The sequence below is a fragment of the Vombatus ursinus genome, unplaced genomic scaffold, assembly GCF_900497805.2.
Source record: "Vombatus ursinus unplaced genomic scaffold, bare-nosed wombat genome assembly UNPS02014798.1, whole genome shotgun sequence".
Classification (NCBI taxonomy): domain Eukaryota; kingdom Metazoa; phylum Chordata; class Mammalia; order Diprotodontia; family Vombatidae; genus Vombatus; species Vombatus ursinus.
Genome location: NW_020954576.1, coordinates 20822264 through 20894352, shown reverse-complemented (window position 1 = coordinate 20894352; position 72089 = coordinate 20822264). Strand labels below are relative to the sequence as shown.

General features: G+C 37.7%; 2 protein-coding genes across 3 annotated transcripts; one reads left to right on the top strand and one right to left on the bottom strand.

Annotated features, from left to right (window-relative positions):
- Nucleotides 1-16848: 16848 nt before the first annotated feature.
- On the top strand, nt 16849-28333 carry LOC114049565 (heterogeneous nuclear ribonucleoprotein U). The gene is made up of 14 exons (XM_027870810.1): nt 16849-17663; nt 18764-18875; nt 18957-19030; nt 21144-21283; nt 21739-21838; nt 22359-22471; nt 22829-23092; nt 23802-23921; nt 24231-24359; nt 24614-24782; nt 25071-25325; nt 25800-25984; nt 26686-26757; nt 27226-28333. Exons 1-14 carry the CDS (start codon nt 16934-16936, stop codon nt 27277-27279), a joined length of 2517 nt encoding a protein of 838 aa, XP_027726611.1. The 5' UTR covers nt 16849-16933; the 3' UTR covers nt 27280-28333.
- A 9978-nt stretch (nt 28334-38311) lies between these two features.
- LOC114049566 (cytochrome c oxidase assembly protein COX20, mitochondrial-like) lies at nt 38312-53728 on the bottom strand. 2 transcript variants are annotated; one of them, XM_027870811.1, is made up of 4 exons: nt 53621-53728; nt 39929-40043; nt 39758-39821; nt 38312-38708 (listed from the first exon to the last, which is right to left on the bottom strand). In XM_027870811.1, exons 1-4 carry the CDS (start codon nt 53660-53662, stop codon nt 38567-38569), a joined length of 363 nt encoding a protein of 120 aa, XP_027726612.1. In that variant the 5' UTR covers nt 53663-53728; the 3' UTR covers nt 38312-38566. The 2 variants fall into 2 exon arrangements, with proteins under 2 accessions (XP_027726612.1, XP_027726613.1); XM_027870812.1 differs by lacking the exon at nt 53621-53728 and adding an exon at nt 50215-51162.
- Between the last annotated feature and the right edge of the window lie 18361 nt (nt 53729-72089).

The following is a 72089-nucleotide window of genomic DNA, read 5'->3' as shown; positions in this document are numbered from 1 at the left end:
CAATCAATATTTATTAAGCACCTTCTAGGGGTCAGGCATATGGCATGGGGGCAGCTAGGTGGCAAAGTGGATAGAGTGCTAGTTCTAGAGAGAAAGACCTGAGTTCAAATCCAGCTTCAGACACCTATTAGCTGGGTGACCCTGGATAAGTTACTCAACCCATTTGCCTAAAAATTCTGAATCACTGCCTTATTGTGGCAGAGGGGCTTGTGTAGCTCAATGAAACTATGAGCTATGCCATGCAGGGTTATCTAAGATTGACAGGTCAGAGTGGAGAACTCTGACCAAAAAAAAAAAAAAACAACAGTGAACCACTGGAGAAGGAAATGACAAACCACTCCAGTATCTTTGCCAAGAAAACCCCAAAGAATAAAAAGTACATAGACTCAGGAAGAGTCGGACACAACTGGAAGACTGAACGACAACATGTGCCAGGCACCAGTTGGATTAGGACAGTTGAAAGCGATCAATTAGACACGGAAAAAGAAAGCTGAAAAAATTGTGGTGACCCTGGAGCAGAGTAGAGGCTGTTAAAAAGAGAGGAAGACAACTAAGCATTGAAAGAACAAAGAGGAAAAATGAAAATACAGAGCAATGGAACCTTAGATAAAAGGGGGAGAAATGGACTAAGGAGATTGCTTCTGTATAATCAGTGGCCGCTTTGCTTGGGTTACATGCCATGTAAAGGATAATGGGAATTTAACTATGTATGATTCCCAGAAAGTAAAGGTAAATCGGCTCAAGAGCAGTGTGTAGAGCTCTGGTCCTGGGGTCAGGAAGACCCAAGTTCAAATTTGGCCTTAGATGCTTACTAGCTGTGTAACACTGAGCAAGTCACTTCATTTCCCTTTGCCTCAGTTTCCTCAACAATAAAATATAGATCATAATAGGGCACCTACCTACTAGTGTTGTTATGAGGATCAACTCATATGATGTTTGTAACACATATATACACATGTATAACAGAGAGAGTCAGGAGAAAGAATTATTATGTATGGTATATAATGTAATATAATGTATAACTTTGTATTTATATATTATGTGTGTGTAGCCAACATTTATATAGAACTTATAACGTACCAGACACTGTGCTAAACATTTTACAATTATTATCTCATTTGATCCTCACAACAACTCTGGGAGGTAGATGCTAACATATATAGATACAGATATAGAAATAGGTATGTATTGTATATTATAATATATATAACATTTATCTTATATAATACAATATACATTATATGTATATACTCATACATACACATCCCTGTTAGGGACTCTGGTTCATTTTCAATATGGCAGCTAATACATTTGTTTATTTATACACTGAATAAATGTATAAATTTATTTATACACATAATAAAATATGTATAAAATGATTTATACATGCTTAATAAATGTTATTAATAAAATTATTATCATTTTTAGAAAGCTTTTATGCCAATAGAAGGATAAAATGATATAGGTAACTCAAAAATCAGTTGGATTTCACTTTAGAAATCTTTTTTTTTTTTGTACTTCAGATCATAATATTTGGAGCCAGAAGAGAACTTACTGATCATTCGGTCTGCTCTCCTCATCTTTCAAATAAAGAAACTGAGTCTCAGAGACAATAAGAGATATATGCAAGGTCACAAAGGCAGTAAGTATAGGATTGGGATTCAGACCTAGCACTGTTGTCTCCAGTGCTCTTTCCCCTGTGCGGGTTGCCTTCCTTCTATTTGAAAATGGGTGTTTTTCTGGAAATTTACAGATACTTCAAGCAAAATTATAAAACCAGCCCAACAAAGATAAAGCTCTAAACTGTTCCTACTTCCCTGCCCATCTTCATGCTCAATTCCTCCCAGGTTGGAAATAGAGTATGACATCTTCCAGTATGATAAAAAACATAAGCCTGAGGCATACCTGGCCTCTTTCTTTGAACTTGCTGGTTCTTGCCTTCCCCAGAATCAAGGGCATGAGGAACCTCTTTCAGGTTTAGCTTAACTAGAGTAAATAAAGATCTTATTTATGCAAACAAAAAGCTTATGTTTATATTTCATGCTTTAAGATTTGCAAAACACTTTTTTTTTAACAGAAGCTCAGGTGAAGTAGGTACTTTGCATATTACTGTTTCGATTTTACAGTTGAGGAAACTGAGTTTCAAAGAGGTAAAACATAATTCGCACATTGTCACACAGCTAGCAAATGTAAGAATCAACAGTCAAATCCAGGTCTCTCCTGACTCCAAACCCAGTGCTTTTCCCATTATACCAAGTAACCAGAGTAAGTGACAAATAGCATGAATGACAAAATGAGAGAAACATTTTACTTGGCTAATGTAACCCGTTAGATACATTTTCGTTGTAGTATTAAATCATCTGGGCTGGTTAGTTCATTTGGTTAGCAGATGGCGGTGATAAAATTAAAAACTACGGATTCAGTGATTAATGTTGATGAAGTTGCATTTGACACCCTGATGGACTGTGCCCTGATTTTGGTCCACAGAACATGGAATGTAGTGGTTAAGGGGACCCAGGTGAGATTATGGATGACAGCAGAAATTCACTTTTACTACTTGGAAAACAACTCAAAGTAAATGTTCTACTGGTGATAAGTCAATACCATTATCTTCATATATGAATACTTTTTTTTTTTTAGTGTTGTGGTAGTCAGCTAAATGGCAAAGTAGATAGTGTGCTAGATTGGAGTCAGGAAGTCCTGAGTTCAAATCTAGCCTCAGACCCTAGTTATACGACCCTGGGCAAGTCCTTTAACCTCAGGCTGCCTCAGTTTCCTCATTTATAAAATCAGGATAATAGGAGAACCTACCTCCAGAGGGTTGTAGTGAGGAGAAAATGAGATATTTGTAAAGCACTTTGCAAACCTTAAAGTACTATATAAATGCCAGCTATAATTATTATTTTTATTGTCACTGCTGGGACTAACAATAATATTACTAGTTGAAACATCAACAACAAAAATGAGAGACCAGATTACATTTTTCTTTTAGCAAGTATGGAAGAGATACACAGACCTATCTGTGAATCAAGAATTTCTCATTTAATTATATATAGGTTAACAGTAGATAATGATGATAACCCACATTTATCTAGCACTTAAAAGATTTATGAATTGCTTTCCTGAGAACAGCCTGTAATGGACCCTCAAAAGAATCATAAGAAGAGGTTTTATTAAGCAAGCAATTATTGTTAGCTTATACTATTACTATCAAACTTCATTTTTTTTTTGAAGGAGAAAGATGTCACTATTTGCTTTCAAACCAGTTCCTGTTCCTGACTCTCCTATTTCTTTCTCTTGGCTCTCTCTAATTTTTAACAATAGAATGATACACAGGAAAGGTTTTAATAAGTACCATGTTGCTACTCAATATCTAGGCAAGGCAGGCATGTTTTTCCCTCCATTCCAATAAAAACTTTTATGATTTCCATATAGCGATACTTAGGGGAGTGGTTAATATACCTATCATAGTGTTGTCTTTCTGGCCAAGGATGACGTTCCTACAAAGGATTCTGGAGATCCGGAAAACGGTTGTCTTACAAAACTTAATTTAGCACCATTAGAGTTATACATTGAATTGGAACAATGGTCCTGATCCCATGCTTTGGGGACACTTGCAGAGCCGGTTGGGAAGCTCTACTTCCTAATGCTAAAAAAAAAAAAAAAAAAAGAGGCCTGAGGTTCATAGTCACACTTCTATCACAAGATGAAAAGGTATGTCAATTTTCTCTTCTCCCTATACACACTCTTGGAAATGTTCTTTCCTTCTGTAACTAAATTTTTTATGTTCATTTTATTTTTTGTTTTTAAAAAATTATGTTTATTTTTAAACATTCTTTTTTTATTTTGAATTCCAAATTCTCTCCCTCCCTTCTGCCCCTCCTCCACCTATTGAGAAAGCAAACAATATGATTCCCATTATCCATATGAAGTCATGCTAAACATAGGTGTTCATTTTAGCCTGATTTTCCAGGTATGCAAGATGTTTGCCTGAGAATTAAGGCCACAAGGGTGGTGCCCTGCAAGCCTTTAGGATGGTCTTGGCTTTCGTGGTTCAGTTTGTGTACTATTTAATCTATAGGTAGCCAAGATTTTTGTTTTTGTTTTTGTTTTTGTTTTGTAAAGGGAGGATGTCACAGGATCATAGCTTGGAGCCAAAAGAGACCCTAGAAATTATCTAGTCCAACCTCTTCATTTTATATTTGAGGGAACTAAGGTTTGGACAGCTTAAGTGACTTGGGTTTGGAGAGCTTAAGTGATTTGATCAGCGTCATACAGGTAGTAAGTAGCAAAGCAACTTTTCAAATCAGAGATATAACTAGTAAGTTTGGCATCCAGGGCAAGCCTCATAAAGCATGGTTGATTTAAATAGCTCTTAAATCAACTTTTTTTTTTGGTGGAGCAGTTGGGGTTAAGTGACTTACCAACAGTCACACAGCTAGTGAGTGTTATGTGCCTGAGGTCGGATTTGAACTCAGGTCCTCCTGACTCCTGGGCCAGCGCTCTATCCACTACACCAGCCAGCTGCCCCCTCTTAAGTCAACTTTTAAAGAAAACTCACTTTGGCCTAGAGTTGGGGAGTGGGGAAGATTCTACAACAACATCCTATTTACTAGCCTATTGTAGGAGAGACGAAAAGCTTAGGACAGCAGTGTCAATGAAGGAAAATGGAGAGGGATGGGGGAATGACTTGAGCTATGAACTCTGAGGGCTGATTTATGTGCATTTATATAGACATATATGAGGTACTAAAATGTTTTGAATGACTAGTTTAAAAAAAGTATGCTATCTGGTAGCTTCTTATTTTGACTGATTATTCTTGCTAACTAGATACTAAGTTCGATTGCTTTTATGATGTTAAAAGAATCAGAACGCTGTCAGCACCCTCTAAATTTTGGCATCCTTGGACCAAAGTGTTGTTGTCTTGACCTAGTTATGGCTTGGATTCAAACCCAGGTCCTCTGATTCCAAATCTAACACTTTATACATACATCAATGTGCCATAGACATTACACAACCTTTTTATTTCTGCTATTAAAAATGTTCCTGCTTCCATAAAATAATACATCTCTTTACTAATAGCAATACAGTTCATAAAGCTAACCAAGATGGTTTGCCAAGACTGGCTAGTGGTAATGGAAGACGCATAAATACCAGTGAAACTCAAGAAGACTTCAGGAATCTTAGGCAATCCAACTACATATTCCCTTGGCTCTTCAGAAGAAGAAAAAGATCTAGGAGTCAGATCTGGACACATACGTTTAGGCTTTTTGTTGGCCAATCCAGCAACTTTGAATTAATTTTCAAGGCTCCCCCTTCCCCTCTGACCCCTCACCTTAGATTCACTTATGGTTAGAGAGTTAATTGGATGGATTCATTTTTATTAGCCTTCCCAAACTGTACCAGAGCTCTGCGTTGTTAAACAAACTTGTATTTCTGTAAGATACAAACTACTTTTTATACATTCTTTTTCTTCTAGAATGACCAGTGTTGGCAGATTCAAGCTTTAAACGTTTACTTTTGTGTGTAAGGGAAAAGGATTCCCTAAAATCACAGATTTAGAGGAGAACAACCCATTACAAAGCCATGAGATTAATCTGTAGGGCTGTCTGCAGGGTGCAGATGAAAGTAGACTGTCCCCCTCCCTACCCCCAACCTTGATCTTACATAGATCTCATACAGCCTATTTTGTGTATTTTGTGGTGTTTCTCCTTAGTAAGGGTAGAGATGGTCAATTAGGAAAAGTACAGCTTTGCTGTTTTTCTGTAATATTCCCTACTTCCATTTTCTTTCATTACACAGATATCTATGGATTGGTTTTCCTCAGGTCTCTTGAAAGGCCTGGTCCATAGCAAAGCAGAGAATATTCCCAGGGAAGGGGCAAAAATAAGAATCTATCCTTCCTACACCTAGAAAGGTGTGTTAATTGCATCATTCCAAGTTAAAAAAAAAAGAATTAAGACTTCTTTTTCTGGGAAACAGGACTCAATTTAGAGTGTCCAGTAGGATTTGTGTATATGTTTTTTGTCTCCACTGGTAATAAGCTCAATTAATTTTGCCAAGCATATTTTCACTAAGGCCTTTAGGGGAGTTGGGTTTTTGTTTTGTTTTGTTTTGTTTTGTTTTGTTTTGTTTCTGGGGAATGAGACAACTTTGTGTTTTTCTATTAATTCTTCTAACTCTAGATTTAACCGGGAAGTTCAAATAAACTATTTAAAAAAAAAAGTGTCAGTTGCTTGAGAGTTAGAATCTGATTTCATGTAGTAGGGTAGGCCCTAGACTATGATGTATTTTGGGGGTAATTGGAAAACCCGTCTCAGCCCCACCTCATCAAATTCCCCTCCCTCAGGTGCCATAGTATAAGAATTCCAACATGAGAGATTAATTCCTTTTGGTCTCTTTTTTTTTTTAAATGCAAACATTTCTGGGAGGCCTACCACAATCAGGTAATTCACATTAAGGCATTAATTACTCCTCAGATTCCAGCTTTCTCTTTCCCTAGAGGCCTGGGTGTCTTGAGGGGAGTTTGTTAAAAGGAAAAGGTGGAACCCAAAGAAGAAGGTAGGCAAGGTATATTAAGTTAAGGGAAAAATGAGTTTAGAAGTGGGATAGTGATAAGGAACAGGGAAAGGAGGAGATGGAATTATTTATGCAGAAAGGGAAATTCTATTCATAGAGGAGAAAAAGTATGTTAACTAGTAACCAGTTTTGGGGTGGGTGAGTTTTAAGAAGGAAGGGCTCCACCTTCCTTTCCTTCTAAATGGTCACCATAATTTTTACCTCTCAGTGTGTTCAGCAGTTCCTTAACATTAGACAGAATGAATGTGGTGAGATAGCATAACGTGCATAAGAGGAAACAGAGTGGAAAAACACATGAAGTAAGCGTGGGGAAGCAGAAACACATAGATAACTGATTGACCATGTGTCTGGAGAGAGCAAAGTAAATGCAGGAGACAATTTTTTTTAAGTGCCTTAGGCCTGAGGAGAATGTTGGAATGCTTTGGCCTTCCTTGGGCACAAGGCAGGAGGGACTTTAAATGGGACTTCTTCTGAGCCTTGCCTGTTTTTAGCATGAAGAAGGCTGTAAGAGATATCTCTATACTACAGAAATTCCATACTATATACTATTCTATACTATATTCTATAGACATTTCTATACTAAACCTATGACATATATAGCATAAAACAAAGCTAACGAATTAACTTTCCCTTTACAGGCTTCATATGTTTCATTTTTTTTTTGTATTTCCATGGCTGTGTGTGTGTGTGTGTGTGTGTGTGTGTGTGTGTGTGTGTGTGTGTGTATGTGTGTGTGTGTATATATAGGCCTGCAACCAGGGGATCCATGCACAATAACCAAGCAACTGGGTGGTAGTGATTCCAGCTCCTGGCCTAGAGGAGCTGAAGTCCCATGGTACCCCTTGAGGCAAAGGGGAAATGTTTCTGGATCATATCCAAAAAACTGGGATTAGGTTGTAAATTTGTATATATCCATTGACTGCCCAGCTGCCAAACCACTGTGTTTAGGATTTCCATGGTGTAGGTTCAGGTAGGCCTTCAGCAATCTTTTAGCATATTATCAATTTACAATTCTCAACTTGGTATTTAGACTGGCTCATGGTCTTTTGCACATCTTTTGACCATGTGTCCTTCATTCAGTGTTTCTTGAGAACCCATTATATGCAAAGAACTGTGTTGGGAGTCAGGAGAGATGCAAATATCAGTAAGAGAAGATCTCTGATTTCAGGGAGCTTACAATCTAATGAGGAAGTAAGACATATAAAATAACTATAATATAAAATGGAACCTAAGTGTACAAGAAAGATATAAAGTACTCTAAGCCGTCAGTGAAGGAAAAAGGGTTTTTTGTTTTGGGGTTTTTTTTGAGGGGATTAGGGATAGTTTTAAGAAGGAGGTGGAATTTAACAATAATAGTAATATTAAAAAGCATTTATATAGTGCTTTTGGGTCTACAGATCCTTTACATATATTATCTCATTTGATCCTCACAACAATTCTGTGCGGTAGGTGCTATTATAACCCCCATTTTACAGATGAAGAAATTGGCTAGAGAAGGCAAATAACTTGCCCAAGGGCTTCCTAATTCCAAGTCCAGAACTCTGTTCACTCTGCTAACTAGCTGCCTCTGCATTGTCAAAAGATGGGGAGAGGAAGAAGAAGAAGGAAGGGAGAAGCTGTGAGGGTAGGAAGGAATGTTCCAGAAGTAGGGAAACGCGTCTGCCAAGTTATAGAATCGATAAAATGTAGGACACATTCATGGAACAGGGTACTAAGTCAGTTTGTCTGGAACATAAAGGAGAATGATATGAGCCAGGTTTACAAAGGTAGGTTGGTTCTGGGTTGAAGAAGGCTAAGGAGTCTGATCTTTATTCTGTAAGCGTATCAAAATCATCTGACAACTCTTCCTTATTCCAGTCATTTTTTTTTTTGGGAGACTGAATCTCCCCATCTGAAGCTCAAAGTGCAAAAGCCACTTGCATGAACCTGATTCCACTCATAGGTCTGATCCACTACTTTGTTTTGGACCTGGGCCAGTTCACTCCTTCTCAGGCATTATGGTGTCCTCCTCAGGACCCCAAAGCTCAAACAATCTATGATCCTCAGCTTCCCCAGTAGCAGAGATGACAATCATGACTTTCCACGATGCCAAGTCTTGTTAAGTTGGAAGAATTCCCTAGAGGAATGAAAATGTAATCTTATACTAAATTCTAAGTTGGGTAAACAAGTATTTTAAAATGTCTGCTTACTCTGTGTTCCATACTACTAAAAGTTGTCTTCTAGTGGAAGACATCTTCTGCCTTTGAGATGAGTACAGTCTCATTGGGAAGATAACTAACACCTATGAAACAATGAGCTAACAGTTTATCTTGTATAGATCCTGTTTTACATAGCTGTTTGCATATTGTCTCCTCCATTAGACTATAAACTACTTGAGAACAAAAACAATTATTTGCTCTTATTTGTGACCCCAGAGCTTAGCTCAGTGCTTGGCACATAGTAAGCACAAGGGTGAAAAAGGAAGGGCTTCATGTAGAAGGTCATATTGAGCTGAGCCTTGAAGGAAAATCTATAGAGTCAGAAGCAAACTGAGGTAGTAAATTCCAGGAATGAGGAACAATTGGTGAAAAGCAGATATGGGAGATGGAGTGCCATGTGTGAAGAGCATTGAAAATGCCAGTTTGGCTAGACCATAGAGTGTAGGAAGGGGAATAATGTATGAGGCTAGAAAGGGAGGGCAAGGCCAGATTGTAAAAAGCTTTAGAAGCCAAACATTAATTTATATTTTATCCTGGAGGTAACAGGGAGGTACTGGAATTTATTAAGTAGAGGAGTGATATTGTCAAACTTACTCTTATGGAAAATCAAATTAGTAGCTGTGTAGAGGAAAAATTGGAATGGGGGGAGACTTGGGACAAGGAAACCAATTAGGAGGTTATTGTAATAGCCTAGGCAAGAGGTGATGAGGACCAGAACTACAGTGTGTGTGTGAGTAGTGAGAAGAGAACAGATCCAACAGATGTTGAGTAAGAAATGGCAAAATTTGGCAAGTAATTGGATGCAAAGGGTAAGGGAAAATGAGTGGGTCAGGATAATACTGACTTTGTAAACCTAGGACACTGGAAAGAGTGGTGGTGCTAAAGATTAAAATAGGAAAGTTTGGAAAAGGGGTTGGTTTTTTTGGGGAAAAATATACTAAGTTCTGTTTTAGACAAGTTGTGTTTGAGACTTTTATGGTTCACCCAGTTTGCAATGTGCAACAGGCAATTAGTGTTATAGGCCTAAAATTCAGAAGAGAAACTTAGACTAGAAACTAAAGGCATTTGCATAGAGATGATTATCAAACCCTTGGGAGCTAATGAGTTTTTCAAGGGAGAGAGTATAGAGAGTGCCTAGGACTGAGACCTGAGGGATATCTACAGTTAAGGGACATGACATGCATGAGGAGAGGCCAGACAGGGAGGAGGAGAACCAGGAGAGAAGAGGATCACAAAAACCCAGAAGGGAGAGAGTATTTAGGAGGAGAGAATGGTGCATAGTGCAGATGCAGCAGAAAGGTTAGGAAGGATTAAAGAACAAGGAAAAGCCATTGGATAAGGTAGAAAAGTGAGTGAGAGGAAGTGGAGACAATGATGATATAAAGTTTTGGGTTTTTTTCCCCCTAGAAATTTGCCTGATAGAAAAAAATATGAGACAATAGCTTGAGAGAATGATAGGATCTAGTCAGGGCTTCTGATGGAAGGTTAGGCTTAGTATATGTATGTAGGCCACAAAGAAAGAACCAATAGATATAGAGATACTGAATCTTAGGGAGTCAGATGGGGTGGTGAAAGTGGAGGCAATTTGCTGGAGAAATGGAGGAAATGGGACATAGAATCCATGGCCTTACAAAAAAAGGCCATCTTGTCATTAGAGGCTAGAGTAAGGGAGAAGAAAGTGGGGAATAATGTCAGGGAGTTTTGAAATGAAAAGAGAAAAAGGGAGTTGACTATAAATGACCTCTGTTTTCTCAGTAAAATACAAGGTGAGATCCTTCTGATGAGAAGGTGGGGTGAGGGAGAGCTATGAGAGATTTGAGGAAAAATTCGAAATAATCTCTTTGGGGAGTGGGATAGAGAAGCAGTTAGGGAGAAATTTCCTAGCCGCAATGGAGACCTAGTTAAGTTTATATGAAGTAAATTTAGAAACTGTAGGATATGCCATCAGTTTCAATAGAATATTCCATCAATCTCAATAAAGCCAAAGCTACAATTGTATCCAAGGGTCTTTATGAATTTGAGCTGTATAACTTGTTTGGTAACTGCAAGATTCTAGGCCTGAATTTTGTAAATTAACCGTGACAGAGTTTACTAATGGGCACCAATGATATTAATTACTGCAATGGTAGACAGTGTTTTAGAAGGCTGTCAACTCAGTGTTCACAGGGTTCTTTGAAACTGGGGATCCAGAGCTCAAAGGAAAACCTTTGAGTTTTCCTCAACAGGAAAAACTGTTGAGTTGTCATGCAACTCTTGGTCTGAATTTTCCAGAAAGTTGATGTTTTGCTGGACAGTGCTTTGAACTCTGCTAAATATGTGAATTGTTAATTTAATGTGTACTTAGATTATATCTAGGATCAGTCTGGTACAGGGTGTCCCAAAAGTCTTAGTGCAGTTTTAAGCTTTTAAAGCAACAACAAGACTTTTGGGATACTCTGTATTTCACATCAAGTATGACTGTAAAACTCTAACCATTATTCTAAGAGTGAGACCTTCTTCTGTAACCTGGCCATCACTATTTTAATTCAACTCTTGCTGTCTATTCATTTTTGGATAATTATCAAGTCCTCCTTACTGAATTCTCACTATCAATATGCCTATACACACGTATATAAAAACATACACACATATGTGTGCACATACACACATATCTACATAGACTATAGACTATATATGTCTATATAGACATATAATCTTACATATACATAATAGCATTAAAAACAGTTCTTACTGTTTTTAAACTGTTTGCTTTACCTCAAAAAGCTTTTTTTAAAAAATACGTTTTTTCTTCAAATGTTAAAGTTCTTAGATTTTTGGATTTGCAAGTAAATTGTCCCTTTAGATGTATTTTGATAATATTTCTGAACTTGCAAGTCTCAGTAGGCAGCTACATGGTTCAGTGGATAGACAGGGTGCTGAACCTAAAATCAGGAAGACCTGAGTCCTAATCCAGCTTCAGACACTTAATTGCTGTGTGACTCTGGGCAAGTCAACCTCAGTTTCCTCATTTGTAAAACTGGGATAATAATAGCACTTACCTCCTCAGGTTGTTATGATGATCTGATGAGATAATAATCGTAAAGTGCACAGTACCTGGCACAAAGTAAGTCTTACATGAATATTAACTATTATGTGCAAGTGAGCACTTCTTTTTCTGAATGGTTGCCATTATCTCATAGCCTCTATTAAGAAGATCAGAGGTTTATAAATGGAAAAGATCTCAGAGTTCATTTAGTATGATCTTATTTTACAGATGAGGAAACTGAGGCCTGGAATTTTCCTGCTTTTCAATTATCTATCTATCCATCTATCCATCCATCTGTCCATCCCTCCATCGTTCCATCCCTCTCTCTCTCTCTCTCTCTCTCTCTTTGCCACTACCTGAGTTAGGGGGTAGTTAATCACTTTGAGTTTCCTAGCTAGAAGAACACTTTCACCACAATGGTAAATGAATAAGACAAGAGTGTGCTTGCTCCATGCTATCGTTGATTGTTTTCTTAATGTCAAGTAGTTCTGGGTAAATATTATCAGCTTTTTCCTGGTGGGCATTTTTTAGCTAGAAGAGATGCTTTGATATCCTAGATTACCTATAATAATTTTTGAGGTATCACTGACTAAAATGATCATTTACGAATCATGCAGATTTACTCGAATTTATATCAGTCAACAAGCATTAAGTACTTACTATGTAAATCACTTAAAATCTAATACCACTTCATCTTTTCCCAGAGACAAAATTTACATAGTTGAACCTAATTATAGAAACAGAGAATCAAAGACTGACACTATCCTTTAGAATAAGGTGTTTTCAGAAAGATGTCATTTATATTAAAACTTGTAGGCCATAGTGCTATCCATGTCTCATGTAAATGAAGGCATTTTATGTTGTTTAAAAAGCCCGAGAATCTATAGCATTGAAGCCCAGAATGCTGGACAGAGCAATTGTGTTTGTCATGCTTGTTGAGGTTTTTTTGAAGTAATTTTCTATAGATAATAACAATTTGAAAAGGAATAAGAATTATTTTAATTTGTAAGTAAGTCTTTGGGGTCTACCAACTATTGCTTTTTAAAATTCCTGATATGTCAGCTTCATGAAGCAGTATGGTATAGTGACTAAAGAGGGCTGGTTTTGGCTGTTAGCTCAAATTCTACCTTTGGCTGTAAGACTGAGGGCAAATCACTTAACCTCTTAATGCTCTAGGCAACTATCTAAAACTGAGTCACTGAGTCACAAACATATTGCCTTGCTGACACTTCCCTGTACAATTCTAGGTTTTTAAAAGTCTGCCACATTGGATTCTGGTTACATCAAAATATTAACTTGGAAATCATGTTACCCTTAGGATAATCATAATTTCCTATGTCTGTGGTGAAGCATATTATGAGTATTGGAGATGGTTAGTTTCAATTTTTTTCTTATTCCTAGTTGGTGGCATTTGGCTAAAATAATGTATGAGACTGTATTCCATTGGAAGGACGCATGCCATGGTTGAGTCTATCCAGTATTGTATTCTGATAGTGGCATGACAGGCATTCAAATGGGAAAACATAGTTGTCTTTTTAGCACTGACCTCAAGTTAGCAGGAGATTCACAAAAGCTCTTTTCAATGTGTTATAGAGATAGCACTTATAAATGATGTTAATGTTTCCTTACTCATTACTTAAAATTTTTAAGTTGCTTCCTTCCCCCTCCCCCCCAAGTTAGTCTCTGGAACACTTTAGAAACTTAGTGAGCAAGCAATTCAAGTCTCTCTTTTGTATTCCTTCTTCTGGGGAAGTTATTTGAGCTTTTGCTTTTACAACACAATAGGTCTTCTTGAAAGTGTAGTGGGAATAGGTTTCATTAAATCCTGCCTCTGACACTTACTACCTGTATAACCTTGGGCAAGGTACTTAACCTTAGCACTCACCTCAGGTTAGCAAGAGACTTAGAATTGCCCTTTTAGCATTGGGCCTCAGTTTCCTCATTTGGAAAGTGAAGGAATTGTACTTAAAAAGTGTGAGAGATATACATATGTGTATACACACACATATACACTAACTCATAAATATATCTTTAATATTTGTATTTTACACAAGCTTAAATTTATATGTGTATGATATATGACAAATGTATATATGATATATATGCATACATATCTTCTCCTGTTTTATCTTCAACAAGTCTGAGAGACAGATAATGTAAATGTTATTACCCTCACTATATGGGCAAGGAAACAAGATTAGAAGGTAAAGTGACTTGGCCTATGTCAGTCATAGGATATGACAGGGTTATGATTTAGAACCCTGGTCTTCTGACTTAACTCCACTGTGGTTCTTTTCACTAATCCCATGTTTCCTCCCACATAAGGGCCATAATACACAGATGCATCACAACTACTAAAAGTCGCAGTAAGAATTTGCTTGCTTTCCGTTTAAAAAAAAAAAGCAAAAACTGCGTGTGTATATATATAAATGCTAAATAGTATAGCACAGACCAAAAATTAAAATAGATTATAAGAATGATTTCCACCCCAGATTCCTTAATCAAAAGGAATCTATAAAGATATCCATGCTTTGAATATTTAAAAACCCTTCCCCCCATACATTTTCCAAAGTCTTTAAATGCTTGTCAATGCACATTTTGAAAAAGTCTTTGTATTTTTGTTATTATAAGTGTTTTTCCAGTTAAGCCTTTAATATGTTAGACATATAAGCTTTAATTTTATATTTTCCAGTTACAAAGGAAGGAACTGGTTTATTTTTAACAATACTAAGACCATGAATAACATTTAAGGACAATTATAAGTATTCAAAACCAAATATGGATTTTCCAGGGACTGATTATTCAGATGGGGACTTTTTTCTACTTCCATTATTGACCAACCATTCTTGTGGCCCTCATATATTTAAGACACACCCCCTCCATCACATGCAGTGCAAAAGCAAAAAGAGCTCCCATTCCAGTTTTACTACTTATTAGCAACCATTAAATAAATGAAAATTAATGGCTAAAATGAGTTTCAAAATTTTTTCTTTGGCCTTTTATTATTCAGGGTATTCCTCCCCACATGTAACTGAGACAATTTGACCTTTATGAAGTTCAGGTCATTTTGCAAATGTTAAATATTTTATTTATCTTTACATTTCCTTGTGAACAAGTGCTTCCAAAGAATGGAAGTTGCAGGTGACCCAAAAGGGCAAAGGAGAGATACACTGTGGTAGGCACAAGTAGCATATTGCTAACCTAGGTGTAAGAAGTGGTCCAGGCAATATCTTCAAGGGAATGTATGGTTAAAAAAAAAAAGGTGGGCCACTAACAACTCGGATGCTGTAACTGGTTTCCACAAAAGGTAAAAAGACTTGGAGGCAGAGATTCCATTAAGGATTTCAGGTACAACAAGAACAAGAATCTCACAAGATGAGAGGGTATGGATGGGCTGTGATCTGCAAGGATGGAGGGAGTGTGTACACATGATAGGTTTAGATTAAATCGATGGATTTAATGGTAAAATGGATACCTGTTTCTGAAAAGCTCACACTGGGGGGAAAAAAAAGGATCTTCAGACTGGATTCTTATTAAGAAGGAGTAGGCCAGGCCTACTATGGAGAAGTCTATGAATTTAGAAAATATGGTTCTTGATTCAAACTGTTCTCTTGTGACAAATAGGACAAAAGCCACATTAATAGCACTGCCATCACAACAGCACTTTACAGTTAGTGGATTAAGATCACCTAATTCAGAGATGATAGCAGATTTAGGGGTCCATTTACTGTGTAAAACAAACAAGTTTTAGGGACTACCATCTTCTTAAATTTCAGTTCTGAGTCTCTCAAGCAAAAAATTCAGAAAAGGCTAGGAATAATTCTGGCTCTAAGTCTATGATCTTATGTTAAAAAATATTTTTTAAAGAAAGAAAAGATTTTGAGGGAAAAGTTTTCACCCAGGGATTCCTTTACAGTAGAGTGACTGGTAAGATGGCATTTACAGCTCTAGTGTTTACAAATTCATAACCATTTTCTTTTTCATAAGAGCAGGGAAGGCCTTTGTTTTTTCCAGGTAGCTTGTGACTGGACTTAAGTATTCTGCAGAGGCAAGATCAGAATCAGAGTGACCCACACTGGGTGCAAAAGAATCATTCATGACTAATTCTCCAGATGGGAAGTTTCATGTCAATTAACTAGAGGCCTCTTCTGCATGATGACTAAAAAAACTTACAAGATCAAACATCTGAATGGGCAGGATTCTAAAATGCCTCAGAGGAGTTTCCTTTAATAAATATAAGGAGGGTGCCTGGAGATGCACCTTTCTGGGTTTACAGGCACAACAAATTTTGATTCAAGCTTAGTAGGTACCAAGCACTGTGCTAGGCCTTGGGGTTAAAGAAGAGAAAGGCACTGCCCATCCCAGAGAAATTTAAAAAGTCTAACGGGAAAGCTAGGATGCATAAGACTGAATGACCAGTAAAAATTTGTTTAGGCACTGAACAAAAATGCACAGCAGTTCATGGTAAGCATGATGCATGATAAGAAAATAGGAAAAATGCCGATGCACGGAGCTCAGCTAGAAAAAGGATGTGAAATGTCTGCATGAATGGACACGTTTGGATTTAAGTGAACTCCAGCCTGGGGGGGGGGTAGAGGGTGGGTTGGGTGGAACTACAAGGGCTGCATTCCGTGCAGAGTCTCTTTCACTGCAAGCCTTTTTTGCACTGCCTCCATTTGCCTAGTCCCGCTTGGAAGGGCACCCTGGCCTTTGGCGCTCCGCTCCCGTAAGGTAGTGTGGGGGATAACTACGGTAATGAGGCACAAGGAGGCCTGAGCCAGCCCCCTCCACAGAAGCAGCAGCAGCGCGCCGCGCGGGCTTTTCCACTGCGCAGCAACTACCGTAGGGGAGGAGGAGGGGCGGGTATATTACGTGCGCGACGCCGCCCCGACGAGAGGACGTTGCGTGCTCGCTCGCGCCAGGCGAGTCTCCGCGTCTCCCTCGCGAACTCGGTGAAAGGAATTGGCGCCGTTCGACTCCAGGCGGGTCCGCTTTGCAGCACGAACCCCCCTCCAGCCGCAGCCGCAGCCGCCGCCCGGGGCCGAGGAGCAGCCGCAGCAGCCGCCGCCAGTGGCCGTGTGAGCGGAGCCGAGTCGCAGTCAGCGCCGAGCGGTGAATTGGGGCCCTCACGATGAGTTCCTCGCCAGTGAACGTGAAGAAGCTGAAGGTGTCGGAGCTAAAGGAGGAGCTCAAGAAGCGGCGCCTCTCTGACAAGGGCCTCAAGGCCGAGCTCATGGAACGGCTCCAGGCCGCGCTAGACGACGAAGAGGCCTCCGGAGGCCGCCCCACCTTGGAGCCCGGGAACGGCAGCCTGGACCTGGGCGGGGATTCCGCCGGGCGCTCGCACACGCAGCCCTCGGGAGCAGGCCTCGAGCAGGAGGCCGCGACCACGGCCGACGAGGAAGAGGAGGAGGAGGAGGAAGAAGAAGAGGAAGGGATCGCGGCCCTGGATGGCGACCAGATGGAGCTAGGGGAAGAAAACGGGGCCGCGGGGGCGGCTGATTCGGGCCCGATGGAGGAGGAGGAGGCGGGCGGCTCCTCGGAGGACGAAAACGGCGACGACCAGGGCTTCCAGGAAGGGGAAGACGAGCTCGGGGACGAGGAGGAGGAAGCGGGCGCGGGAGACGAGAACGGACACGGGGAGCAGCAGGCTCAACCGCCGACTACGCCGCAGCAACAGCAGCCTCAGCAGCAGCGCGGGGCGGCCAAGGAGGCTGCGGGCAAGAGCGGCGGCCCCACCTCACTGTTCGCCGTGACGGTGGCACCTCCCTCGGCAGCGAGGCAGGGCCAGCAGCAGGCGGGAGGCAAGAAGAAGGCAGAAGGCGGCGGAGGCGGCGGCCGCCCCGGGGCTCCGGCGGCGGGTGAGTGGCGTTTAGTGAATTGTGTGTGTTGGGGGGGGAGGGGGTGAGAACCGCGGGCCTGGGGTGGGGACCGTGCCCCGGGTCCTCCACCCATCCCCCATGAGGGGGATGGGGGATGGGGAAGCGGCTAGGGAAGGGCGAGGGCCATTATAGTGGACGAGCGAGGAAAGGGCGGAGGCGCCGGTGCTTTTCCCGGTGGCCGGTGTCCTGGTTGGGGGAGGGCAAGCGGGGGGGGGGGGGGGGGGGGGGGAATCCCAGATTAGCCGTGAGGTCTTGGGCTCTGTGTGAGTGAGTGTGAGTGTGTGAGTGTGTGAGAGAGAGAGACGGCGCCACCATTATCTGGCTCGAGAGCCAGGGGGAGCTGCAGCTGCCGCTGGAGGGGGAGGAGCGGCCGCTGGCGGCGGGAGAAGGTTCCCCCCCCCCGGGGCCGGGGTTGCGGGGGGGGGGGGGGGGGGGCACATGTCTCCGCAGGGGGGGGGGGGGGAGGGAGGGGGGAAGGGAGGACGATGGCGGGGGGGTGGAGATCGAGGTCCCGGGGCGGGCGCACGGTGGCGGCTCGAGCTCTCACGTTGCCACCGTATTGTGCAAGGAGCGCAGGGGCTCTGGCGTGACGTCACTTCCTGTTGGCGGTCCCGGCGGGGAGGGGGTAGGGGTGGGGTGGGTTGGGGGAGAGTTAGAACGACGATCCGTACAATGCGGCCGCGGGGAGCGCGGGCCCTGCCGGAGTGGGGGGAGGGGAGGGAGAGAAAAAGCTCGGAGCCCCTCCTCCTCCTCTCTTCTCTGTGCTCTCATTGGGATACACGTGGGCTCTGCTTATTCCGCGCTATTCTATGTGGCGCTCGCTGGAATCATCGAGTAGCCTGGGAGATTTGTGCTGTCTCTACGCTGCGTCACGAACTACAATCCTTTTCCAACCCTACTGCTTTCTTCGGTTAATAAATGGTTGGCAAATTAGGGAATTATTGAAACCCGGGAAAAATGGCAGGTTAACATAGCAAGCTTTTTAAGCTTTCCAGATTACAAATGAAATAGGCTTCTTTTTTGGGTTTTGGGTTTTTTGTTTTTTTTTTTAATTTAAAAAGATGTCCTAACCTTTGTAGGAGATGGCAAAACAGAACAGAAAGGTGGAGACAAAAAGAGAGGTGTTAAAAGACCTCGTGAAGATCATGGCCGGGGCTATTTTGAGTACATTGAAGAAAACAAGTACAGCAGGTAGGGAAGTTTATCAGATCTTCACTGAACAAATGAATCAATAACGAGAAAGCTATATCAGGAGATATTCTCTTTTTTCAGAGCTAAATCTCCTCAGCCACCGGTTGAAGAGGAAGATGAACACTTTGATGACACAGTGGTTTGTCTTGATACTTGTAAGTGGATATCCTCCAATCTTCTTAATTTTGCATAGGACCAAAAATTTGCTATGTTTTAGGAAATTTGCATTTATGAAAGATAGCTTGTATACAAGTGTAGAAATCTGATTAACTTGTATGCCAGTTTTTTGCAAAAGGTTACCACAATCCACATGGAAATCATTGGGTAAGGCATAAACATAATGGTACTTAAAATATGTTCTGGTCTGGCAACACCATAGCAACTTGGTGTTTTTTTTTTTCCTTGAAGTAAGGAATATTTAGGTGATTAACTTTTGAGTGGAAAAGGTAATTTAAAAATGATTCTTATTTTGTCCTTTCAGTTTTATAAGAAAATGTAATAAGTGTTAGTGGTGGGAAATTAATAATTGACCTATTGGGACTAGTATTTATTGTAAACTCTTAAAATTTCATTAAATGGATTTAGGACTTCCATTGTTCGAATTTTTTGGTAATGGGAATTACCAGATTTATCTTACTAATGATTTTCCCTTTAGTTCACAAGTATATTCCCTTTTTCTAACAATTAAACTGTAACATTACTTTCTCAATAACTGCTGTTTTGTTCTCAATTGCAGTTCAGTAGCTGCTGCTTTAACATAAGTTGGTGTCTTCCAAAGACCTGGGGCAGCAGCAGTGGCTATCTCTGGGCCATTAGCTTTCTTCAGCAGCGAATGGTATCAAGGGCAGCACTGTAATGCTGCTACTTTTACCCAGATGGGTTGTAATTCATTATGTGGAAGCATTGCAAACCTATAAGTGGGCCTTGGCTGTCTGTTCAGTTAATTTTAGTGGTTGTGTGTCTTTTAAAAATGTACCTGATTCATTACTTGGTCAAAATTTGCTAATGTAGGTAGGTGGTCTATTTGGAACAAAGAGTAGAAATAGGAATTGATGTTCAGGCAGGTGTAAGGTGTGTTTTGTAAATTTTTTTTAAAACTTGGGATCATTTTATCTCCCCAAAAGGCACATTTAGTGGAAACAGTGAAAGGGAATTTCAGATTAGGGTGGGTAGAACAATATTACTAATGAGCCTTCCATTTTAAAGCTGATAAGTATTAAGATTTTTGGTTTGTTTAAATATTGGGCCAAGAGTAACGGTACACAGAGGAAGTGGTGATCCTTAGAAAACAGCAGTGTAAATTAGTGGGTTTTTTTAAACAGAGGAAAGAATTACCAAGACCTTTTTAATTTCTCATCATGCCTTCATTTTATACGGAGAAAAAGTTGAGGTCCATCAGGTCAATTGGCAGGACAATATTCCATCTCTGGTATAAAAGAGTAGAGAAATACAAGGATAAACAATCTAAAGAGACTTCTAACCCTTTATTTTATTTAATAACTTGAGTTTCTTTACCCTGAAAGGAATTTAACTATTCTAACACTAGTCATAAAGTGCTAATAAGCAGTAAGTAGCCCTCAATCAAGGAAAAAAAAATTGCATGGTACAAAGGTCCTGAATAATGGAAAGGTAGCTATATCCTTATGACCTTGAGGGGGAGGTGCTTAGTGACTTTCTGTAAATATTATCTTGACAATATTGTGATTTCATTCACAAATTTTTGAAGAAAACTGAAGACCTTGGGCCCTGAGGTAGTCTTTAATATTTACAAAGGGCTGAGACCCACAACTCACACCCTATTTTAAACCAGTTGGTCATGGCCTCCCTATCTTCAATTGTGTTGTGGCACTGGTAAATGCTACCTGATTCTGGCATGCTTCACTTTGTGATTTCCTGCTATCCTCTGCTGCTTGGCTCTAAATCAAGGTAAAGAGCAGAGCAGGTATGTATGAACATCACATTGTCTTCATTACCTGTCTTAAGTGGCTTTTTTTTTTAAAGTGTACATATATAAAACCATGGAGATTTATCTTTTATTTTTTGTCTGATTTGCCGCCTTCCAATTCACAATTTGGCACAAGAGTTTTTTGGCGGGAGTGGGGCTTATTTAATCTCTGAGCAGTTCAGATACAGTAATGATTCATCCCAAATGTAAAGTCTTTATGCAGCATCAAGAAAGTTGTAATACTTTGGGGGATTTATTTATGTGGTCCTTTAGACTTAAAAATTTGTGAAAAAGAAAATAATAGGTATTTGTTATGCTTACAGATAATTGTGATCTACATTTTAAAATCTCAAGAGACCGTCTCAGTGCTTCTTCACTTACTATGGAGAGTTTTGCTTTTCTTTGGGCTGGAGGAAGAGCTTCTTATGGAGTTTCAAAAGGCAAAGTTTGCTTTGAGATGAAGGTAAAGCCAAATTTTCTAATAAGAGTCCTGTTTGCTGCAATTTTGGGCAATTATTTTTAACTCAAGTAGAAACCTAAGTATTATTTTTCTATGAGCCACAAAGGAAATTATTGTAAAATCGTTATGTATAACACTCAAATATGAGGAAAAAAATTGTTACGGTGGGAGTAGCCTAGAATTGGACCAAACTTAGTTATATTTTGACAAAATAAATGGGGAAAATAAAGTATTTGAGTTGAAAGCTTTGTTAAATGAAAGAAAAATGAGAGCCACATTGCATGAGTAAGTCAACAATTGCCTACAACCTGAAAAGGTTAGGAAAGAATCTCCATCACAGCAGCAGCCAGCGGTGACTTAGTCATACTAAATATCACATCAGCAGAAGTATCAAACTAGATCCAGAAATTTCTGATTCCTAGTCTATATCCAGATTTGCTGATTTGTCTCCCCTTCAGGTTACAGAGAAGATTCCAGTGAGGCATTTATATACAAAAGATATTGACATACATGAAGTCCGGATTGGCTGGTCACTTACAACCAGTGGAATGTTACTTGGTAAGACCATCTGTATGTGCATTGTATGAGATATACATAGGTCTTACCACAAGTTAGCTTAGGTTTATGGCTAAAATTTGAATTCATATGATCAAGGTAGATTTCTACAATAACCCATTCCTATTTACTTAGTTTTCTGTTTGCTTTTAGGAATATAGACATTGAGAATAATCTTACCAAGTGCCCAGAATTGATAAGAAGCAGGGTTCTGTAGTATACAAACCCTGCTTTTTAAATTTTTTTTTCTCTTACCTGCAGAAGGAGAAGTGACACCTAAATCAATTAAAATCAAAGTTCATACTGGAATTTTTTGCTTTTTTTGGTGAGGCGATAAGGGTTAAGTAACTTGCCCAGGGTCACATAGCTTGTAAGTGTTGTGTGTCTGTAGATGCAGATTTGAACTCAGGTCTTCCTGACTCCAAGGCCAGAGCTTTATCGACTGTGCCACCTAGTTGCCCCTCATACTGGATTTTTAATGCCTTCTAACAACTGCAAACTAACTAACATTTTCTACTTTTAGGCGAAGAAGAATTTTCTTATGGGTATTCTCTGAAAGGAATAAAAACATGCAACTGTGAGACTGAAGAATATGGGGACAAGTTTGATGAAAATGATGTGATTTCATGTTTTGCTGTAAGTTGTGACTATAAACACAATTTTAAATGTATTCTTAAATACACCATTAGAATTAGATTAGCTAAATGCACAGAAGAGAGTTCTTTCTGGGGAATAATAATTCTAGAGGAATTGGCTTTTAACAGTTTGCAATAACTTAGTAATTTTACAAACAGTAACTTAGACATTTTTCAGAAATGGAAAGTCATTAAAACAACATGGGTGTATAAACTATATTGATTATTATTTTCATTAAGTTAATGTGGATCTTGAATTTGTTTAATTTGAGTCCCGATATTTAAATTTTACTTTTGAAACTTCACTGGATTTTGGGGAAATGTCAGATTTGTTACTGAAATATTAATTCTTTAACAGAATTTTGAAGGTGAAGAAGTGGAGCTTTCCTATGCAAAGAATGGACAAGATCTTGGCGTGGCTTTCAAAATTAACAAGGAGGTTCTTGCTGGACGACCTCTTTTCCCTCATGTTCTCTGCCATAACTGTGCAGTTGAATTTAATTTTGGTCAGAAAGAAGAGCCATATTTCCCAATACCTGAAGAATATACTTTCATCCAGAATGTCTCCTTAGATGATCGTGTTAGAGGGCCAAAAGGACCAGATGAGAAGAAAGATTGTGAAGTAAGTAACATTCCTTTATTTGTTTACATTCACTTTGAGAGTGACTGAATGTTTGGCAATTCTGTACTGCTCACTAATGTTTTGGAAATGACAGATTAGTCTGAACTTTTAAAATTTACCCCTAAGTGCAGCTGTTGCTACTTTCTTCAGTGCTCTATACATCTTCATTTAAATGGTAAAATATTTTAGTGTTATTTGTGCATTAAGGGCAGAGCAGTATTTCTGGTGCAGTGTGTTTATGAGATGTGTTTATTTGTATGTTGAAAAGCCTAAAGTTTTCAAAGCACTTGATCTTCCATAGGTCCACACGTTGACATTGTAGAGTTGTGATAAGTATTAAACTCTGGCATTTTATAGATGAGGGAACTGAGACTCAATGAATTGTCTGAGGTCAAATAATTAATGTCAGAGTTCTTTACTTAGGGTATAAAGGTATAGCAGTTTTTCCATAGCAGCCTATTGAAAAAATGTTAAGAATTAAATGGGATTTTTTTTTTTAAAGTGCACCTCCCTTCATAAAGTAGTCCCATGAATCAAAATAGTGAAAATCCTTTATGTAGTACTGGTATTAGAATAATGCATACAAGTTTTTATATTTGGGGTGGCGAATAGATAGTATTATTTCTTAAAAACAACTTAATTGTAAAAGGTTAGCCTACCTTTTTTGGGTAAGGGATAGCAAAATAACATTTTAATTTCTTGATTGTAGGTTGTGATGATGATTGGCTTGCCAGGAGCTGGAAAAACCACCTGGGTTACTAAGCATGCAGCAGAAAATCCTGGTAAATACAACATTCTTGGAACAAACACTATTATGGATAAAATGATGGTAAGTAATATATCTATAATCTATCTGGGAAGTCTGACCTGTCCATTTGAAATCTTTTTTACTTTTTCTGATAGGGTTTACCTATACTATGAAGACATAAGTAATAGAAAATTTGTTGCTTACAGTAGGCTTTATTATCTTAATTGCACTATTTGGAGTTCTAAGTTACACAGTTGAGACTTGAGTCCTTTAAAGGGCAGGTACCTTCAGAGATAGAGTTGATGCCTATATTAATTTAAAAACTAAACTCAAGTTTTAAAGTTACCTTGAGTTCTTGTAACAAATTCATGAGAAAATGTCTCCTCTTAGGTGGCAGGCTTTAAGAGACAGATGGCTGATACTGGAAAATTGAACACACTGTTGCAGAGAGCCCCACAGTGTCTTGGAAAATTCATTGAGATAGCTGCTCGTAAGAAGCGGAACTTTATTCTGGATCAGGTATGCTGTGACTTTATGTGTGGGTATTTTCACGTAGGTTATTTAGAAGTCCGAAATTGAATGATCTAGCAGTTGGGAATACTTTTTTTTAGTGATGTTTTGGTGGAAGAGTTATTTCAGTCTTCTGTGGCACTTGCACATAGCTATGCACAATTGCCTAATAAACACTGATAATGTTCACAACAAATGGATGAATATTCTCTTTGCAGCTGACCATAGCTGTCAAATTTATTATTACGTAACTTTTGTTCTAGACAAATGTGTCTGCAGCTGCCCAGAGGAGAAAAATGTGCCTGTTTGCAGGCTTTCAGCGCAAAGCTGTAGTAGTTTGCCCAAAAGATGAAGACTACAAGCAAAGAACACAGAAGAAGGCAGAGGTGGAGGGGAAGGATCTTCCAGAACATGCAGTTCTCAAAATGAAAGGCATGAAACTTTGTTCTGATATTTTTTAAAGGCCATTGTTAGACATTTAGGTCTTTACAAGAAGTTCATTTGCAATGTTCAAAGCCAGAACAAATTTTTTAGTGTTTACTTTCTGTTATTAATATTGTCTGGACTCTTGGTATCATCACTTTGTCCATTTAGCTCTGTGATGTTTTTTTAAACCTAGGAAAGCCAAAAACGATAGGAATTGAGAGATTATAGCAATTTCTAGTCAAAGCCTAAAATACTTTTGGATGTTTAATACTGTTTATTTTCTTGACTTTATAGGAAACTTTACACTGCCAGAGGTAGCTGAGTGTTTTGATGAGATAACCTATGTAGAGCTGCAGAAAGAAGAAGCCCAAAAGCTTTTGGAGCAGTATAAGGAAGAAAGTAAAAAATCTCTTCCTCCAGAAAAGAAGCAGAATACTGGCTCAAAGAAGAGCAATAAGAATAAGAGTGGCAAAAACCAGTTTAATAGAGGAGGTGGTCATAGAGGTCGTGGAGGATTTAACATGCGTGGTGGAAACTTTAGAGGAGGTGGTAAGTTGAAATTTTTAGTTAAGTTTTTCACAGCATTTCTAAATTAGGTTACATGAAATGATTGAGTAATGTGAGATGAAATATAAATCTTTTCTTTTTGATCTGAACCTAAACACCAAACAAGCTTTTCTATCTGCAAAGTAGAGCAAAAAAGGGTAACACATTAATCTTTGAATCTATTTGATGCTGCTTAAGTCTATAATAAAGTCATTGTACATTAAAATTTTGTCTCAGCTTACTAGTATTTGGAGTTAGATCCTGGTATTAATCCCCCCATCATTTGTTTGATTTGACATTAAGCTTTAAAAAATTTGAATAAATAATGTGAAAGCATATATTGTAATTTAAATCTTAGTCTGTAGGGTAATTTGAAAACATGATTGATGTTTAGGTTCTGTTTAAGTTGTGGTGTTAAATTTTTAGTTTGCTCTATGTGTGAATGTACAGAGATGTTAAAATTTCCTTTCCTTTTAGCTCCTGGAAATCGTGGTGGTTATAATAGGAGGGGAAATATGCCACAGCGTGGTGGTGGTGGTGGAGGAAGTGGAGGAATTGGTTATCCATATCCTCGTGGTCCTGTCTTTCCAAGCAGAGGTGGTTATTCAAACAGAGGCAACTACAACAGAGGTGGAATGCCTAACAGGGGGAACTACAACCAGGTAATCTTTCTTAATATCTATAGGCACTACACTGACTTAGTGGTCATACTGTTGTTATATGGGTTGAATTTTATAGGATAGTAGGAGCTTTCAAATTCTGGACCAATGGGAGTTGAAAGTACTATATTTGAGATTTGTTTCTGTTGGTATAGGTGTCCTGAACTTAAATAATTAAATTTTGCTTGTTTTTTAAGAAACCCAGCAAACTCAACATTCACATAAACAGGAATTTCATGTGCTTGAATTGATTCAGAATATGAAGATGCTGCCCTTTTTAAAGGAACTTAATTTATTATTTAGCATTCTTGAGATAATTTCTTAAGAGCTGTAGTTCTCAAATGAAGTCATCAAACATAGAAGATAGTTCATTGAAAAAAGTTTAGTTGGTAATGGCAACCCAATTTTAGGGCTTTAAAAAGTGTCAGATTGCCCAATTGGTGATAGTCATTTGAGGTGCCAGTAGGAGGAGCCCATAGTTTCTAGAGTTTAGCTAATAAGGAGTACTGGTTAGGTGACCAGTCTCTCTAACCTCTCCCTCCTCCCCTGTCTTCAAGTTAAGATATTGCTAGAATGTTAGTGTTTTGTTTTTTTTTTTAATATCTAGTGACCTCCTTCCATTCATTTTAGAGCATGGAACAAGTTGTACAAGGACAAATTACTGTATTTGTTAGCAGTACTTAGATTAATTTTTTTTCCTCTAGAACTTCAGAGGCCGAGGAAACAATCGTGGCTACAAAAATCAATCTCAGGGCTACAACCAGTGGCAGCAGGGTGTAAGTAATTTTATGCACTTTCCACTTCAAATTTATTTGTATCTTGAGTTGGAACAAGAATCAGTCCTGAAAATTCTTCCACTGGTTACCAAAATGTTAAAATGCAATGGTGAAGAGTCCCAAACTGGCACTAGCCAGTGTTTTGTGGAAGTTCTTCCTGCCCAAAATTCATCTCCAGGTACAACAAATGATAGCCTAATTTGATAGTTAACAAATAGCATATATAATAGGTGGTATTTAGTTTTAGTTAACCAGGTCCTGGTGTGCCCTTTTATAAAGTGTTGATCATTTGGGGATATTAATGCTATAATTAAATAATGGTGTTTTAATGAAATCAGAGGTAAGACAGGTCTAATCTGTTCTAGCAGACACATTGTTCTGCGTTAGATTCAATGTCATATCCTAAAAGCAACTTGAGTGGCTTATTGATGTGTTTTTTCTTTAAAAAAAACAAATTTTCTCTTGCAGCAATTCTGGGGTCAGAAGCCATGGAGTCAGCATTATCACCAAGGATATTATTGAATACCCAAATAAAAACGAACTGATACATATTTCTCCAAAACCTTCACAAGAAGTCGACTGTTTTCTTTAGTAGGCTAACTTTTTAAACATTCCACAAGAGGAAGTGCCTGCGGGTTCCTTTTTTAGAAGCTTTGTGGGTTGATTTTTTTCTTTTCTTTTTTGTACATTTTTAATTGCAGTTTTAAAGTGAATCGTAAGAGAACCTCAGCATTGTGCACGATAAGAGAATGTGTCAGTATTTCAGGGTTCTACATTTTATCTGTAAAATGTGACTTTTTTTTTTACCACAACAAAAGTAAAATGTTGCTTTGTACCTGGTGTCTTTTATTAAGATTTACTCCCCCTATTTCTCACCGAGAATAACAGTCGGGAGTCATTTGTCACAATACAATAGAAATGTTAGCAACCAGATTCATGTAAGGGCTTTAGTGGTCCTCATGAATTTCACGACTTTGTACTGCTCACATTACACTCCATCCTCTCTGTAGTTTGGTGGGTAGAGGAGGGGGTAAACTAAGCAGTAGTTCTTGGCAATAACTGGGATGGGTTTTTATAGCAATGGAATTGGCATAGCTGGGGAATTGAAGGTAAAGCTTGGAGCCAAATAGGGAAGATGGAGTGTATGTAGAAGGGCTCTTTAAAATGTAAAACTTGGTTGCATTATCTGTGGAGGCTCAAACTTGTGAAGGTACAACACCATAATTTTTTTCCATTTGTTCTGCATTTTGATTCTGAAAAGAAAGCTGGCTTTGCCCATTTCTTATTAAACAAAACTTGTTGTAAATCCAGTTGTCTAATGGGATCTATATGAAGTTAGCTATGTCTGTATACCCCTTCTCCCACAAAATACTGTATACCTAGTGTGCTTGTAGTAGTTAACTCCACCATCTTTGTAAGCTAATGAAATTGTGAGTCACCCATTTATATCTAATTTTTAATCATGTCAGTTCTTGAATGGGTATCTCCTTAGCCTGCTGATTTCTTTTTCTTTCTAAAGAAAGTGGGTGGAGAAATTAATTTAGACGTTTGTTTGCAATAAAATGAATTCATTTTACTCTTGTTTGGGATTCTCGCCATCAAGGTCCAAAATCCCTTTAAATCTCCCCAAAGGGGGAGAATTTATAAGTGTGTGCTTTCTGGACAGCTTCATTTCTCTGCACTTGGAACATTTAGGTTTTAAAAACTTAAATGTGTACTGGCAACTGATTCATTTAGAGATACTGATGTAAAGTTGTATTTTTCCCCCCCGCCCCCAAGACTTTAAAATGTTAGGAGGGGAAAGGGTACTGGCTGGGAGAAGTTAATACTGTTTTATCATTACATATTAAAAGATGTTAAAATTGCTGTCCACAAATGTATTTATAGTACATGTAACCCGATGTATGGGAACAATTGCTTTTAGAAGCTATTGATCATGAGCCAGTCATCATTGATTCACTACTACACAACACTGCTAACTTAATACTATAGCTACGTGATAATTAGATCCCCTAATTGTAATTTTATTGGGTTTGCACAGAACACAAATTTTAAAGGACTCTCACTATGACGTGAGGAAATAGGAGTCAAACTGTAGAACTAAAATTTGACTTCAAGTTTTTCTTTCCCAGTTTAGGTTGTTAATCAGCATTACTTTTAATGGATTTTCTAATTATATTAGTTTTTTTGTATTGTTTTATATAAAATTTTAAGCTTTTTCATTATCTAAGGCTAGGAATCCCTTTTAGATTTATGCACAGTGGTGGTTAGGGTTTATTCAAAATTAGTTGAAAAAAAATAATTATCAACTTTCGTAGCTAAGAAGAGAAGACAACCCTAGCAAATATTTAAAAGATGGCAGTGATAAGAGATGTAAGCTACTGAAATAGTGGATTATTGTTATAGATAAGAGTTGGTTCACTGTTTGCTTATTTTCTAAATGGGGGGGGCTAAATTGTCAGTATTTTTCCCATTTTTTTGAGTTAAGGAGTAAAATGTCCAAGTTATTTAGGCTTGTTATGGAGCATGTGGTGTCTTAATCAAGATTTAATTCTGTTAAAAATCAGATTTTTTACAAATTCAATTGCTTATCACAGTTATAAGACATCACCCAGAACATCTCCCATTTCTTTTCAGAAACAGGGTCATTCAAGTCTAATTTGCATGCATTCCAATTTACCAAGTGATTAAGTAGGTAGTGGACAAATTATTCTCATAAACATTAAGGGATCTGACTCAGAGAGGGAATTGTCCAAATAACAGGACTTGGACAAGGTCTTCCGATTTGAAAGTATGATAACTAATTGGTGCTTGGTAATAATGCTATTTACAAATTGGCTAATAGGCAACTGACAACCAGAAAAACCCAGAAATTTGGTTGGGACTTTTTCAGTAAGAAAACTACTTAGGAGTTAAGAATTTATATAATCTTAGATATTTCACCAAAGTAAGATTAGGAACCCTGTGAGTTTGAATGTTTGAGGTTAAAGTATGAATTTCCCTCTGCCCTGCCTCCTCACCCTCCCCTGCCAAGTAGAGGACAAATTGCATCAACATAATTCAGAGGAGTTTATGATGGGGTACTTCAACCTAATGCAATTTTTTTCCCTCTACACTTTTTAAGCAAGATAAATATAATAGCAAACCAAGCTAGTTACTAATTACTTTTAAAGAGGCTAAGGTTGGAGGCAATTTGGAGATTGAATGATTTAGGGTTAAATTGGCAATTAAAGAACCAATATTAAAGTAAGGATTGTATGCAGGGTTTAAAAAGGATAGTAACTGACATGAAAAGTAAATTAGCCCTAAGCCATACTACCTAAGTCTGTTTCTATGGGATAGATGATGACATTGCATTGGTTTACTCAATATTGATGAGACCTTGGACTCAGGAAGCTATCATCCATGATTTATAATTTAAAGAGTAGGAAGAAGTTGAAGATGTTAAAGGATGTTAACACTTTTAACCTAAAGGATGACATAGCACCTGTGGCTGGGGGGCGGGGCAAAAGGAATTTAAAATTAACATGAGGTTAGTAGATAAGAAATAAAGGTTGGAGAGAAAGGCTTGAATGATCAAGGAAGATGTGGAGGTCTATAAAAAGTACATAGGATTATTTTCATGGAATGGTATAATTGGTCATGCCTAAAGTTTAGAATATAAGAGGTTAGTTCTTTGTAGCAAGTACATCTATTTGTGGGAAGTGATTTTTTTTTCTTTTTTTGCAATATTTTGTGCTTGTTTTAGCAAAGGTGTCAGAAATACTTAAATTCTTTTTGAGGATACTGCTATCTTCGTTGATTATGGCTTTGTTTTTTTGTTTTTGGATTTTTTTACTCTGGGGCAGTTCTATTCTGAATATTGTGAAGTGACCAGAAGGTATTTGATTGTTACTCTCTCCAAGGCCATTATCTGAACTGAGTATCAGAAAAGATTTTATGCTTCTGGTTATTAATGAAAACTGGGTCTTAGAAAAACAGGTCAAAAACAACAAAGTAAACACTTAGGTATTAATGTTTATAGTAAGAAGAGTGAAATTATCAATGCAATAGGTTGGTACTACTCAAACCTAAGAGAGACAGTAATTATTAAAATAAGCTTTCTTAGTATCCTAACCTTAGAGCTGATTTATATCCCTTCCCCTATAGTTTTTAGAGGCCTCACAAAGGCTAACTTTACCAATACATAATTTTATACTGTGCTACATTGCTCAAATATGATGAAAATTGTGATTACCCTGGTTACAGAGGCAACATAGATTTGTTGGAGAGTAGGGTTCTGTGTCCCTAACACAAAATCTTGGACAGATAGATGAGTCATTCCTACCTTTCTGTTGGTGGAGATTGATGAGCATAATGAGTTGTATACTTCAGACATAACAGCTTCAATGGTAAAACACTTAAAATTACTGGCTTCCCATTTCTTATAGTTAAAATGATTTTCTCAAAAATGTTTAAGAAGCAGAAACTGAACCCATCTACTCACACACCCTCAAAACATGTAGACTCTGGCTCAACACCAAATCAAGATATTTCTGAAGGCCTGTGTAATTCAATCTTTTAAAAATTCTCATTTTGGTATTAACATAATTAAGGGGGAATGGTTTGCTATTGGGAGTTCTTCCCAAGGTTGTAGTGAGGTAATGACTCAGCAAGGATGAGCTTTTGGTTTGGGGCCTTTCAGTTTAGTCCTGAGCCATTCTACTTGTCTGCAGTCTGGTGGAACCTAAAGTAGTTTCTACACTGCTATATGTCTTGAACTTAAGTAAACATGAAATTTTGGCTTTCCTTCTGCCAATTCAGTACATGAACAGTAGTTGATGAAAACCAGAATACCTACACAATATGATCAGTGCTTAGAAAGTACAGAGAAACAGTATAGTATATTAAATGTTTTCCCAACTTGAGCATATCTTAAAATCCTGCCTTGTTAAATTATGTAATTGCTGTTACATTTTTAAAACTCTTGCTTAGATTACAGTCTAAATTTTTATTTTTACTTTTTTGGGGGTGGGGAGGAACTTAAAATTTTTCAAATTCGGATGTGTTCAGCTCAGTTAGTTTTGCTTATGATTTTTTTGACCAAGTGAAGGTTTTATTTTAAGTTACTTTTCTGAACACATCTGTCATGCTTCTCTATCCAAAATATACTAAGTTCAGATCTAATATTTTAAAAGCAGAGAGCAATTTCAAGAACTGGGTCTTTAAGCACTTAATATTATTTAAATAAAAGATGACAACTGTCATGTGTCAAGTGTTTTGAGGCATGATGGGTTTTGCACTGAACCATCCATTCCTTCAGATAATCGGTGAGACACATTTGCAAAACCAGTCTGTAACTTTGGAAGGTTTTCTGTACAAAAATTAGCCTATGTGGCCATCTTTTAGTTATGGGTATCCCTAAATTGGGTTTTACTAAACGGAATCCAATTATTTTTATGGGATTAAATAAACCCTCTTAGTTGCATGTAATAGAGGTATGAATATATATTATATAGTAACACCCTATTTAACATGGCTCTCAAACTTTTTGAACATGGCCAGAAACCCATGGGGAAAGCTTCTGACACTTGAAGTGACTACTCAAGTGTATGTTATGCTAGGGAAGGAACCAAATTTAGTGACAGAATCAGATGTAAAATTAGGGTTAACAATTTTCCAAACTTGATGATTTGGTTTTCTCTAGCAAATTTCAAGACTTTCTAGGTCACAGATATGAAAGAATGCTAGAAACTTACACTGACTGACATCAAAGGAAGAGACAATACGAGAATATTACGAGAAATATGTGAAAAGGCAAACAGTGTTAGTTCATTAGCCTTTGAGGGCAGTACTGTTAAATATTATGGTTTAACAGCGGACCAAATCCTTAAAATAAATGTTCAACATACCCTGTTAAATGAGGCAGGGAAGTAATAATTTGAATTTTCATCAAAGCATTTTTAAAGTTTGACACTTAAGAGGTAAGCTTCAGTAATCTGAAAAGTTCACATTTATGTGGGACACTTAATTCCCCAGAGGGGTATAAATGTGGGGGTTGGGGGAGGGGAGGACGCACCAGTATTTGTGTGGGGTTGAGATTTATTACAAAACAGGTTTATAGGGTTTTGCAACTAAATAGTCACTACTTGATTAGGTGACTTAGCTGGTTGAGACAATTTTTAATTAAATGAACTTGCAGCCATGTGAAATTTTAAATTGTTTCAGGATCTTGTGTAAAATATACTGGCTTCAAATAAAATTTAAAAAACAACAAACCTTGATAATTAGATCACAGACAACTAAGAATCAACAGCTAAGCAGATGTCTTAATGATTTCATCTAGAGTCCAAACATTAACACCATCAGTTGAAGAGAACTTGGCTCTTCTAAACCAAAAAGAAAGTCAGGCAAATGGCCTGGTTTTTATTTTTTAAGGTGTCTACCTAAAGCCCCCCCATGTATAACCACTTCTCAATCATCAAGTGGTTCATCAGAAAGAACATAGAACATAGGATTTTAGAGATTAGCTACTCCAACCTCATTTTATGAATGAGGAAACTGAAGAGATTGCCTTTGAATACTGGATTTCAGGTACAATTATGGTTTATTTAGCCATTCGGTAACTAAATAAAATCCAATCTAGCATCTCATACTTCATAAAACGAAAATGTTTTGTTTTCTGTCAGCAATTAGTCTGATAGAACTGTTGAAAGACATCTTGGGATGGTTTTTTCTTAGTGTGTTTGTATTAGTATAATTCTAACTTGTTTACTTTATTCATCTGTGAAAAAGATTTTGAAATGAAGAATGATGGTGCCATACTTAAGGGGTTTCAATGGAAAACCCTACATTTAGGTTAAAAAAAATTATATACAGATTAAGGAAACTTGGCTTATTAGCAATTAATAAAAACCTTGAGGATTTTAGTTTAATTTTAGGTTCAATTTGGCATTGATACTAGGCTGTTTTAATGTGTCTGCAATGGGAGGTAATAATCTTTGATGAGATCAGTCGAGGAATTGTGAACAGTAGCTAAATGCATTTATTCCAGGCCTTTTTCTTCTTAGTTTTCCAGTAAGGTTATATGCTGAAGCCTCATCCTGGCATGAAGATGAAGCTGGGGCCTTGAAAGCTATGCCACTAGGGTACATGCTGTGGCAGGCCCTACCAAGCTAGGAAAAAAGCTCACTATTATATGAGGACCAGCTTAGCTAAATCAAGAGATTGCTCACCGGAAGTTTGCCCACAAGGTGATAAGTATTTTGCCTACAGTTTATGAACAGCATCTACTGAGGCACTGAGTTTGGGTGATCTGCTTTGGTAGAGGGAATATCCACATGGAGGAAATCATGGATCTTTTGAAATCTTAAGTATTACTTATGTTGGAACGCAACTAAATTTTATTTTGGAAAAGTTTATAAGAAGCAATCAGTGCTGATTCCACATGTAACTTTCACATATTCCTGGATGAAGCAGCCTTTCTTCCAAGATAAGGTAATTGACATTTTTAAAATGACAAACACGCCTTTTAGGTTCCAAAGTAAAACTTCTAAGTCTAAATATTATAGAAAACAAGAATTTCTTAGCAGAACCTTTATTTTAGAAGTTTGTCTTGAAATACGAAATTTTAAAATGCTACTCGTTCTATATTTGGTACCCATTAATATTTCAAGAATGCTGAAAGTTGGCAATAACTCATGTCCCACCAGCCAGGCAAACAAGCAGTTGACAACCCTTTTACTACAAAATAACTGAGGAAATTATTTTAGTACAAAAAAGGAGAGGGGGAGAGTATCCTCACTTTCAACTGAGCACACAAGTCTAAAATGAACTGTACTGCTCCTACCTTAGAAACAAGTCAAAATCAGAACTTTGGAGACAAAGTTTAGGAACTTTAGAGATCATCTAGCCTACCAATCCCAGTGATACAAAATATGGTTGGCCAAGCTAGGACAAGAAGTCTCATTGGCCCTGATCCCATTTGGCCCATTCTATTGACCAGGTGTCCATAGGGGAAAACCATATGAAGAAAATATGCTTCCTCAAAGTTGGAAAAATCAAAATAGCAAAGTGAGAATGCAATAGGAAAGATTTCAGATAATACTATGTTTTGGAATTAATACACTATTAACACTTTAGTATTGCCAAATGTTCTTTACCGTGACTTTCATGCCCATGTAAACACCTTAAATTGTCATGTTTAAGGCAAAATGTGACAGAATTAAAATTTTTGTTTAGGAATATTACCTTAGACTAAATTTTTTTTCCCTGCAACAAGTTTTAAGATAATTTGGTAAAGGAATTTGAAAATTTAGTTGAAGGCTTTTTCACATGTGACATGTTACTGTACATTTGAAACAATCTTAAAGGAGATTTTAAGATTTTTGATGTTAGTGACACTGTGAAGTTTGCGTATTTATGTGAAAAAAGGTCATAGATCAAATTTTACAATATTAAAGTGATAAATCCGTTCCCTGTGGAGCACAATATTCTAAGTTGTCACAAAATGAGTAATTCTTAAAAACATATTCCTAGGGGAAATATAAAAAAAAGAAATGAATTTCCATGATGGTCAGTACTCCCTAATGTATAGCAATACCACAACATCCGAATGGCCTCAAAAAATGTCTCAGTTGTTAATTTAAGAAAATAGCTTAAGGGACACACCTAGTTTTTGCTGAGAAATTAACCCTTAATTTAAATATAGATGAAAGGGGCCAGCTTTTAAGATTCACAGGACTGTCACCAGCTCAAATCACAAACAAGGTCACAACTTCTGCCTATCTGCCTATCTTGAACCAATAGTCTAAAGAAAAGATTCCTGGTTAATTTTAAATCCCCTGGGCCATCTAATCCTATTCCTGAGGTTTTAAAAGCAAATAGTACAGAAAGTGGTGGGATGGAAAAGGAAACAAAAGCATCAGAGGACTGAACACACCTTGTGTACATGATAATGAACCACAGTTTTCACTGAAACTTCTAATTACCACCATTCTATTTCATCAGCTGTTTAGCTGGTACCTACTGCCATTTCACCTAGACTGAAAATTCCGAATTAATGGAATGTGGAAGAAATTGTGCTGCTGATGGCCCCAGGTGGCCTTTTAGTTCTAAAAGGTAGGTGTCTTTTTATTAAGATCATTATTAGAAAAAACAAAGAGTAGCTTAAAATCCAAAAAGTCCTAAGAACTCTGGCAGCAGGCTCCAAAATAGAACACTTATTACGCAGCTAATTTCATTCTGAGATGTTCTAATTGTTCAAAATTAGTCAAAGTACCACTAAATTTAGTAGATAATACATTTTCAAAATGGATTTTAAAAATTCCTAAAGCCTTATTTTTTTATTTTGTCTATGCAGATGTCCAGTTTATGTAAAATTTTTCACTACAAGAAGATGACCTCTCCTCAATCATAGCAGATTCTTATTTCTTTGGTACTCTGGCTTGCTTAGAGATCATCTAGTTCAACACTTTGATTTTACATATAGAGAGAAAATGAAAGCCCAGAGAATTATCCTGTCTCATACAATTAGAAATTGTCAGAACAAAGTTAACCCAAGTGATCCAGTCCAGTTTTCTTTCTATTCCACACTATTAAAATAATCTGCATTTTTAAGTATCTGGATGTTCCTGATCCTGATGATTTGAATAAAGTAGGCAGTAAAGAAAGTCAAAGTCAAATGTTCTTACAAATGTATTCCTTAGACCACTTTCTGTTTTCTCCTTCTCTTTCCCTAATTATACCAAGTACTTTGGCTGCCAAGTAGAAAAGTCAGTAGAGATATCTGGCTTTCAGAATACTTAAAAGATATAAAAGAACCATTTGCTTATGAAAAAAAAAACATGATAGTTAAGGCATTTGTTCAAGCATTTCTTAAAATATTTATTCTACCCCATAACTAGAAGACAGCTTGAAAGAGAAAAGGGGTACCTTCCTTTATGTGCTTGAAGCAAATTTCATTTTCTCCTTCCTTGATGTAGGGAACAAAAAACAAAATACCACCTTATATTTGTACCACACTTTTTATCTTGAAAAGTATTTTTCTTTTTAGATGACTCTATACCATATTTCTCCCTCTTCCTACCTTAATTTTTGCTGCCAAAACAGTTTTGGAAACTCCTGTACAACCCCAGGGGAACAGAATTGGTAAACGACTAGTAACTCTCTTTTAACACTTGATTTTTACTATTACCAGTTGATACCTTATCCCTGACAGGAAACACTGTATATTCTGTTGAATAGTTTCATTCTTCTACATGCGTGGCCTAAGTCAAAAATCCTTGGAAAGGGAAAAGGTGGGAGGTTTTGCTTCATTAAGAATGAAACAAAGGGCAGCTAGGTGGCAAGGTAGAGCATCGGCCCTGAAGTCAGAAGGACCCGAGTTCAAATCTGGCATCAGACCAAACACTTGACACTTAACTAGCTGTGTGACCCTGGGCAAGTCACTTAACCCCAATTGCCTTAAAAAAAAACCAAACTAGCTCCAAGAAAGTGGGATGAAAAGACATGAGCACTGGGTGAAACTCGAGGGACCTGGCCCAGATCCTGGTCCCTGTGCTGTCCTGTACCCTTTTCTCTCACTTTGGGCAAATCATGATCTCTATATACCTCTTCATCTTCAAAATGAGCGGACTGAACTTAGACAATAGATACCTAAAGATTTTCATAGTCTCCAAGGCTATGAAGATCCATCCTGATGGAGGCATTAGGATTTTTCTCAGTAGAGGCCTTGCTTGCAACTTGTAGAGAAAAACAGGTATAGCAGTGGCAATGTTCCAGCCCAGTACATGTAAATGGATTTGTCCTTGTTAATGTTTACATAATACATATATGCATATAACATACACATAAATAATATAGACAATATCCCAGTACCCTGAAAATGAAGAAAATGTGCTGACACAAATAAGGAATGTAGGTAGAGGTTAGGTCTTTGTAAGAACTATTTTGGTAGCTGATTAAATTCAGTTTGATAACCGTGACCATTTTCATTTTTTCAAACTGTTTTGGGTGGATGACAGGTTAATAAAGAATAATATATATAAAAATGTCTTTCAGTTTTTTTCTTGAAATGTTCTTACACATTTATATTAAAAGTGTATCTCTGTCTCTTCATTTAGTGAATGCTAGAGAGATGGACCAATGAGAGAAAGAAATGAGGACTGAGTGAAAATCTAAGGGTAAGTAACTTTAATCTCACCCACACACACAATTTCTAAGGTTTCTAACAACTTTGCAGTCCAAGTCTTCTCAAAGTATAAGGTGGAACAGAGAACATAATAGGTATTATCATGCTTCAAATGAAAACTATAAATTTAGATTTGATTTTTGCCATTGTAATAAAAGAATGCTTTGTTAAAAGTTTCAGAATAATCCAAGTGAGAAGCAAGGTTCTGAGTCCTAGAAACACTATCATTAACTTGCTATAGTAATCCAAAAGATAAAAGTAGATGAAATGTGCTGTTGTAGTAAAATATTAAGCTGTATTCAGAAACCTAGAAAGTCACTAATGTACAATCCTAATTTTAAGAAGGCAAAAAGTTCATACTTTAAAGAATTTCCAAGCATCCAGACACTTAATTTTGTTATTTATTTCACCCATATAACACTAACAAATTCTAGATCGTGTTATACTAGCAGAAAGGTTTGACGTTTACAGTACAGAGAATGAAATGTTAAACACTTCTATACACTGCAGATATTTTTTAAATAAAATTTCCATTTTTTTCAAGTGTCCCTGTTAAATGTTTCTACAGCTGATCAACTTTGCTCATAGTCCGTGATTTCAAGGAAGGCTTTAAGTTGTTCCTTAGCCTTCTGACCTAGATTAAGAGTTGCTGGTTTTGGTGCTGATTTGTTTTCTTTCAGGATCAAGGTGGGTGCTTTCAAACAAAATCTTGTTTTTTATTCCTTCCTGGAAGATTCTTTGCTGGATTCTTTGCTTTGCATAATTATATCTACAAGGAAACCTTTAAGAAAGATTAATCAAATTCTTATTGAAGTAGTGATAATTTATAACATAGTTACTATTTCTTTTCCTAATTGTGTACAAGACTGAAAAATGTGTTTGGAGATCACTACTACCACATAATCAAAATACTGACTTAAAGTAAAATCCTAATCAAATATTTGGGACTGAAAGGGTAGTTTTTGTATGACAGTACTAATAAACACATGTTCTTTTTAACAGTTTAACTGATAGCAAATTTTTAGATACTCATCATGAATTTAAAAAAAAAATTGTTCGAGGCTACCCAACATTCACAAAGTGTTTCCAAACTTTCACTTTTCACTATTATTAAAAATACTCAATAATTTATTTAGTATTTAATATTTTCTTTTCCCCAATTACATGTAAAAACAATTTTTAATGTTTGTTTTTAAAACATTTTGAATTCCAAATTCTCTCCCTTTTTCCTTCCTTCCCTTCCCTCCTCATTGAGAAGGCAAGCAATTTGCCTTTATTATAGGTATATGTGCATATAACAATTTTCAAGCACAAAATAGGCTTAATTTTTCTTCTGCAGCTTTTTGTGGATCCTGCCACCAGTCTCCTGTCCTACGTTTGGGGATCCCCACAGCACATACTCTTTCCAGTATATGGTAATATACTCTGCTAAAACCTTTCTTGTGGCAGATATTTAAGAGTTTGGTACAGCTGGGATCTTATATCAGACTTTGCCAATAGGTGCCAGATACTGATATACTATAGATTGCATATTTTATACATCAAGAATACCAGTTTCAAAAAATTAATCAATTCCTTATTTTGTTAAACTTGTATTTAAAATTCCATATCAGTTTATTAAAAATTCAGTTAAAATATGTAAATAACCAAAATAAGTTAGTTTGCATTTTTTCCTGTGAGGAAAAAAAATTACATAGGTAACAAGGACAGATTTTAAAACTTTTGCATTCTTTATTATAGATGGATGACACAGAGTAGCTTAGATTTCATTTAAGAAATGTTGGACATCTCTGATGCATATAGGTTTGTTCAGAAAATAAGCATACATACCAGCATCCTAAAGTTCCCAAAATAAATACTCCTACTGCAATGTCACAAGATCTTCTAACTCTACCTATTAAATAAACATCACCCAGATGTTAGTTTTAATCTCTGAAACTATTGCAACTAGAAAAACATTTTCATATGGATATATACAATTTATTAAGTGCAAATACTCACTAGTAAATAAAAAATGTCCAAAGCCAGCTATAACAGATCCTAATGAGCCGTAGAGTACAGAGTCTCGTGCACAGGGTACATTTTGGACATCCAAGATCCCTAGAAGCTTAAAGGGCTAGCATTAAAGGAAAAGAAAATAAGTCTCGTTTGAACAAAAGAAAATATTTTCTATTTCAGATTTATTCACATTTTGAATTTCAACATTCCCAACCTCCAGAAGTGTCCCTTTTAAAAAAATCAACGACCATTATGTTTAACTTGCTTTTGCTAACGAAAGCCAACAATATTCCATTATCTATAAATATTGGAGCCATTAACCTAAGGCATACAGTGTGTGACATTGTATGAGTAGACAATGAGTTTTTACTGAATACTTAATTTCTGATAATTTGATGGTGAAAGTCTTGTTCAGATAAATTTGTTAAGTGATGTACCAGCCTGCTAATTAGGGGATTTTTAAATACTTAAAGAAAAAAAAAAGATTGTGTATACATACACACACAGATTTATCTGGGGAGTAGGCTAGTTGAGTTAGGCAATCCTGAAAATAGAAAGGTAGTGTTGAATCTAGCAAGTAGTTTAGGTTTGGGACAAATTTTGTGCACATATGTGTGCACACATACATACAGTCCCCCATACCCACTGGATCCTGTGTAAAGGAAATCTATTTGGAACCAAAACTGCTAATAAGATTAGAACATTGAGTCTTATGCTTTATTTGTGGCAAAATAACATCTGCTTTCAATTCTATAATGACAATATTCTCTACAGCTTTTATTAATTCAGTCTACATATGTCATTTGTAACAAAATAAACCTCAGGTATGGTGTTTACTTTAGGCATAGCCCACCTCGTGTGCCTTTTATTCTTTTGCTGTATACTAAGGTTTATTACTTAATCAAGTTTTTAGTAGATGAATTTCCAGTCACAAATAGAAGCAACAGTTCTTGGGAACTTTAGGAAAATAAATCATCATAAGGCCATAGACTGGTTTTTTGTTGGGAAGAAAAGTTAATACTTTTTAAAGAGGAAATGGGTATTAGAAGTTAATAAAAATTGTGGTAAGTAGAAGGATCACTGGCGTAGGAGTCAGGAGATGTGGACTGTAAATCCTGCTCTGCCAATAACAAGCTATGCACACTTTGGGAAGTCAGTGAATTATCTTAGGCCTCAACTTTATAAAAACATCTGTAAAATGGAAAGGTTCAGATTAAATGATCTTAAGGTCCCTTTCAGCTTATTAAAATAATCTACAAAAGTAGCTTTTTCTAAAGTTTTTCTCATAGTATCACTTAACCTGACATACACCATATGCCCATATAACAGATTATAGTAAGGAGAGTAGTAAAGGTCCCTGATATTCTGGTGTAGTTTCCTTTACCAATGCAGATTACAACCCTTCCATGCTTTTGAAATGGTATTATGAGCTGTTTTATCTTGTTAAATTAATTTTTAAAATAGGATTTTTAGAACTGAGAAAGTGACTTGTATCTACTACATAAAAGATGGTTGGCCACAGAGAAGAATAAAAACAAATACAAGCTATGATAGCTTCAAAGCACACAATATGAGAGTTTTAGGATATTCAGTACAAGAAGTATTTGCCGTGCTCAGTGAGCTTAAAATTTGTTTTGGTGACAGAGTACATAGAATAAATAGTAGCTATCGTTATGGACCAGAATAGTTTGGGGGAACTCCCTAAGACCCTAGAATGTAGATAACGTTTAAATAAATTTTTAAAGGATAACATTTTATTTTAGTCCAGTTTGATTCTACTCTCGACTTTTAAGCAGCTGATTTTTGTCAACCTTTTAATACTGAAAAGCATTTTTCTCTTTCCTAAACAGAAGAATAAAGCTGACTGCTATTCCTGAAAGAGTCTCAGGTTAGTTGTCATGACTATTTGTGTAAACAGGAATGTCTGGTTATCCTAACTGTGAGATAACTCTAGGAAGAAAATTAAGAAAAGAACCAGACCAGTGAGGTGCAGGCTTCCCAGAAAGATTCACAGAATTCTACAGGGATAATCTGGCCCAAGTTCCTTTTGTTCCTTTATAGATCAGACAAAGGGCCTGAGAAGTTGTGGGACTTTTCCAATACTACACAATTCATTATTAGCAGAGGCAGAACTGCTAACCTGATAACTAAGATTATTATTCCTGCAAATGCTATTTCTTCCCCAAAGAGTCTTTTAAGGAATTTTACTGAGTCCTTCACTGTGGAATGGAATACTGATTTAAAATCTCATCTGTAGAATTTTTCTTATTTCTGTTGTGAGAATCAAATGAGATTATGCAGGTGAAGTGCTATATGAATAAATTCTTGCCATTTTACAGATGAGGAAATTGAGGCTCACAGATCATAAATTTTAAGCTGAACGGGACCTTAGAAGTCATTTAGTCAAATATTTATTTGATGAAGAAAAGTCAAGTCTCAGCAGGGAAGTGAATTGCTTATGGTCACAATTGCTTATGGTTATCTATGGATAGTAAATGGCAGCACTGAATCCAGGTCCTGACTCCAAATCTAGGGTTCTTGGCACTGCACTCCCCCACTAATTGGATGTGCCCTCACTAGCTTTGTTCAGACAGGTAGTGAGTGTGGCAAAACCACAGTAACATCCAGGAAAATTGAGTTGTATTAGGAGTAAAACAGTAATGTAAAGGAGACTGAAGACAGTAAAGTGAAAAATAGATACTAAGTCAAGATTAGTGAGAGTTTAGAAGTATTTTATGAAAACTCCTTGCAGTGTATCCCCCTTGCTCCTGCTCTGTAGACCTGATAGAGCACAAGCTACACATCGAGTGCCTTAAATTTATTAAATACCCTTAGTTAACTGTCTCTGGGCATGAGCTTCTTTATGTGTAAAATGAGAGTGGTAGATGACCTGTAGTCCCTCCAGCTCTAAGGAGCACGAGTAGTGATTCTAAGTTATATGTGCAGTTGTCAAGAGCTCTTTGGGAATCACACAGCCTGGTTTCCATCTCTGGATCATCTCTACATGGGTTACTATGGGCATGTTATTTCACCTGAGCCTCAGTTTCTCCATATGTAAAATGTGAATAGGTAAGGCAACATAACCCTGGAAAATCTGAACTCAAGTCTTACCTCTCACAAATACTGGCTCTTAACATGGGCACGTGGGCAAGTCACCTATCCTCTAAGTTATAGAACAGTTGCTGATTTCTGGAATTCCCTATACCAATGAAGACAAGTGTTTGGAAAAAAAAAAAAAGTCCTGAGTTGCTATTGTTATAAAGGACACTTTAGAGTGCTATAATTATGTTTATATGTGATGTGATTTTATAAATACACACACACACACACACACACATATATACACATATAAAAATAACTTGACACTTTTAATAGCTGTGTGACCCTGGGCAAGTAATTTAACCCCAATTGCCTAAAAAAAAAAAACTACATATTTATATATGTAGTGATATATGGGAAGTTGTTTGAAACAGTTACTCCAAATGTTCCATAAAAGTTGTGTTTAGAAAACTGAGGAGGCAAAAGTAATTTTAGAATACAAATAGTTTAGTATGATTTAAATCTTAAAGTTATTTGCATGTGATAAATGGTCCAGATTAAAATACAAAACCATCAAGTACCACATGAATTTCACTTAGCCACTTGAGAGCGCTTCTGGATGATTATTAGTTTTTTTTTTTTGTTTTTGTGTGTGTGTGTGGTTTTTTTTTTTTTTTGGCAGTTGGGGTTAAGTGACTTGCCCAAGATCACACAGCTAGTAAGTGTCAAGTGTTTGGTCTGAGGCCAAATTTGAACTCGGGTCGTCCTGACTTCAGGGCTGGTGCTCTATCCACTGTGCCACCTAGCTGTCCCTTGATTATTAGTTTTAAATCAAAGACTTACATCCTATGCTTGGGAGCAAGATAGTTAAGGATACCATGCAAGTAAGGACAAGAGACTGGGTAGGGGATTACCAGGAATGGGGAAGTGATGATGATAGCCTAAAAGGTTCTCTTGCCCAGTTGCTTAGTACCAGTTTTTAATTAGTAGCTACTTATGTGGATGGTGCTAAGCAGTAATGATTATCTTATTAAATTGTTTAAAGAAGTTTCTTTGGGTACAGGTGAGAAGAATAAAGTGCAGGTTAGGGACAGTGGAGCAGTCTTACCTGTCTTGGCATCCCTAATCTTTAAAATAAACTAAGAAAATTTTGTTGTCCTCCACCAAATCAGCTATATACTATATTTCCTCTTCGTATAATAGCAAGGTAAAAACTCTCTTTTAAGGGGTGCTATCAAGGATAGTTGTCCTAAAATTAGACCTAACAGCTGTGTTTTGGTTTGTAGGTGTACTTAATTACTCTTCCTGTGCATAAGGACTTAGCAGCCACACGGCAAAATAGCTGCATATGTCAATATAATACTGAGTTTGTTAGTGAAGAACTACCCAACCGAGATTTACTTTAAAATATCCTGACACGAGAAGGACTTCCTTAGAAACTTTTTATTTACAGACTATATTGGGCAGAACAAAAACTTAGTACGACAGAAAAAAAGGGTAGTCGATTTCAGTTTTGCTTGGATGGGGGTAAAAGAAGGGGAAATTAGGAATGGTTTTTTTTTTCCAAATTAGCCTTCAAAACTTCAAAAGCTTCACTTCCATAATCAACTGTTGGAATAGTATTTTGCACTTGAGACGAGAAGAAATCACAGTACCTCTGTACTCTGCCCTGGTCAGACTACATCTGGAGCCCTTCTATAAGTTTACTGATAAACTGGAGATCATCCAGGAGACACCAACTAAGATGGTGAAAGGCCTTTAAATTATGCCATGTGAGGTTCCCTTAAGGAACCAGGGATGTGTATCCTGGAAGACTAAGAGGAAGTAAATATTGTAGGTGCTTAATAAATGTTTGCTTATTGATTAATCAACTGATGTCATAACTATACTTAAGAATTATAAAAGCTGTAATGCTGAAGAATGAAGTCGACAAAGCAGTTACAACGTACTTACTATGTGGCCAGGTACTGGAAATGGAATTGAGATTTGTTCTCCTTGGCCCCAGAAGGCAGAATCAGAAGCAGGGTATGGGAGATGCAAAAAGGCAAATTACGACTTGATAGAGGGGAGAAGGGGGAAGATTCTTCAAACCTATCCATAAGGTAGCAGCAGCAAGGTGGCCCAAGTCCATAAACTGCTAGACTTGGGATCATTGTAAGACCAAAACTGGAATTCTTCCTCAGACTGACTAGCTAGAATCTCCTCGGTAAGTTACAACCTCTCAGCTTTAGTTTCCTCATCTGTAAAATGGGGATAATTATAGCACCTACCTCACAGTGTTGCTGTGAGGATCAGATGTTGTAAAGCCTGTGCAAATCTTAAAGCCTTACGTAAATGCTAGTGATTAAGTGAAATAGACTGGCTCAGGAGACAGTCTTCACAGGCTGAAACCACTGGTCAAGAATGTCATGGTTGGGCACTCTTTGAGAGCTGATTGGGATTAACTGGCCGAAATTATATATTTCTCTGACAAGCTGAGTATCTAGTATGAAGTGCAGGTGAACTAGAAGAAAGAGGCAGTTCTTGTTTTAAGGGTTCCAATTCAGTTGAAGATACCATAAAACCAGATGACTGGTTATATTTTACTGAGAAAGTTGAAGCTCTTTGTTTCTTCTCATCTCCCATCAGCCAGGTGTATTCTGCTATTCTGCCAATATCTTATTCAACCTGTCTCACATGAAGAGCTTCCCCTCTCCTTGGCAAACTCCCCTCCATGAATGAGTGATGCCATTCCATCCCATTATCTCCAGATTTCCCCCCTCCATCATCTGCACCCTATCTCCTTGTCTACTGACTGCTTCCCTATAGACTACAGAGCACTCCTGTGAGTGAAAACCTTTGAGGTTTTCATCAAAAACCTCACTTCATTCATCCATCCTTACTACTAGTTCTTGTCTCCTATCTCTTCTTTTGTAGCTAAACTCTTTGAGAATGCTATCTAGGATATGTATTTCCACTTCCTTTCTTCTCAATTCTATAGTCTGGATTCCAACTGAAGCACTCTCCCTAAAGTTACTAATGATCTCTTAATTGCCATATCTAATGGTCTTTTCCAAATGGTCATCCTTCTTGAGTTCTCTGCAGCCTCTGATGCTGACAATCACCTTCTCCAGCCCTCTTTTCTTTATTTCACTTGGTGATCTCATCATCTGATGATTGGCTCCCAAGTTTTCATTTATCTCTATGCTCATGATCTACTTAGCAGCTTACCTCTCTCTTAACCTCAGAATGCATTTCCAACTGCCTATAAGATATGTCCAACTTGATGTCCTGTAGACATCTTAAATATGACCAAAACTGAACTCGTCTAATACATATTTGGAAACGCATTCTGAGAGACTCATGACTGAGAGAATGGTGGTACTGCCCTCAATGGTAATAGGGAAGGCTGGACAGTGGGAGGGTTTTGGGGAAAAGATGAGTTCAGTTTTGGACATGCTTAAGATGTCAGCACATAAAAGTTGGACATACAGCAGCACCACCATTTTCCCAGTCATCCAGGCTTTCAGCCTAAGTCTCATCTTTGATACCTCTCTATCCAACCTGTTGCCAAATACTGTCAATTTTACCTTTATAACATCTGCTTCTCTCTTATACTGCTACCATGCTGGTGCAGGTCCCCACCACCTCACAACTGGACTGTTCCAACTACTGGTTGGTCTCCCTGTCACAAGTCTCTCACTCTAGTCCATCAAATTAATCTTGCTGTTCCTCAAACAAGACACCCCATCCCCAAACTCCAGGCATTTTCACTGGCTGTTCCTCATGCCTGGGATGCTTTCTTTCCTTGTCTTAGGTCCCAGCTTCGAAGTTTCAAGTCCCAGATAAAATTCCCTCTTCCATGAGAAGCCTTTCCTGATCCTCCTGAATATTAATGCCTTCCATTATTCAGTTTATTGTATGTGTATGTGTATATAAAGTGCTTATTTGCACTTAAGAGTCAGTTCTGCTATAATTTGATACCTGCATTCTCAAAAAGCAAATGCGTAAAAACCGCAGGATTTACGAGGGAAATGGGGTTAAGGCACAACACCCAAAAATTTTGTCAGTGACACATAAGAAAAAGGAACATAATAAATGGTAGCACAATTTTACATATGTTAAATGGCCAAGAAATACCTAAATAGCATTGGGTAGGCTGTAACTCTGAAGGGGGAATAGGGAGTGTCACCAGGCATTCAGCAACCCCTGCACCAGAGATACATAATAAACTTGGCATTTTACCTTAAAAAGATAAGAAGTTTGCTTGTGGAAATAGATGCTGGAAGGGTTGAAACTCATGAGTTATTGTGAAGTGGCAGTTTTCTGTATTCTCTCTATACACACATAATATGTATTATATATGCATATTGATCTATAATTAAGAATAGAGATTAGGGGGACTTGCCAATATTAGGTTTCAGCAGACTACTTAGTCATATTATCTGTTGGAAAATTCCTTTTTCTGACATAGCTACATGCTTTCTAGGATGCAGTGGTTTTCTTCTCATCCTTTCTCTTCATCCAGCTAGCCACTGGCCCAGTTGCTCTTCATAGGGCCCATACACCCCTCCTCTGAAACATTTTGTATCTCTTCTATAAGACAGTCATAAGGAAAACACCAAAAGTAGATCCACCTTGGCTGGAAAACTTTTTAGCCTAAAAAAAAAAAGTTTATGTTCCTGGAAGTAAATTAGTATGCTTCTCATTTCGGATTACAACTAATGGTTTATTTTACCGAGTCATCTCAGAATGTCAAAGTGACATAATCTACCCCCCCCAAAAAAAACAACAACAAAAAAGCACCTACCAGGTACAAAAACTAAGACTAGTATTTTTTTTTTTTAGCAAGACTAGTATTTTTGAGATGATATTTGCATTATTATTTAGATACATGAAGGCAGCACTTGGTATTTAATGAAGTTGAAAACAAAATTAACATTAAGTATAATCTATGTATTCTTCCCCACCCAGATGACTGGTTAGTGACTCACATCACATCCACATGTGTTTGCCTACCTTTTGAAGCCCTCTAAGATGTAGTTCTAACTGCTTATGCAACCTTATATCCTTGTTCTGCCCCTTATAGGCTAGACCCTCCAATCCAGGTAACAGAAATATAATCTTTCATCTCCAAATCTTTCTTGGTTCCAGCTGGAATATTCTCAATCCTCTCTACCTGTCTTTGTAATGTTCAGTTCAGCCTACTCCTCCAAGCCTTCTCTGTATACTACAAAACTGATCTCTCCCTCAGGATTATAGATTTAGTGCACAAAGGGACCTTTGGGGTCATCCGGCCATTAATTTGACAGATAAGGAAACTGAAATCTACAAACATTTAAGTGACGTACCTAAGGTTACACAGCTAATAAATGGCAGAACTAAAATACTTTGAGCCCTTTTTATATCTAGTAAGGATCTTATAGCATTGTTTCCTCTCTCCAACTATATTAGAAACTGTCATACATATTAATATTTACATATGTATCAGTCCTGCAATCCCTCAGTGCCCAACATAGAATGTGACATAACTGTAGTAGGCATTTTATTCACCAAATAAGCTATATTAAGCACTTACTATGTGACAGGCATTATGTGCTAATGATATACAAAGACAAAATAGTTTCTGTTCTCAAGGAGTTTTATATATTGGAGGGAAACAACATACAGAAAAATAAATTCTAGATATATGCAAAGTAATTTCCAGGAGAAGAGCACTAACTACTGTATGCAAACAGAAAAAGTACCTTTTGAGCTAAGCCTTGTCTGAAGGTAAGGATTCTAAAAGGCAGAGGTGAGGAAGGACCCCAGTCCAGAGGATCAGTGCCTGTATAAAGGAATGGCAATAGCAGATAGAATGTTGTGTACAGAGAATAGGCAGTAGGCCAATTTGGCTCAGTAAAACCTTGTTAATTGATGTGCCTTAGTGGTAAGGTATCTAACCCAACCTGATATGCCAGGCAGCAGAATAACTGCCTTTGCTATCATATCCTGGCAGACCAACTTTCAGGCAAATTGGGTACATATAGGTGAAAGATATGAAGAGGTGACCAGACAATCCTAACACAGGCCAAGGTGTCTTTCTTACATTGTCCACTAAGTTGTAAACTGTCTTCCTTCCACTTTCTCCTTGTATCAGTAATTAAAAATTGGTAGCCTTCAAGGAAGTTTTAAGTGACAAGCTGACAAAAAGTTTTTGGTTAATTAAAAAGGGAATTCTATATGACTTTTACTGAGAAGCTGGTCTTAGATTTAAGTAAACCAAAACTGTATTTATGAAGGGGTAGCTTTACAATTTCCTAATTTGTCCACATGCAACAAACATTTCAGTGCAGTCAGATACAAATTCCAATTGGTAGTAGCCTGCCATCTATCTCTAGGTAAGACAGAAGAAAATCTAAGGCCCGTGAACTATTTCAACATTTTGATAACTATTTCAATGCAAATGGTTTTCTTCAAAATCCTATGTATTTTATGTATTTAAAAACATTTAAGAATAAAGGTTGATAACCCCTGCCCTAGGGTCAGCTAGGTGGCATAGCAGATAGGATGCTAAGGAAAACCCAAGATCACATCTTGCCTCATAGCCTTATTGGTTGGACATGTCATTTAACCTAACTCAACCTGAGTTAACTCATCTGTAAACCCTCACAAGGTTGTTGTGAGGATACAGTGAGATGCTTGTTTGCTTTGCAAACCTTTAAGTGCTATATAAAATGTTAGTCTTACTAAGGCACACCCCTTCACCTGCACAAGCGACCCCACTCCATCCTTGTTTTCCAACTGATTGACTCCTCCAGTCTTACATGTTGCTGCCACATACTGTTCAATCTAGTGCCCTTCTGGCTGTTATTCCAATGAGATACTCATCTCAAAGCTCCAGGAACTTTCTCTGGCTGTCTCTCAAACCTGGAATGCTCTCCCTCATCTCTGCCTACTGGCTTCCCTCAAGTCCCCATTGAAATCTAATCTTACACAGAAAATCTTTTCCAAACTCTCAATTTCAGTTCCTTTCCCTTTTAATTATTTCCTATTTTTCCTGTATATGGCTTCTTGTACATTTTGGTTTGCTTGTCTTTCCCGTTCAATTGTGAACTCCTTGAGGGTAGGGGCTTTTTGGCCTCTTTTTGTATCCCCAGCACTTAGCACAGTTCCTGGCACAAAGTAGGGGATAATAAATGTTTACTGACTTATTATATTCCAAATAAATTTATAGGTTTTGTCCTCATTGCAGATAGAAAACAGTTGGTCAAATTTTTTTGTATACCAACCTGTTTATTATAGCAGGACATGAGATAAAGTCATAGCTCATAAGTCATCTGATCTTTCTTCTGTGGAGACTCTGGATCTGCTTAAATCAGATTGTAGATTGTGGCTAATTTAAAGCAAGGCTAATAATCTGTAATTCAGTAGCACTATTTTCAGCATACATGTGGTATTTTTAAAGATTTTAAACAAACAAATAGAAAATAACAGGGGTCCCAATAATAGGTTGTATTGAATTCTATTTATAATGCCTAGCTGTTTATTTAATATTTAACATTTCCCTGGTCTCTTTAGTAACTACAACCTTATGAAGAAAAAATGTGGTTATTTTATGAGAAGAGTTTATTAATATTTTTAAGTGAAAAGTGACCTAAATCATCCTTAGACATGACCAAATCATGCTATGCAGCAATTTACTGCATATAGCAAGTAACATATAGTAGAAGGGCAAAAAAAACAACAAAAAACCCAACCTTATTTCTACATGTAAATTACAATTTGACTATATTATTTTGCCAGAATAAAGACACTCTAGTGATATTCATAAGTCCCATCCACACAATCTATTGCAAAGCATCCATACTGGGCCACTTGCCACTCCTCCCATAAAAGTCTCTCTCCATGCCTTTTGCACTGGCTGTCCACCAAATTCTGGAATTGTATCCCTCTTCACTTCTGACTGCTGGAATCCCTGGTTTCCTTCAAGACTCATGAGGCTCATGCATCACTTACTGCAGGAAGGCTTTCCTGGTCCCCTTGCGTGATCCCCAATGCCTTCTCCAAACTGACCTCATATCTGAATTGTATACATACATGTTTGTCATATAAGAATGTAAATTTCTTGGGAGCAGGAACCCTTTCACAATTTTGTGTCCAAGTGGATAGGACAGTATGTGGAACTTAGCAGGTGTTTAATAAATGCTGGTTGATGGAATGAACTATGAAATCTGCCTCTTTTTGATTGTGGGGAGGGGGGAGTTTGAGGAAACAGTCCTGATGCATGAAAATAGAGCATAACTCTGGAACTGGGAAAAAACTTAAAATATTCTGAAATTATGTATAAAGGAAATGATTTTTAAATTAAATCACATATTATTTAAGTATATCTGAGATAATGCCCTGGCAGAAGGGGGTGATTTGTATAAACATAAGTATAAAAAGTAGTTAAAAAGGTAATTATTTCTTACTACTATACTATCATCTGCTTTTCAGCTCTGCGTTTCAGAAACTTGATTTTAACAGTGGTGATCACAGAGCCAGGAACCGAATCACAATGACAGACATCTTGTAGGATAAATGGTACCAGTTTATTTGCACAAAGTTTTCCTGGTATATATATTAAAGCAAATTACAGATCAGAAATAAGCAGGTTAACTGTTGACTCAGTCAAGGTCATACGGTGTCCACTACAAAACTGGAACTGGAATTTCAAATTTCAAAATCACCATGTTACCAAGTTACTGAGCTTTCGAAGTATACAAGCTTCCATCAAGAATGCCACATTTTAAATAATATTTAAAATTCTGAGCACATAAAATCTGGTCAAACATTAAAAATAAAAGTACCAATTATATATTAGGGATTTCATTTTTAAGCTTAATATAAAATAAAAATAACTGACCTTATTCTTAGTCAAATTTTGATTAAAATGTACAAAACATGCTCTTTCAGTATCATGTACTTTAAAGTACTAAGGATATTTCTAATATCAGTATTCTAATATCTGTTTTCCTGACTACTCCTCAACCAAATAAAAAACAAGGAAATCTCCATTTTAAAAAATCTACAGATAACAACACTGGATAATGGTCATGAATGACCATAGCAGATTACTCTTAAGATTCAGCATGACCATTGTGATAATAACCTAATGCAATTAGTATTGCCCCACATAGAGAGAGAGAGAGAGAGAGAGAGAGAGAGAGAGAGAGAGAGAGAGAGAGAGAGAGAGAGAGAGAGTCTGTACTTAGACGTCTCCTTTCAAAAAAATTACTCAATTTTGACAAAGGAAAAGCATGCTTACTATACTCAGAACTTGCTATTTCCTCAGTTTGTCTCAGAGTCTAATTATCTTTCCAATGTAGTACTACTAACAGTCCCTACAATATGTCTTGGACAATTTCCATAAAATGTAACCTTCCCAGATAATTCCTGTGGCTGTATGTGAATCAAAATCACCATGTTACCAACTTCTAATTCATTCAACAAATATAAAAAATACGGATTCTTTTGGCTTTTAAAGCCCTTCACCTCTGGTTCCAGCCTTTTGTCTGCCCTATTCTGATCCGCCCTACTTGTTCTGCAGAATTTTCGATCTCCACCACCCCGTTCGAGCAGCTCATCATACATACTTGCCAGTGTTCTCCCTTATTTACTTGCCACTTGGAACTCCTAAATAAAGTGCCACTTTCTACAAGATCACTTTCTTAATTCCTACTTATTAGTGCCTGCCTCCAAGATTGTATCTTCTCTCTACAGTGGAGGGTTGTTTTTGAGTTATCAGTGCTTTGCACATAGTTGATATTTCCTAAACTCTGGATGGATTAAATATAATTTTATTATGGCAGGTAGATACTGCACGTAGTTTTGTGTGGTTATTGAGAGCTGGCCTTCAAACTAGTAAAATTTGGTTCGAGGTTTTGTTTGTGAAACATTTCACTGGCTGTGTGACCCTAATCTTGTCATTTTAGGCCTAGTGGTGTCAAACTCAAATAGAAATGGGGTCCACTAAAATAGAAGACCCCTATCTTTATATATTGACTTAGAAAAAACACATGTTAATATTATCTATGTTCTACTGTATTTTTATTTTAAATGGACCACACTGTTGCTGATCTGCAGTGGTGGAGGGAGTTTTCTCACGGGGAAGGAAAAAGATCCAGCTTTATCCCAAGTGAAATCACCTGCCCGGTCCCTATCGCTATGTGAGCACAATGTCACAGCAGCAGATACACTAATAAAGAAACTGTAACGACTCATTTCTCCTTTCCTAACACCCCAACTTCTGTAAAAACAATGCTCCATGTGCCTGTGGCGAGGCAGCGTGCCCATCATGCAGTTTTCACCGTTTTGATTAGAATATCATTCAGGTCGGTCTTAACTCTTGCCAAACAACTGTGATTCGAGTGTCTTAAAATGGAGAGAAAAATTGAGCCAAAGAATGGCTAGAACCCTGTGAGCTCATGCAGAGTAGCACCATGACCTAGCTTCTCGCGTGCTCCCGGCGGCCGGCCGACCCCTGACCCCAGGCGTTTCACTTTCCCCTGCAATGCTGCCGCCCTTCCCCCCACCTTGGCCGTGAGGCTCCAAGCATGGGCCTGGGGACCATCGAAGCGACAGCTGGTGTGGGCTCAGGAGGCCCAGGGCCGGCGCTTGGGCTCCCCCTTCCGCTCGGTCCGCCCTTCCCGTTACCTTCCCCTTCCCGGGTTCCCCGGCCTCGGTCTCAGTTCCCATGATGACGAGCTCGTGCCGCACGCCCTTCACTCACTGCCACCGAGACGAACGGGAAGTGGTGCCTAGAGCGGACGCTCTCGCGCTCCCCCGCGAGCTCACTCTCTGGGTCCGCCCCGGCTCGCCCTTTCCTGCCCCCCCGCCTCCCTCCGCCCCTGCCAACACCACGTCCGCCATTTTGGAAGCTGCACTATCACACTGAAGTGCTCCTCGAAGTAGCCGTCTTGGCGACAGACAACTCCTTTGTTCGTTGAAATGGGCTACACCATCTCTTAGGGCGCTCCCTAAGTCCGCCTCCCCTCTCTACACGACGGGGCCGGCGGAAGAGTGGATATAGGTCCTGAAGCTACCGCGCCACTAGCGTCCCGAGGGAGGCAGGCGGAGGAGAAGCCGCACAGGCTACCACAGTTCCCTCTCTTTCCTCCCCAACAGTCGTGCGCTCGTGCGCGCGTATGCGCGTGCCAGAGGAATGTGGGGGTGGTTAGAGGGAGCGCGCGCGCGGGGCGGGAAAAGCGGCGAGCAGGGCCAGGGATAGTTGGAACGGGGGAGGGACGAGATAATGGCGCATTGTCCTCTGCGGCCCGATCTGCGTCTTCTCTGTCCGTTGCAGCCAGGGACGGTTTACAGCCCCCCCGTTACGTCACCAGCCGCCTGGGGTTTTCTGGGGCCACCTTGAGAAGCCCTCCTCGGGCCTCCTTTGCCCCCAACGCCTCCTCCCTCGCTGCTCCCCCGGGGCGGATTAAACCCCAAACGGCGGAGAAACCTTTCCCCTCAAAGCCCCATAGACTCCCCGCCTTCCCCCAGCTTCTCGGGCACCAAAAAAAGAAAAAATCCAAAAGCTCCAGTGTCCCTCTAGGCGAGGGCACCCGTGAAGGAGACTTGGGGGACAAAATGGAGGCCGGTGCCTTGTGGGCGAAGATGCGTCAGGGCCTGTGCCGGCTGGGCCGGGGAAGCGGGTGCTCAGCACACGGCGGAGCCGGGCCTGGCCCGACGGAGGAGGGGGGAGGCCATTGTTGCAAGACGGCCGTGGACGTGTAGAGCCCCGGCCCCTAATTCTGTGATCTAATCGTTACTGACTAGAGATAAAGGGCCCCGTAAATTTTGCCGAAGAGGGTTGTAGAGCCCCGGTTCTGTCGCCAACATTGGCTTTCAGAAACAGGGGCTGCAAAAACGGGCTTCTGTCCTTTGGCCGAATAACCTAATTAAATAAACAGACCTGAAGGTTTCTCTGGCACGTATGTATGGTTTGTGGCCCTGGCTGGCTGCTGTCTTATTTTCTAGATCTCAAATCTCCTAGCTGCAGGAAACTGCCATCATTTTAAGACTCTCTTGGAATTCTCTTCTTATTGATTATAAACCCCCCGTGGCCTTGTGCACACTCATTTTTAAGTAGACATTTTAGAAAAGTTTTGATGATTTTTTGTTTTTGTTTTTTACATGACAGACTTTTGCAGTTTAGTCCCTTTGGTGAGAAGAAACAAAGTAAAATCAAGAATACAGTAACCTCATCTGAAAATACGTGCAACATTCCATGTCTGTAGCAACCCCTCCTCTATTTGAAGAGATAGAGAGGAAATGTCTCCTACTTCACTGAAAATAAAAGAGAAACTTTTTTTTCTTGCACCAAGTATTTGTAGCCAAGCAAACAAATTCCCTCAGTGGCTGTACACAAAAACTTATTTGTCTCATTCTGCATCCAAAATCCATCACCTCTCTGTAATGGATCATCATTGGTCCTCTGGAATCATGAATGGTGATTATAATTTACAGTTTTTGAAATTATTTGTTTTTACAATGCAGGTATGCAGTTGTAGAAATTGTTCTAGTTATACTCACTTCATTAGTTTATGAAAACCCTCAAAATTGTTCATCTTTGTAATGATGTTATAGTATAAATTGTACTACTGGTTTTGCTTCACTGCATCAGATCATGTAATCTTTCTATGTCTTTAAAATCATCTTTTCCTAATTTCTTACAATGCAATAGTATTTCATCATATTCATATGCCATAGCTTATTCAGCCATTACTCCACTGATAGGCAGCCCCTCAGTTTAGAGATGTTATTTCATATTTGGATGTTGTTACGTATTACTCAGAGTGTCCAGGGGTGGGAAGCCTGTGGCCTAGAGGATACATGTGGCTTTCTAGGTCTTCAAGTGCAGCCCTTTGACTGAATTCAAACTTCACAGAACAAATCCTTTCAATAAAAGGATTTATTCTGTAAAACTTAGACTCAGTCTAAAGGCCAAACTAAGAACCTAGAACGCCACATGTGGCCTCGAGGCCAGGGGTTCCCCACCTCTGGTGTAGACTTTGTCCACATCTGAAATGAAGTTTATGCTAGTAAAGATTGGAAGAAACCAGTAGTGTGTAATTATGGCTGAATTTTTAGTGGGGGTTGCCAGTAATGTAATCTATTATTTATTTTGTACCAGCTTTTAGTGGGTTCTTTAAGTCTACTTGTTAGGTGCATTGGGTGGTTATGGAAAGGTGTTATACTAACAGGAATTTTAGGCTAGAGAATGGAGAAATGGTTTCCAAGAAAAGTATTTTAAATTTTGAGTTGAATAGTTGTAAACTGATAATGGACAAATTTTTACAAAATCTGTGTTCTTGGATAGGAAGGAGACTGCTAGTTAGTGTTTAAGATAATACTCAAAGAAGGTGCTATTCAAAAAAGGCAAAAGTATTATTTTGAAGTTGCTTATGTTTGAATTTTTTTTATTTTTGTTTATGTAAAAATACAAAGTCAGCCATCTTTACTTTCAATCTGACCTTCAAAAATTGCCCCTGGAATCTTGAAGTTTGAACAGTCATTGCAGTGTTGCAGTGGCAGAATCCTAGATTTGGAAGCAGATGATTTGGGTTTGAGTTCTTCAGATGGTTGCTAGGTATCTGTATGACCTTGGGCAAGTCATTTATTTGATCTCAAGGGCTGCAAGACCTCTGAGGTCCCCTTTCAGCTTCAAATCTAAAATGCCATGTATAATTTTTTACGAGTGAACATCCAATAGTCCTATAGTTCTCTGTATTCTTAGGTGATGATTCTTAGGTGTTACCTAATCCTAACCTCTGCTGAGTGCTGTAATCCCTTTTGTAGACATCCCAGACTGCTTGGAGTGACAGGGAATTTAAAACTCAGAAGGTCTCAGTTCTAAATTTTAGAAAGTTCTTCCTCATATCAAGAACTGGGGAAATAAGGGCTGTCTACTGAATTGGAAACCCAGATCATTTCTGTTCCTTTCACCATGTTCTAGCGCGAGGTTTCATATCTCTGTTTTTAAACAAATTAAGATAGATTAGGAAAAGTCAAATAAAAACATTAGTAAAATAAACTGATCCTAAGAATAAATATGTTTAGTCTGATTATATTACTTTTGTTGGATGAAAACATTACAATACTATTATTTCTCCAGTGTAATAATATATGCATATTATAGTTTATGCTTAGATTTAATTGTTATATATTATAAATTATAATTGCAGAGATTTGCATTTTTATATACATTTAAATTTATCTGATTAAATAAACTATGAAACCCCCCACTATTCCATTATATTCTACCTCTGAACCAACCAAACTGGCCTGCTAATGGTCTGCCCTCATTATCCCCTAAATAACCTTCATCTTTCCATTTTATAGTACTTATAGGATCATCAGAAGTAAAACTAGAAGGAAATTTAGACAATCTAGTTGTTTTACAGATGAGGAAACAAGCCAAGAGAGGTTGTGATTTATTTGCCCAGGGTCACGTGGTAACTTAACATAAAATGTCAAGAGTTGGAAGGATCCTCTCATACCTGATAGCAAATTCTGTTTACATCCTCAACAAGTATTGATCTGATTACTTAAAGACCTCTAGTGGAGGGGAACTCCATCTACCTCAGGGGCTGTCATTCATTGGAAAGAAAGAAAGTTTTTCCTTGAAGCAGCTAGGTGGCATAATGGAAAGAGTGCTAGACTTGGAGTCATGAAAAGCTGAATTCAAATCCTGCCACAGATATTTACTAGTTAAGTCACTTAAGCTTTCTCTGTCTCAGTTTTCTCATCTGCAAAATGAAGATAGCAATAACACTTACCTTACACTATTATTGGGAAATACAAATGAGATAATATAAATTGCTTTGCAAACCTTAAAGCACCATATAAATACTAGTTTCATGTGTATGTATATATTTATATACTATAGAATATACAGAAGTACTATATGAATGCTAAATATATATATATGTATGTGTATATATATATATGTGTATATATATATGTATGTATGAGTATACACACACACAGAGACATACTTGTATCCAGACATCGCTAGCTACCCAATGTTTCTGCTTGTGCATCTCTGGACTAAGAGGAATAAGTCTAAGCCATTTTTCACATTATAGACCTTCAGATACTTGATGACTGCCATCATAACAAGTGAAGTCTTATTTTGTTCAGGGTAAACATCTCCAGTTCCCTTAATCAGTCTTCATACCACATACTCTCAAGACCCTTCACTATACTGGTCTCCCTTCTCAGCTCATTTTCCAATGTGGAAGAAAAACTACACTCTGCATTCCCCCCCCCCCCCCCCCCCCCCCGTAGTTAGTTAATATGCAAGTGTGTCTACTTAGAAGTTCCTAGGGGTACAGTTCCCTTTGCTAATTGGAATTCTTTCCATTCAAGCAATTTCTGCTTATACTTTATAGTAATCATGTAAGAAAAGATAAAATCCCACAGCAAAGTAAGAGAAAGGCTTTTTAAAATAGAGCTTTTGTTAACTTGGAGCAATAGTAACGTTAATGCCAATGCATCCTTAAAGAAATATCTTCCAGAAACCAGTCACTTTTTAACTGTTTTTAACTCCTCTTTCTATCTGTTCAAAGATACCTATCTTAAAACAAGTTCTCACTTTAGATTGAACACCATAAACAAAACACAACAATTCTTAGTTTCAGGGAATTAAGATTCCTCTCTAAACTTGATTAAATCTTCAAGTCAAGTAAACAAGCATTTATGAAGTACCTACCATGTACCAGTCATTATGATTAGTGCTAGGGATACAAAGAAAGGCAAAAATAGTTTCTGCCTTCAGAGAATTGCAATTTAATGGTGGGGACAACATGCAAACAATATGCACAAACAAGTTATGGGTCACATTGGGGATCATCTCAGAGGGAAGGCACTAGCATTAAAGAAGATTAGGAATGACTTCTTAGAGTAGGTGGAATTTTACCTGAGAGTTGAAGGAGGCTAGGGAAGTCAAGAGGCCTCTGGAGAGGAGGAAGAGAGACATAATTTCAGACATGGGAAATAGCCTGTGAAAATGGGGCCAGGAGATAGACTGTATTGTACAAGGAGCAAATAGCAAGGAAGCCAGTGTCACTGGAGTCCATGAAGGAGCAGAAGGCGTAAGAAGACCAGAAAGTTAGGAAGCAGCCAGGCGATGAAAGACTTTAAAAGCCAAATAGGGAATTCTGTACTTTATCTTGGAGGTGATAGAGAGCCACTAGAGCACTGGTGAAGAACATGTGGTCTCAATGCCACTTGTAGTCCTCTAGGTCCTCGAGTGCAGCCCTCAGGCTGAAGCCAAACTTCACAGAACAAATCGCCTTGATAAAAGGATTTGTTTTAGGTGTGGGAGTAGAGAGTAGGGTGATTATTGGTTGGCAATGGGAGGTGAGGGACAGAGTGAGGAGTTAAGGATGACACCTAGGCCAAATGGCATACCCTTGACATAATAGGTAAATTAGTAGAGGAGAAGGATTGTGAGGGATGATGATGAGATTAGTTTGGGATATGAGAAGTTTAAGTTGTCTATAGTACATCTAGTTTGAGATGCTCAGTAGGCAATAGGAAATGTGAAACTAGAGGTCAGAAGAAAGGCTAGGGTCTGATAAATAGATTTGAGAATCATTTGCATGGGGGATGTATGCTTTACCAGAAATGTTCAGTACTGCTGTCATGGATAATGTCCAGTGCAGAGTCCAAATTGGAACATTTCCCTTAAATGGTACTGTCCTTCAAGTGTTCTTGTTCTCAGATTACATCATGCTCATTGCATTAGGTCCTGGAAACACTGTACTGTCATTTGTAGATTTGATAGGTGTGTCATCTGAGTCACGGATAAAAATCTTAAACTGCACAGGGTCAACCAAGCAAAGATCCCTAGAGCACTTGAATAGAGACCTTCTAAGTTGACACTGATTCTTTATTTTGGCTTCCAAGACTACCAACTATCACCATCTAGCCTATATCTGTCTAATCCATAGGAGTAGCATGTGTGGTAGGTAGGATCAATGTCTACTATAGGGTCTCTCACATATAAGCTGGACTAATTTTCCCCTAAAATACAGGGAAGCTGTCTCTAAGACTTTATTGATCCAGGAAACTAGGGCTCCAGCTGTTGATACATCTTGGTTTCCTAAGCCATAAAAAATTCAGGAGTTGAAGTTCATTAGATTTGACATATGTTCCACTGGTGTGGGAATAAACACACTCTTTGGACACAACACACCCTTTTTTTTTTTTTTTTTTTTTTTTCACAACACCCTCTTCTGACCAAACACATTTCTATATGGATACAAGATAGGGAGCTATATTTATCTGAACCAGTGCTATTTCCTTGCTGAATAGCCTTTCCATGCTCCTAAGTGTTGAATGGTCTATAAGTATTTTGTTCCAAAATAAAACCTGAAACACCATGCTGGAGTGAGTTAGGCCTGACCCAGAATAGCATGACAGACTTGTCAAATGCTTCATTGACATCTGAGCATACTATGTTTATAGCATTGTCTCAATCAACTAGTATAGTTGTTTTGCTAAAAAGGAAAGGAGGTTAATCTAGCATGACCTATTCTTGAAGCCATGCTAGCTCTTAGTGTTCGCTTTCTCTTTCTAAGTATTCATATATAATCCCATTAATCAAACATTCCAGAATTTTGCCAGGGCTCGAAGTCAAGGTCATTGACTTTTAATTTCCAGAATCTGCCTTCTTCCCTTTTTAAAAAAGTTGCCTTTCTCCAGTTATATCCCTTTTATTTTTCAAAGATCTTTCAGGGATCACTAACAATTCAGCAATCACATTGTTTAGTATTTTCCATAAGCTAGGATATTTTCTATCCAGTCCTGGTGACTGAATTCCTATAGGCAGCTGTATACTGCCTGATTAACTCCTGTTTATCCTGGGTTAGTATGGAATACCCTCCTAATAACACAAAATTTTAGACATATAAAGGACCTTTGAAATGATCATTTGACTCTACCACTTTATAAATAAGACAACCCAGGCTTAGAGGTTAAATTTGTCCAGTGTGATGAAGCAGAAAGGAGATGGATCCAGGGCATCTGGCTCCAGGCCAAGTCTCTTTGCATTCTAGCTTGGCTGCTTATACCATAGGACCTCATATAATACAAAATAGATGCTCAACAAACATTTGTTGACTTTTAAAAGTAGCCATAGCAAAACTGCTAAGGGTCCTCAAGGAATGTTCAACAAAGTGGAGCCTTACTTTAATGCTATTATAGGGGTCTGTACCATGAGACTGTTTTGTAAGTAGAATTATCTCTTACCAAAGTCCTCAGAGTGAATAGTGTTATAGAGATGATGTAGCATATTTAATAATAATATTTAATTTATACAAGGTTTTATACTTTTCAAAAGCACTTCTACATGGCTAGGCAATGGAATTAAGTGACTTGCCCATGGTCACACAGCTAGTGAGTATCATGTGTCTGAGGCTGGATTTGAACTCAGATCCTCCTGACTTCAGGGCTAGTGCTCTATCTACTGTACCACCTAGCTGTCCCACTGTATTTCTGTTCATGTCACTTTTACCCTAACACAATACAGTATATCCACCTTTATGCATCCTTGCAAAATTTGGAAGAATCTGGCATATTTGTTTAATGAATAAAAATGGAATGGATAATTCTTTTAAATTTACAAAGGAAAGGAGCAAATAATTTTCTACAGATATCTAAAAGCTGAACCAAATTATTTTGGAATAGGCCCAAGATGTGTAAGTAGTGAAAATAAATTTAAAAAGGAAAGATTAACAACATATTAGAAAATTTCAAGGCAGTAAGGGTCATATAATAGTCTTTTCAATGTAGTTGGTTAGAAGAACTCATTTATTTTGGAATATTTGTAATTGGAGTATAGCATATTTATTTTGTAAATCAAATTAAACTTTTTTTTCTGAGATGCTTAATTTCAATTTACTGCTTTATCTTTAGTTGGAAATGATTCCCATAATTCACTTTAATTTTCTATCCTTAAATTTTTTTATCCAGTAGTTAATGATCTGTAAAAAACAAAAACAAGAACAACAAAACTAAATAGCAATAAAGATGTTCAATATTTAAAAGAGTTCTTGCATGGAATTATTTTGAAAAATATTATGATGTAGTGAAGGTTGCATGGTGTCTTAGGAAAAACGGTGAACTTAGAGTCAGGAAACCCAGGTTTAAATCCCAGTTCTGCCACTTACTAGTGGTACAGCCTTTGGCAGGCCAGTTACTTTGTCTGTGCCTCAATATCCTCATCTGTAAAATGAAGGGTTTGGACTCTAATGGCCTCTAAGATTCCATTAATCTATTTGTAATACAAATAATCATCTCAATGTAAAGATTGTATTAATTGAATTCCAGATGCACAGGGTAGGATTTGTAGACTATGGGAGTCTTTTGTTATTCTCTTGTGTTCATTATTTTGTCTCCTTTGCTACCACTAGCTGAAGTGCCTAGTTATGTAGACTTTATATTTAGATAAAAGAGATGTTCATCCATGTGATGTCATTTGAGGAGTCTTAGCTCTTCCCCTGAAAAGTATCTTCCAGTACTGGCCTATCAAGTCTTGCCTAAAGTTCCACTATTAACTCATTTGTGTTAAGCACTGACCTCTCTTAGAGTTATTTCCAAAATGCAAATACCCTCAGGAAGACTTAATTCTTAAATGCACACACACATACACACACACATTTTGTTTTGTTATATTCATTTCCTTTCTAAAACATATATTAGAACTTTAAATGTTAATAGGACTAACTCAACACAGTGAAAACCATTTACATTCAAAAGTAATTTAAATATAAAACTCTAATAATGTATGTATTCTCCATGTCACTTTCTAGTATCTCTGACCATTTGTTTCTGAATGTGGATAGTACCTCAAGTCAGCTTCAATTTTTTTTCTCATTTGGTTTTCCTTTTCATATGACTTCCTAAACATCATTTCATATTGTCTTATATTCTTTTTTTTTTTTGTGAGGCAATCAGGGTTAAGTGACTTGCCAGGGTCACACAGCTAGTAAGTATCAAGTGTTTGAGGCTGGATTTGAATTCAGGTCTTCCTGACTCTAAGGCCAGAGCTCTATCTACTGTGCCACCTAGTTGCCCCTTGCCTTATATTCTTTAGGTACAATTTCCCAAGTTCAATCCAATGCCATCCTTTTTTTTTAAAATCAATTTATTTCTTAATGGAGGACCTGTGTATCTGTATGGACCACTGAAAAGAGTGCAGAGGGGAACCGGCAGTGGCATAAGATGCTGAGGGATTTTACTTAATTCATAGTCTTGCCTCAAGGCCGCTATGGTAAGGGGGAGATTCTTAATCAACCAAGAGAAAGAGGCAATTACAAAAGATAAAATAGTTAATGTTGATTACATGAAATTGAAAAAGCTTTTGAATGAACAAAATTATTAATGCAACTATGATAAGAAATGTTTGATGGGGAAAATATCTTTGTATCACATTACTCTGATAAGCATCAACATTCAAGATATATAGGTAGCTGAAAAATTTAAGCTCAAAAGCCATTCCCCAGTAATTTAATGGTCAAATGATATAAACAGTTCTCAAAAGAATTATAAACTAACGGCAACCATGTGAAAGAATGCTTTAAATTATTAATAATATGAGAATTGCAAATCAAAACAACTCTGAGGTTTCATGTCTCAGCAAATAAACAGAGATGACAAAAGATGGGAATGGTCAATGCTAAAAAAGATGGCATACTGATACACTGTTGCTGGAGCTATGATTTAGTCCATCCATCCTGGAAAACAGTTTGGAATTATTTTTTAAGAAGTAACTAAAATGTTACAGAACCAGGGGAATGTTGTACACAGTAACAGCCACGTGATGACTAATATTAATAGACTTAACCCTTCTCAGCAATACAAGGATCTAAGACATCTCCAAAGGCCTCATAATGGAAAATGCTATCCACATCCAAAGAAATAACTATGGAGTTTGAATGCAGATCAAAGCATACTATTTGCTATTTTTTTCTTCTGTTGTGTTTTGTTTCCTCTTTCTGTTGGTTCCTCCTATTGTTTCTAATTCTTCCTTACAATATCACTAATGTGAAAATATGTTTTGTCTTGGGGAGGGAGGTGGGGGAGGAAAGAGAGAAATGGAATGTAAAAAAATTTTCTATCCAGTCCTGGTGACTGAATTCCTATAGGCAGCTGTATACTGCCTGATTAACTCCTGTTTATCCTGGGTTAGTATGGAATACCCTCCTAATAGCACAAAATTTTAGACCTATAAAGGACCTTTGAAATGATCATTTGACTCCACCACTTTATAAATAAGACAACCCAGGCTTAGAGGTTAAATTTGTCCAGTGTGATGAAGCAGAAAGGAGATGGATCCAGGGCGTCTGGCTACATAATGTGTATGTATAGCCTATATCAGATTGCATGCCATCTTGGGGAAGGAGGTGGGGAGGGAGGGGGAGAAAAATTTAAAACTCAAAAGCTTATGGAAGTGATTGTTGATAATTCAAAATAAATTAATTAAATGTTTGATAGAAAAAAAAGTAACTAAAACGTCCATATCCCTTGACCCAGATATTTCACTGGAAAGCACATACCCCAAGACGGTCAGTGATGAAAACAAAGGCTCCATCCATGTACATCAAAGTATTTATAGTAGCACTTTTTGTAGTAGCAAAGAATTGGAAACAAAGTAGATAGCCTTCATTTGGGGAATACTTAAACAAATCATGGATATGAATGTGGAATATGGAATATGGTGATGTTGTATGATACAATTAAGTATAAATGAAGACAGAGAAGCATGGAAAGATTTATATGAACTGATGGAAAGTGAATTAAGCAGAACAAGACAAACAGTATAAACAATGACTGTGTAGCACTTTCTGGACTCACCTCCCTAATTTGCACTTGCACTCACAATTTAGGACCCTTATAGAGTTGGCTGCTACCTTGCTTTCTAGGGTTCTAAGGTTAATGCTGTCAGTGATTATTCCTAATACTGCAGTTTAGGAGATTCCACTAGTTTGCTGTCTATTAACAATCAACCAGTAGACCTTATTAGCTCTTAGGAAAGGCATGTCCTCAAATTTCATAGGAAAAACATGAGTTGTAAAATATTCTCCCTCAAGCTCTGGCACACTCTTTCTCACACAAATACGCTCAGCTTCTGGGGTGGGTGGGGCTGGGAAGAGAATGGAAACAAAGTAGTAGTAAGGCACATGCATAGGGAGCTTGTGTGGTCAAGGCAACTCATAACTGTATTAACTTTAGGGAAATGTAAGTAATATAAGAACAAAATACATCAGTAAAACTGATTTTAAATAGGTGGGGCCTGGGCACCTTTTTGGGTAGTGGGAATCAGAGCAGAGGTCCAGGGCGTAGAAGTCTTCTGTAGTAGATAGTCAACATCCCAGGAAAAGTTCAGTTAATTTGCATTCTCTCTTCAGAGGTCAGGCATTTTATCCCCACATTGCCCTTTATTCTCCCTCAAACTCTTTATTGTATCTATCCAATAAAAGTGGCTAGGTATGGATTATCTATGTGAATCTATGGAGATAACTAATGTGTGACATTTTTCCTCCAATAGTGAGGAGTAACGGATAAGAGAATGGTGGTGATGGGCAGTGCTGTTTTCAACTGACATTCCTTAAAATGTCCTTAAGACAATATAGAAAAAAATATTGCTCTATCAGAAATTCGTATCTCAGTCTTCAACCTCCTTGACCTCTTTGCAGCAGCTGACACTATTCATCTCCTCTTTAATATCCTTCCTGTGACTTTGAGGGGAGCCTGATTTTCCTACCTTTTTGACCAGGACACTGCTTAGGCTCTTCTTACTGTTCTCAAGTCTCTTAAGTGAGGTTTTCAACAAATAATTTATTAGTTATTATTAAGCACCTATTACATGCAAAGAACTGTTTTGTCCTGGACCATTCTCCAAAGTTCTTTCCTTGCTTGGTTCTTTTCACTCTTCACCTCATCTGGCATTCTTATGTGTTCCCAGAACTTCAACTATCACATCTACACAGATGACTTCCAAATATCAATTTACAGCACTCACCTTTTTCCTGAGCTCTGGAGTCACATTTCCAAACATAATCAAGATGTTTCCACGTGGATAATATCATGAGCACCTCAAAGTCAATAGAAATAGAATTTGTCATTTTGCCCAGAACAGACTTCATTTGGCTTCTATATACTTTCCAATGGCATAATTATTCATAGTAAATAATGTTTGATGTATATGAAGTCTTTCTTTTTGTTGTTGACTTCCTTGGCTTTATGTCTGGATCCAAGAGTATGGATATGTTAGTGACTTTCTTTGAACAATTCCAAATTGTTTGCTAGGATTGCTGGACTAATTCACAGGCCTAGCAAAAATGCTTTAATATACCTATTTTTTCACACTCCCTCTTGACCATTCTTATTATTGATCATTCCTATTTTTTGTCACCTTTGACAAACTTCTAGGTGAAAATTTGTCAATTTTCTTAAGTGAAACTGGGGTTATTTTGATTTGTATTTCTATTATAAATAATTTAGAACAGAGGTGTCAAACACAGGTCCAGCAGTCAGCATTGGCCAGCAACAGTCTCTTTCCTATTGGAGCACGGCTTTTGGTTATTAAATTTAGAATTAAAAAAATAGCAAGAAATATGAGTAATTTTCAAAGAAGGAAGCATTTTTAATAATTACTGAAAATTGTTCAAGCCCTAAAAATCAGAGAAATGTGAGTGAAAATAACATCAGGGTGCCATTGTGCAAATGGGCCAAAACTGTTAAAAATGGCAAATTTCAATAGTGCTCTGAGGCCCTGAGGAAATAGTTACTGTTACATTTTTGGTAGAACTACAAAGCAGTGTGATCTTTTTTGGAAAGAAATGGACAGTTTTGTAAGACTTAAAAAAAGGATCACATCAGAAAGCAATTTAGAATTATATAAGCAAAGTAACTAAAATGTCCATACCCTTTGACCCAGAGATTCCACTATTAGACTTAGACCCCAAGGAAGTCATTGACAAGAAGAAACTCCCCACATGCAGCAAAATATGTATAGTGACATTTTTTTTCCCCTAGCAAACAATTGGATATATAGTGAATGTCTGGGGAACAGCTAAATATAAATTGTGATTCATGGATATAATGGATTATTATTGTGCTATAAGAAATAAGGAATATAATTAATAAAGAAATAACATGGAAAGGTTTACAAGGTCTGATGTCGAATGAAGTAGAGCCAAGAAAGCAATACACAGTGAATACAACAATATAAATAGAACAATAATGAAACAATCAAAAGTGAATGTTTGGACTCAGACACTTGACACTTATCAGCTGTGTGACCTTGGGCAAGTCACTTAACCTCAATTGCCTTCCTAAAAAAAAACAAAACAAATGTTGCAAAATTTCAAAGAACAACTACGATACCAAAGAGGAAATATGAGAAACCACCTATACTCCTACTCATAGGTAGAGATAGGAGGTCCCCAGGGGTGTTGTACATTGAATATTTTCAGACCTTTCTGATATATTGATTGGTCTTGCTGATTGTTTTTCCTTTTTATTTTTGTTTAAAAACATTTGTCAAATGGAATGACTGGAAGGAGGAAGACTCCTGGGAGAGACAAAAGATATCAATAAAAATTTTAAAGCATCATATCTATTCATCTAGTAAGCCTACCATGAGAAATATGTTCTAAAAGTATAATTAAAAGGTAAAATGATCTATTAATAAAATATATATATATAGAATCATTTTATTTGTAATAGCAAAACAAAATAAAACGTGAAATTACCTACCTATCCAAGGAATGAGGAATTGTGAATAAATTGTAGCATATCAATGTAATGGTTGACCATTGTGTCATAAAATAAGGACCAATATGAAGAATACAAAAATATAGAAAGATTTACATGAAGCAACATAAAGTGACAACTGCAGAAATAGAACATAGACACTACCATATAACTAATTAAAAAACAGCAACAACAAAACTTTGAGTATACAGAGAGAACAGATATCAGAAGTAGCTATATAGCAAGTCAGTTACGATGACTTATAAACTTTTTTCTTTTACTAAAATGTAAATAGGAAAAATCCTAACAAAAATCCTTTGTTGTGTTGATTTTTCTAATTTTCTTATTTATTAAAATTGTTAGGTTATAGTTGTTATTTTAATAAAACAACTAGGGGGATTATTGAATGGAAACAAAATATTTGCTACTTCCTCCCCGAATCTTTCTCATATTCTCTCAGTCAGAAATGATCTTTCCTTCCTCTAACCTAGAACAGCATTTTGAAACCTCTCATTATGTTTTAATTTTAATCAATTTTGAACTGCATTGATTATATATTTATTGCATGATATTTAACATTTGTGAGTCTGGCACATCCCTCTTGTTAGATGCTATGGGGACAGGGACCCTATCTCGATTTTCTTTGTAGTTCTCCAAATGCTTAGCACTGCAGTTTTTATATATACAGTAAATGCTTGATAAATAGTCACTGAATCAATGGATGAATATATAACCTGGCAGAGTCATCCTGACTATTCTGTAGCCTAATAAATTTGCAACATAAAAGTGAAAGACTGGTGGATAACTATTGTTAGGTGACAAGACCTTCGGGACTCATTTGCTATTTTTACTATTTTGTAATTCTAATTTTCATATCTATAAAGCCAAAATTTAAACTGGTATTTAAACTGGTGTTTTGCAACACAAACAGTGTTCACCAATGTATAGAAATGCACGTCAGGGATTAAAATCTAGGGTGAAAATTTGCAGGGACAGTTGCTTCATTAATGTAATGGCAGTCTGATATAACGGAAAGCCGGTTGGGCTTGGAGTCAGGGAAAAACTGACTCTGATACTTACTAATGTAACACCAGTCCCAAAGCCCATTGGTATGGGTCTCTCTTTATTGGTGGAAATGAATACCCTGCCCTGCTTGAGGGTCAGGGTGGAGCGGGCAAGAGCAAGAGCTTCAGTCTCATCTAATCTTCTTTGGGATTCTTCAAGCTTCTAGTTGCATTGGGTGCTTATGGCGTCCAGCTTCAAGAGGGAAGATGGAGAGGCCAACCTTACTTCAGATTGCTGAAGGAAAAGCCTCTGGGAAGACATGAGAGGATCTGACAGTCTCCATCAGGCCTTTGTCCCTGGCCCTGGCTTGCCACTCGAGACACTTTGCTGACTTGAGTGAGATCGAGGACCGTCTCTTAGTGGAGCTGAGTAATCTTGCTCTGGAGTGAGAGCACTCCTTTACTCAGTGTTGTCTGGTATATATTCCATGTATACTTTCTCCGATTTCTGTTTGACTAATGATTTGGATAAATGGGTTCCTTTGTGATTCACTATTTGTGTTCGTTGTGGAACTGGTAGTTGGAGGAAAAAGAGTCAAGCCTTGGATATAAAGCTTGGGGTCCTCTCCAACCCTCCATTTAGTGAAAGAGTGATCCAAAGTTAGTTTAGACCTGATCATATTCCCTGGTCTAGGGCCTAGACTAAAAATATTAAAGAGAGCAGATACATATAATTCTAGCTTGGTACTCCCTTTCTCTGAGGGGAGCAGGATGGTAGTTTCCAGCCCCAACTTCCTGGCAAAAGAGGCTAGAGAAGTCTCTTCTGTCTCCCTTCAAGCCACACGAGAATCTCTCCATGCCACATGCTACACTTACCTGGGAGTCTCTACATGTGGGACCTCATTATATTCCTTGGACCAGGGGTGGGGAACCTGCGGCCCCAAAGCCACATGTGGCCTTCTAGGTCTTTGGGTATGGCCTTTTGACTGAGTCTAGGTTTTATAGAACAAATTCTTTTATTAAGGGGATTTGTTCTGTGAAGTTTGGATTTAGTCAAAAGGTCATAGGTTCCCCACCTCTGCGCTTGGACAATTCACTTACCTTCTCAGCTTCAGTTTTCTCATCTGAAAACAGGGGTAACAGAAGATAATGGGTTGGAGGGAAATACACAGTTAGTAATCATAACTATGAATATGAACAGGATGAGCTCAGCCATAAAACAGAAGCAGATAGCAGAATGGATTAGAAACCAGAATCTGGTTGTAATCATGATCTCAGACAAAGCAAAAGCATATACAAACCTAATTAAAAGAGATAATCAGGGAAATTAAATTTTGCTAAAAGGTACCATAGCCAATGAAGTAATATTAAAAATTTTTATAGCAAGTTTCTCTGAGGAAAGCCTCATTTCTCAAATTTATACTGAGTATAAAACTGAGTCAAATTTATCAAAATAAGAGCCATTCCCTGACTGATATCAAAGGACATGAGCAGGCAGTTTTCGGAAGAAGAAATCAAAGCTATGTCTAGTCATATGAAAAAATGATCTAAATTACTCTTGATTAAAGAAATGCAAATTATTATTATTATTATTTTTTTTGGCTAGGCAGTGGGGTTAAGTGAATTGCCAAGGGTCACACAGCCAGTAAGTATTATGTGTCTGAGGCTGGATTTGAACTCAGGTCCTCCTGAATCCAGGGCCAGTGCTCTATCCACTGCACCACCTAGCTGACCCTGAGAAATGCAAATTAAAATGATTTTGAGGTACCACCTTACACCTATCAGAAATGACAAATGCTAGAGGGCAGAAGGGTAAATAGGTAGACTAATGAACTGCTGGTGGCGTAGTGAACTGCTCTAATCATTCTGGAGAACAATCTGAAACTATGCCGAAGGGCTATAAAATTGTGCATACCCTTTGACCCAGTGATACCACTGCTAGATCTGTATCTCAGAGAGATCAAAGAAAAAGGAAAAGGACGTATGTGTACAAAAATATTTTTAGCAGCTCTTTTTGTGTTGGCAAAGAACTGGAAATCGAAAGGATGCTCATCAATTGGGAAATGGCTGAACAAGTTGTGATATATGTGATGGAGTACTATTGTGCTGTGGGAAATGAGGAGAGGCTGGTTTCAGAAAAACATGGCAAGATGTATGTGAACTGATGCAAAATGAAGTGAGAAGAACTGGGAGATAATTGTGCATGGTAAAAATAATGTAATGATGATCAACTGTGAAAGACTTAACTACACTGATAAATGCAATGATCCAAGATAATTCCAAAGGACTCATGATGAAAAAAAATGCTATCCACCTCCAGAAAAGTTCATTAGCTGATGAACCCAGAGTGTAAACTGAAGTATAATTTTCTCATCTTATTTTTCTTGCTTTTTTTTGGAATTTGGATAATATGAAAATGTTTTGTATGATTTCATGTATAATTGCTATTGTATTGCTTACCTTCTCAGTGGATGGGGAAGGGGGTGAGAGGGAGGGAGCAAATTTGGAGCTCAAAATTTAAAAAGAAAAGCAGGTTAAAAATAAATATTTTTTAAAAAGAAAAGGGTAAAAATATCTATAAGTTATGTCCTTAACTTCAGCTTTTTTTTTCCCCCACAGGTGTATGGCTGTGGAAACAGAGAGCCCAGGGAATTTGGAAAGCTCATAATCCATCATTCCCTGGGGGTGGGAAAAACACTCTTGAAAGCACATGTCCTAAAAAAAAAAAGCACATGTCATACTCTAACTTTGAGGAACCACTTCTGGTCCTACAGGGCCTGGGTACTGTGCCCATTCCCTGTTTTGTAATCAGACATGCAGTTTGTTTGGTTCACTCCTGGGGAAGCCTGCCTCCAATGAGAAGGGTTACATGCTCCCTTTTCTCATACTCTTCATTTCATTAAATTCCCTGCACCAGCACCCCAGGGACAATTTAACTTATGGTTTAGTAGGTTATGGCTCATGTCTAGGAGTTCCTCAGAAAGGGGAAATCCTACTTTACATTGAGTAGAAAGATACTCAATGTCAAATATGAATCAGGCATAGGACAGGTAATTGATTCTTGCACACACCAGAAACTCCAGACAGAAAAGTCTCACAAGGTGTATTAACAGAACAGGATTCAGTAATTTAACTCATAACTATTCCTGCAGGAAGTTGATACTGAAGCCTCATTCAAATATAAAGCAGTCTTCAGGACTGCTAATTAGATATTTTATATTTCACTATGGCTCTGCACTGTCCAACAACTCCTGGTATGTTTGCTGGTAAAAAACATTTAGGCCTGGCCCCGTCCTCTTGTCGGTGTCCATCCTTTCCGATGTAGAAACTTATCCTACTCTCAGTTCTGCCACTCT

Excerpts from the sequence above, each read along its gene's own strand:
- LOC114049565 (XM_027870810.1), top strand. The coding sequence starts at position 16,934 with ATGAGTTCCTCGCCAGTGAACGTGAAGAAGCTGAAGGTGTCGGAGCTA. Across the intron at positions 17,664-18,763 it reads CCCCGGGGCTCCGGCGGCGG|GAGATGGCAAAACAGAACAG; the intron begins GTGAGTGGCGTT and ends TAACCTTTGTAG. Across the intron at positions 23,922-24,230 it reads CTATTATGGATAAAATGATG|GTGGCAGGCTTTAAGAGACA; the intron begins GTAAGTAATATA and ends GTCTCCTCTTAG.
- LOC114049566 (XM_027870811.1), bottom strand. The coding sequence starts at position 53,662 with ATGGGAACTGAGACCGAGGCCGGGGAACCCGGGAAGGGGAAG. Across the intron at positions 40,044-53,620 it reads GGGAACCCGGGAAGGGGAAG|CCCTTTAAGCTTCTAGGGAT; the intron begins GTAACGGGAAGG and ends CTTTAATGCTAG. Across the intron at positions 38,709-39,757 it reads TTGGGAACTTTAGGATGCTG|GTTTCCTTGTAGATATAATT; the intron begins GTATGTATGCTT and ends TCTTTCTTAAAG.